The sequence below is a fragment of the Pipistrellus hanaki genome, assembly GCF_964339955.1.
Source record: "Pipistrellus hanaki genome assembly, chromosome: 21".
Taxonomy (NCBI): domain Eukaryota; kingdom Metazoa; phylum Chordata; class Mammalia; order Chiroptera; family Vespertilionidae; genus Pipistrellus; species Pipistrellus hanaki.
Genome location: NC_140523.1, coordinates 4,073,132 through 4,145,220, shown reverse-complemented (window position 1 = coordinate 4,145,220; position 72,089 = coordinate 4,073,132).

The window sequence follows — 72,089 nt, the reverse complement described above, 5'->3', positions numbered from 1 at the left end:
CTCGTTAGGGTTCAAGCGAGACACAGGGTGTGACTCCAGAACTCATCGTTTATTTACTGGGATAAAACAAACAAACAAACAAACAAAAAAAAAAAACAGCCGAAACTGGTGTGGCTCAGTGGATAGAGCCCCAGCCTGTGGACTGAAAGGTCCCAGGTTCGATTCCCGTCAAGGGCGTGGACCTTGGTTGCAGGCACATCCCCAGTAGGGGGTGTGCAAGAGGCAGCTGGTCGATGTTTCTCTCTCATCGATGTTTCGAGCTCTCTATCTCTCTCCCTTTCTCTCTGTTAAAAATCAATAAAATATATTAAAAACAAACAAACAAACAAACAAACAAACACCAGCCAAGACTGGTGTGGCTCAGTGGATAGAGCTTTGGCCTGCGGACTGAAAGGTCCCAGGTTTGATTCTGGTCAAGGGCATGTACCTTGGTTGCAGGCACATCCCCAATAGGAGGTGTGCAGGAGGCAGCTGATCCATGATTCTCTCTCGATGTTTCTAACTCTCTATCCCTCTCTCTTCCTCTCTGTAAAAAATCAATAAAATATATTAAACACACACACACACACACACACACACAACATAATTGCATGGATGGGCGTAGAACAGGGACAGTTTTCTGCGATTGGGAGCGATCCAGAGGAAAAGGTAAGGAGTGAGCTGCTGACCCGGAAATTCACGATGATGGGGGTTCCAGGGGTGATCAAGATCAACGATGTGACCTGAGCTACGTGAGCAGCAAAGACACCCTGTAAACACAACTGTCTGTTCACGGGCCCAGCAACTCCAGTCTCACGTGGATCTGGCTTCTCCTGTCATTGTCTTAGTTTTTTCATGAATGTGAGTTGGTCGTCACACAGTTATCTCTCTGTTTCCTGCCTCTGCCATACACAATATAGAGGCAAGAAATACAATATTGTGGCTCTCAGTAATTTGCAAAAAAAAAAAAAAAAAAAAAAAAAAAAAGGCTCAGTGGATAGAGCATCCATCTGCGGACTGAAAGGTCCCGGGTTCGATTCCGGTCAAGGGCATGTATTGTACATTGGTTGCGGGCACATCCCTGGTGGGGGGGTGTGCAGGAGGCAGCTGGTCGATGTTTCTCTCTCATCGACGTTTCTAGCTCTCTATCCCTCTCCCTTCCTCTCTGTTAAAAAATCAATAAAATATATTTAAAAAAAAAACCAAAAAAACAAGGTCATGAAGTCCAAAGTGGGGGGCCAGAGAGAGGCCTCCCCGTTTAAAAGCTTGGCAGAGCGAGTGCTTCCTACACATTGGCATCATTCTAGATGTTCTCTGTTCGCCATCTTCCTCTCCTATCACTCATCCGGCTGCCCATTCTTTGGAAATATAAGAATGGAAAATTTTGCTCAGGCAAGGACGCAAAATCCACTGTTGGGGGATGGGGGCGCGGGGAATAAAGCCAGACCCCCTCTCACTCCAGCTGTCAGCTCAAGGCCACCCTCAAATCACAGAGAGAGGCAGGCAATAATGTCTCAGATTATTACACCAGGGCATTTTCAGCCCATCCAATCTAAGGAACAGACCCAATGTGCCTTTCCTTGTGCCCCTAAAATCTCTGATTACCGGGACCCAAAACTTCCATGTGCAGCCTGTTGGCTTAAGAATGCAGAACCTGGGCTCTGGCCGGTGTGGTTCAGTGGGTAGAGTGTCGGCCTACGGACTGAAGGGTCCCAGGTTTGATTCCAGGCAGGACACATGCTGGGTTGTGGGCTCGATCCCCAGTAGGGGGCGTGCAGGAGGCAGCCAATCAGTGATTCGCTCTCATCATTGATATTTCTCTCTCTCCCTCTCCCTTCCTCTCTGAAATCAATACATACATACAAATACATATATTATGTATTAATATATATTAAATCAGAAGTTGGGCATTTGAGGAGAGGGCTCAGCCTTGTAAAGTTGCTCTTCCGATTTCTATTTTTATTTTTTTCGTGTGTGGTTTTTTGTTGTTTTGGGTTTTTTTGTTTGTTTTTTCTTTCTGAGGCTTAGAATCCACAGAATTCCTAAGTGTGAGGTCAGCCCCATTTCCCAGAAATCATTTCTTAAGACACAGGGAAGGTGTCCCCATGAAAATGTTTCTAGGAGTCCGGGCCTGTGCCTCTTCTTAGGGCCCTGGTCGGCAAACTGCGGCTCGCGAGCCACATGCGGCTCTTTGGCCCCTTGAGTGTGGCTCTTCCACAAAATACCACGGCCTGGGCGAGTCTGTTTTGAAGAAATGGCATTAGAGGAAGCTTAAGTTTAAAAAATGTGGCTCTCCAAAGGAATTGCAATTGTTGTGCTGTTGCTATTTGGCTCTGTCGGCTAACGAGTTTGCAGACCCCTGTCTCGGGAGAAATGCAGGATGGCGCTGGGTGGCAAGGTGGGGGGGAATGGTGCCTTTTTCACCTGTCAGCGGCCGGTTGGAAATTCCCACACACATGGGCCTTGTCTGTTTCATGCCTTTGTGTCTGCGGCTCCCACGCCGGGCGCCCCGCCTCAGTGCAGGCTCCCTTGTCACGGTGACATTTCAACATAAACAGTCAATATCCCTTCCCTCCGAGGAGCCATCCCTCCGATTGCCGACCAATTAGATACCAGCTGAGCTCGGCAGACAAAGGTGGCACACCAGCCTGGCTGCTCGCACGCTCGCGCACTGGCTGCTCCCTTCCGAGGAGGGAAAATTGTCACCGCAACAAAGGCGGCTGGGGACCTGGGGACAGTCCATCCGAGAGAGACAATTCCGTGGATCTTAGGCTCCTTCCCTTTTCATCTGGCACACCGCGGAGTGGGCAGGAGGGGCGATGGTTTTCTGTCTTTATTTTTATTGTGTGTGTGTGTGTGTGTGTGTGTGTGTGTGTGTGTGTTAATAATTCAGCACCCTGCGTATTTGAGGTCTCACCGCGCAGGACAGTCAGCCTTAATGAGTCCCTGCCTGTCCGTGGCCACATCAGAAGAGGCTGGGGGCTCCGATGCAGGCGCCTCTGACCTGTATTTTTTTTTTTTTTTTGACTCTGCGGCCTGAGGTGATGGAGCCGGGTTCCTGGACCCTGCCAGGTCACCAGAGCGACTCCGGGTCTCTCAGGACATCTGCTGAGATGGAGTGCTTTGGGGTGAACTCCTGCCCTCGATTAGGACTCCCTCTGAGCTTGTGTCCACTTTGCTGGGGGGAAAAAAATGTCCTCAGATTATTTTCCTTGATGTCTTAAAGCCCAGCTCCCTCCCCAGCCCGCCACTGAACGGAGGGCACCTAGAAAACCATTTTCTTTGGAAGCCCGGAGAGATTTTCCAGAAAATACTGGTAATTCTGCCAACGTCAAACAGTTTCTCTCCTGCCTTTTCACGATTCTGGCGGCCTGCGTGGCCCCAGGCTGTAAGACTTCTCCTCCCCAGAAGTGAAATGTGCAATGAATTAGGCATCGGGGACTCTCTGGCGTGGGCTCATCCCACCAGGAAGCCATTGATTCCCACCGCGGAGTGCTGATTTCTAGATGTGGGGGGGGAAAAAAATCTGGGCTGCAGCCTAGATATAAAGAGTTGTAACCCAGGCTGCTGTCTGGATTGGTACCTCCACATTCAACATTTTCTGATGGACTGATTTTGATGGCATCGTCAGGCCAAGAAAGACAGGGATCCCTAGAAATGAAATAGATACCCCACTTTTCATAAACATCCGTATGCATAGAGACCCTGTCATCTGTTCCAGAAGCCACCCCCGTGTTCCTAAAACCAGCAAACCCATCTCCTCACTTCCTTGAGGAATCGATTAACATGTAGTTCAACAATGTGTGCGTCACATTGTGTGAGAGAAGTTACGTCCCAGACTATTTATGACTGAATTCTTACTCTGCCTTGTCTTGTGAACATGGAAATCCAATTGACTCAAGGAGGTCAACTTTTATTTATTGAGATATCTCTTTTATGAAGAAAAAAGAACTCGCTGTAATCAGTTTGGCTCAGTGGATAGAGCGTCGGCCTATGGACTGAGGGGTCCCAAGTTCGATTCCGGTCAAGGGCATGTACCTTGGTTGCGGGCACATCCCCGGTAGGGGGTGTGCAGGAGACAGCTGGTCAATGTTTCTCTCTCATCAATGTTTCTAACTCTCTATCCCTCTCCCTTCCTGAAATACTTTTTAAAATAAAATAAAAATAAAATAAATAAAAAAGAACTTTAGCTATCCCTCCCCACCACCCAAGTCAGATTTGATTAATTGAATCATCAGAGAATTTGTTTTTCCATTTGTGCTTAGAGCAGCTAGAGGGCACAAAAGAATGCTTTTACCTGGCTTGTCTTTTCTTTTTTTTTCTTTTTTCTTTAATCACTGAGTGAAACTCTCCAGGCTCAGAAATAAGCAAAAATACAGGGATGTCCATTTTTTTCTCAGATGGCGATGTTTCATATGTTCTTCCCAGCAGAAATCCAAATTCCAGATGATGGTAATACGTGAAAGTGAACTTGATCTTCCCAAAATACAGAGGAAACCCCAAAGAATGAGAGGCCGGGCTTCGGGCCCCATCCTCCCAAGCTGGGCCCATCTTTCTGTCTTGGCACCGTCTTGTCAAGTTCAAAGCCACAGAGACGCATTTAACCATCATCACTCTAACATCTTAACGATTAGGGTTGGTGGTGATTCTGCGTTAACCACGTCTATTCTTTTTCACTAATAAGAAGCTTACAAGAATAAACATGAAAGTCTTGGAACAACCTTCCTCTCAATTTAGAAATAGTCTGTTGGCCCTAGCTGGTGTGGCTCAGTGGATAGAGCATCAGACCTGCAGACTGAAGAGTCCCAGGTTCAATTCCTATGAAGGGCACATGCCCAGGTTGTGTAGGGTGTGCAGGAGGCAGCCAATCAATGACTCTCTCTCATCATAGATGTTTCTCTTTCTCCCTCTTCTTTCCTCTCTGAAACCAATATATATATATATATATAAATTAAAAGAAACAGTCAGTTGTACTTCAAATGAACAGTTCCAAGGGATCTCAGAGTAGAGATGCATGCTTTATTTTTTATTGATTTGAGAAAGAGAGAGAGGGAGAGAGAAACATCAATGTGTTGTTCCACGTACTGATGCATTCATTGGTTGCTTCTTACTACATGTGCCCTGACCAGGGATCGAATCTGAAGCCTAGAGCATATCAAGACGACATTCTAACCCCGTGGTTGGCAAACTGTGGTTCTCCAGCCACTTGCAGCTCGTTGGCCCCTTGAGTGTGGCTCTTCCACAAAATGCCACGGCCTGGGCGAGTCTATGTTGAAGAAGTGGCGTTAGAAGAAGTTTCAGTTTAAAAAATGTGGCTCTCCAAAGAAATGTCAGTCATTGTACTTACTGTTGATATTTGGCTCTGTGGACGAATGAGTTTGCCGACCACTGCTCTAACCATCTGAGCTACCCCGCAGGGTGCGATATCCAGGCTTTAAGAGCCACCAAAGAGGCTCCCTCCTGCCTCCAGGTTTGCAGGCCATCTCCTACACACACGTCCACATGCCCCTCTTTCAAAGCTAGCCCCCGAGACTCCACAGTCACAGGCATTCTTCATGGGCAATTTATTCGAAAGCGTCATTGGGCATTTTTCTTTTCTTTTCTTTTTTAAAATATATTTTATTGATTTTTTTACACAGAGGAAGAGAGAGGGATAGAGAGTTAGAAACATCAATGAGAAAGAATTATTGATCAGCTGCCTCTTGCACACCCCCTATTGGGGATGTGCCCACAACCAAGGTACATGCCCCTGACCGGAATCAACCCGGGACCTTTCAGTCCGCAGGCTGATGCTCTATCCACTGAGCCACACCGGTTTTGGCATCGCTGGGCATTTTTCTGCAAGAAACACTCCTAAGCCTCAGGAGGTGTGGCCTCTGGCTAGAAGACCTCAGTAGCATCACATATAAAAACACTCCTCCCCATGCACCTCGCCCCCCCCCCCACGCACCTCACTCCTCCCCCATGAACCATGCCATCCCCGTGGGCATGACTGAGTTGGAGCTTGATAGGGTGCCATTTGCCAAATTGCAAATTGCCCGCATTTATTTTGGGCGTGCTCTACGCAGGAGTGCTAATTGCCTTATTTAGCACTTCCCTTGCTTTCATTTGCATGCGTGTAAAGTCTCAGGAAATTACCTCCAGCCTCTTGCCACGCAGGTAGCATGGGTAAGCGCCACGCAGGAGTGAGAAGGCAGCGGGAAGGGACAGTTAAAAAAAGAGGAACTGGCCCTGACCGGTGTGGCTCAGTGGATAGAGCGTCGGCCTGCGGACTGAAGGGTCCCAGGTTCAATTCCGGTCAAGGGCATGTGCCTTGGTTGCGGGCACATCCCCAGTAGAGGGTGTGCAGGAGGCAGCTGATGGATGTTTCTCTGTCATCGATGTTTCTGACTCTCTGTCCCTCTCCCTTCCTCTCTGTAAAAAAATCAATAAGATATATATATTTTTAAAAACAGTTAAAAAAAAAAAAAGGAGCTGGCTGCACTGGCATGCCATTTATAGGTCCCCAGATTGAGGGGCTGGAATTAACTTTTCACCCCTGGGTTTTGCCAATAGCCAATGTGAATGCAGAATGTATTATACAGCCGTTGCAATCAGATGCGCTCGCTGAAAACGGGTAGAATGGCCACCACCCCATCCGATAGGCACAGTGCAGGGAGGAAGCTGTATGTATAGCCACGAGTGTGTGTATTAAGATTCATTCCAAACAGCCATTGGTGTGGTTGCAGTCAATTGCATAGTCAAGATTCCGGCTTATTGTCAAAGACAGAGCACTCCAAAGTCATTAACAGCCCCGGCAGCCGATGCAAAATGAGTTGGGAGTCTCCTTGCCATTCCTAATGGGCAGGTGCGCACTTCAGAAAAGCCTTCTGCAGCCCTGGCCAGTGTGGCTCAGTGGATAGAGCCCTGGCCTGCAGAGGGTGCTGGGTTCGATTCCAGTCAAGGGCACACGTACCTGGGTTGCAGGCTCCTCCCCGGCCAGGGCCCTGGTCAGGGCTTGTGCAGGTGCAACCAATCCATGTATCTCTCTTACATCTATGTTTCTCTCTGTCTCTTCCGGTCTCTCTAAAAATCAATGGAAAAATATCCTTGGGTGAGGATTAAAAAAACAAACAAACAAACAACAACAAAAAAACTTCCCTTCCAAAGAAAAAAGAAAATTTTGCCCAAATGGTGATTTCAAATAGGAAGCGATAAATCAGGGGTCCTCAAACTTTTTAAAGTGGGGGCCAGATCACGGTCCCTCAGAGAGCTGGAGGGCCGGACTATATGAACTACTAATTCCTACTGTAACACCTCGGCTGCGCTCACTGCCCAAAAAACCTGGCAGGCCGGATCAGACTCCTCTGCGGGCCGCATGTGGCCCGCGGGCCGTAGTTTGAAGACCCCTGCGATAAATGAAAACAGTGTTGTTGAGGGTTTTTGTTTGTTTGTTTTCTTCCTCCTTTTTGCTTTCACCACAATGAAAGTTGTGTTTAGGTAGAAGCCTGCCAACATGGAAAAGTGAATGATGAAGTATTCAAATTCCTTCTTATCATTCCTGTTTACCCCTCCTACGTAGGTCATTTTGGGGATTGCTAGAAAAGATGCTCTATATGAGGACCCATCCACTGGCCTTTGAGAAGTTCTGTGAGCCTCCATTTTGGTGCTAACTCTAGAAATGTTTTCAGGGAGGCATTGTTTATGCATACAGGCATTACAGTATTTATTCGGGGACACAAGTTTACCCGTGTAAGATGATGCCAATGGAAGGAAGCTTTGGAGTATGGAAAGCCAATCGGTCCAGTTAGGAAGATAAACTCAAGTCTTAATCATCCTAGTAGCAGAAAAGAAAGTGTGCATGTCCTAGAAAGCTAAGCAGTCACCCCAGTAACTTCCTAATAGACTAGAGGACCCTTTGGCTTGGCCGATGATCGAGGCCGATTGGAGCCAGTTGGCTGGGGGGAGGGACCATGGGAGGTTTGCTGTGGTAGCGCACTGACCATCAGGGGGAAGCTCCTGCATTGAGTGTCTGCCCCCTGTGGTCAGTGTGTGCCATAGCAACCGGTCGACTGGTCGTTTGGTTGTTCGGTCATTCAGTCACTTAGGCTTTTATAGATAATACATTAATGGCAAAAAGGAATCCAAGTCAGACCTGTGGCTGTCAACCATCCCACTAGAGCACTGATCTCAGGCAAGAGACCTCACTTTTGTGAGTGTCTGATTCTGCATTTCTAACATGGGATGCCAGTGCCCATGTGTAAATACCACCATGACACCCAGCTGGCATGGCTCAGTGGTTGAGCGTCCACCTATGAATGAGGTCGTGGTTCTGTTCCGGGTCAGGGCACATGCCTGGGTTGCGGGCTTGATCCCCAGTGTGGGGGCATGTAGGAGGCAGCTGCTCCATGACTCTCTCCTCATTGATGTTTCTCTCTCTCTCCCTCTCCCTTCCTCTCTGAAATCAATAAAAATATACTTAAAATAAGTACATACTGCTGTGAGGATCCTAGATAAGGCTCATGATGTTTCTAAAACATACGAGAGGCTCAATGAATGTCAATTCCCTTGTGATCCACTTTCTAATCCCACCTCTTTGTTCAGTTAAGGAACCAGAACTCCCACCATTTAAGTATCAGACGATAGAGCGATAACATTTCTTTCCTTCTTCATTCTTCACACACAGATCCTGACCACAGGGCTCCCATTTCATAAGCATCCAAGGGGAGGAGACATAAATGGCAACAAAACCTCAGACAGCGTTTGAAGGTTGCCTCTGGAATCCGAACTAATCTAACGGGGTGCGTGGCTGCCAGCATTCTGGGATATTAATCCCCCTTCTCCCGCTCTGACTTAAAAGCTGGTATAGCTTTAAGAGGAGAGATAATCACATCAGGAGCTCCCGCTGTATGTTACATGTCTGGATGAGACATACCTGTGACATGTTGCCAGGCCAGAATGGCGTGGAGTGAATTCTTCAGGTTTGCTCTCCGAATGCCATACCACCTCGTGGTGTTGTGTGAGTTTTGCACGCCATCAGAGAGGTCTTCGCGTGTGTATTTCCGAATTTTAATTTATGGGCCAGGCTCAGGTCTTTCTGGGCTCCGCCCATGGCTGCACTTGATCTGACTTCCCACGGATGGACGCAGGAAGCATGCTGGGAAATGAACACCGGTGGGGAAGGAGCCTGGAGGACGCCAGGAAAGGGTGTGTGAATGTAGATTTGTTGTATAATATGTTCTTCGTCATACAAAGTGCTTCCAACGCGGGGTGATTGTCACATGTGATGGTAGGGCTTAATGGCATGTCTATGAAATGACGGGTCCACATGAAATAACATAGGTTCCTCTCAAGCCGTACGATAATTCATTCATCGACGAATCCTTGATGAGAGCTAACCTGTATTGAACATGACATTTCTCCCCCCAAAAAACACTTGATTTTAGACCAGGGGTCTTCAAACTACGGCCCGCGGGCCACATGCGGCCCGCAGAGAAGTCTGATCCGGCCCGCCAGGTTTTTTGGGCAGTGAGCACAGCCGAGGTGTTACAGTAGGAATTAGTAGTTCATATAGTCCGGCCCTCCAGCTCTCTGAGGGACCGTGATCTGGCCCCCACTTTAAAAAGTTTGAGGACCCCTGAGAGTTATCAAAGTCAGTGTTTTCTCTAATGGGAGATTTGGCCAAAGATGATCAAAATGGGACCTTTGGGTTTTGTTTTGTTTTTTTATACTGTCACCGGGTCACTGTTTATTTTGTTTATCTGGTGTTTTACCCTAATATGTTTTTATTGATTTCAGAGAGATAGAAATATCAATGATGAGAGAGAATCATTGATCGGCTGCCTCCTGCACGCCCCCCACTAGGGATCAAGCCTGCAATACAAGTATACGCCCTTGATCAGAATCGAACCCAGGACCCTTCAGCCCACAAGCCAACACTCTATCCACTGAGCCACACCAGCCAGGGCCGGATCACTGCTTTTTTAAAGAAAGAAATGGAGTGTCTGACTAACGGGAGATGTTTCTACCATTGCATTCCAGTGTGTTGTCCCTTCTGAAATCTTTGGTCTGAAAGTTTATCTTTCCTGCTTCACATTATAATCATCAAAAACCTAAAATTTTTATGTGTGATTTCATGTCTTGTCCTCCAAGTCTTAGTTTTTTCTCCCCACCCTTATCCCTCCTTTCGATCTAACCTGAGATATTTTCATTTACTATCAGGAGCTTTAACGGAAACCATTCAAACAGATGAGCCCTGATTTGCGGGGTTCAAAGGAATAGATATTCTTTCTGGGTTACTTTCCTATTCTATGGAAACCCTGTATGATTCCTGGGGTTCAATTCTTTATGCTTTAGGGGTTTTCAAAACTCTCACGGCCGGCAGCCAGCTCCCATCCTGAGTCAACTTGCCAAGTGCTTAATGCGCGTGTAATTTAATTTTACTAGCGAGTTGGCCTTGGTACAGGGGGTTTTGCAAGATGCAACCAAAATGTGAAAAATCCCCAACAAAAAAAATATGTGTTTTTGTCCAGAAGGAATTCACGAAAATGACAGAACTGGGTTAAGATGTAAAAGCTTTTTGCTTGCCCAGGAGGCATGGCTCAGTGGTTGAGCATCGACCTAGGAACCAGGAGGTCACAGTTCGACTGCCAGCTGGTCAGGGCACACAGCCCGGGTTGCAGGCTCCATCCCCAATGGGGGGCGTGCAGGAGGCAGCCCATCCATGATTCTCTCTCCTCATTGATGTTTCTCTCTCTCTCTCACTCCCTCTCCCTTCCTCTCTGAAATTAATAAATCTGTATATTTTAAATTTGCAAACTTATTTTATCAGGGAAGTTAAAAAAAAATGTAGGTCGAAAGACATGGGGCAGACATCATAAAACAAATACAAAACAGAGACACAGAAAAGCATGCTAAAAATGCAGTCCTTGCATCTGAGAAACTCCAGTTCTATTTACGACTTTCTTGGAAGATTTAATGCACGTATGTCTTCGCTGCCTACGCCCATGACTTCCCTCCTGCACACACACACACACACACACACACACGCGCACACACACAGTCATCTAAATGCGTGTGCAAGCAGCCATTGGCGTATCCTATACTACACAGCGTGCAGACAGCTCCCTGCGTTTTTAAAGAAATTTCTCAGAAAGCATGTGAGGCCCCCTTCAATCCCAGCTCTCTCCATCCTGACCCAGTCTCTGAGCGAGGCAGCTAAAAGCAGAGCGCTTAAGCCTCTCTCTAAAGATCCCAGGCCGGAATACATTCTAAGACACGCCTGTCACTTCCAATCTCCACGCTTCGAGTCCCCCCCCCCCCTTCCCCTAAGCCCTAAGTTTCAGTGATCCCTACGAACTGGAGTATGCCAGAGTATGTCTGTTCATTGGCTGGCTGGAGTGAGGGGACCCCTGGCCACCCGTCCCCAGAAAATTAAGCTGACGGGAAGGCCACGTGGTGTCTAGCAGCACAGGGTTAAACACAGATGATGCAAAATGGTACCATTGTCACTGTCCCCTCTGTGCCGGGCCAGGGCTGTCCTTGCTGTTGCCCGTCGCTCCTCCTCTAATGGAGAGATGAACCAGGTCCCCGTGGAAATGCAGGCCCAGTCCCACCTTCCCGGGGTCTCACCAGGCAGCTGATCACAGCCCTGGCCCGCCGAGCAGGCGTCTTTATTCTCTCTCTATTGTCCCCGGACGCACAGCCGGAGCCCCTGCCTGCCAGGGGCTTTAAGCGCGGTCGTGTTGATGTCATTATTTTCTGATTGTCTGGAGCTCCCGGGGTACCAGCCCACATGGACGGGGAAGGGCTGGCCTGCTCTTTGCAGGGGACCCTTTGGGGCAGCAGTGCCTTGACTCCCTGCACGGTGAGCCTGGAGCCAGGACACCGCCCTCAGTCATCCATCGGTGCGCTGTGCAGCGCATCCCGCTATGTAGTGTGGCCTCTGTCTTGTGGCGTGAACCTTATCCTTTATGGGGGCCACCAGCAAACATGTACAGAGCAGGTTTTTTGAGATCTTTGCAAGCTGATCTGGTGCTTCTGGGTCGCTGTGCTCGGTCTGCATCAGTGGTCCCCAACCTCTCTCTGGCCACGCCCCACGCAAGCATCTCTAACATCCTGACGCCCCGTGTGACCTATCATTCTTTTTTTTAAAATATATTTTATTGATTTTTTTTTTACAGAGAGGAAAGGAGAGGGATAGAGAGTAGAGAGGAAGGGAGAGGGATAGAGAGTTAGAAACATCGATCAGAGAGAATCATGGATCAGCTGCCTCCTGCACACCCCCTACTGGGGATATGCCCGCCACCAAGGCACATGCCCTTGACCGGAATCGAACCCGGGACCCTTCAGTCCGCAGGCCAGCGCGGATCTCTCTCATCGATGTTTCTAACTCTCTATTCCTCTCCCTTCCTCTCTGTAAAAAATCAATAAAATATATTGTTTTTTTTAAAAAAAAAAAAAAAAAGAAAAAGAAAAAAAAAAAAGAAAAAGAAAAGAAAATACCTTTGCTAATTTTTCTCCCGGATCAAAGGAGCGGTAATGGCCAGAACACGCTCAGGCAGCCAACAAAAATCTTCATTTGAGGAAGGTTTGCAGGCCGCGCAGCTGCCCGGGTTCTTTTCAAAGGCCCCTCTGACCTCCTTTTGAAGTCCCTTCCCTCCCCCCCACCCCCCCAGAACCCCCAGCATCATGAGGCCACCCCCAATTCTCCCTCGGGCCCACATTCTGGCCATGGGCTGGAGTCCCCCCAATGCAATGCCTTTCCAGCCCCAATCCCGCCCCTCCTCACGAATCCCTCAGACCCGGGGTCCCCCCTAAGCTCCCCGGAGATTTTTTTTTAAACGATATTCATAAGAATGCTGATCCGTTCCTGAAAGATTCCCTCTCGGCTGAACCCCTTTCACAACGGTATCGCGCCCGGCACAAAAGCTGGCCAATTTCTCCCAACCTCTGGGTTCTTTCTCAAAACACAGTCATTTTGTCCGACATTGAAAATGTCTTGATTTAGCCGTCTTGCTCTCTGGGGCCTGTCCCGCCCCCCACGGCGGTAAATAAGAAGGGGTCCCCCCGCTGGGCCCCGGAGAATGTCATTTGGCGGCTGCCACCGAGCGGGCGGCTTTTATTTAGGGAAGCCGGGGGAAATGAATGGGAATTAGTGTCCAAACATTCAACACGCTCCCCCGGCCGCGCACAAAAGGGGCTGATTTGCGGCAAATTTCCACTTATTTTCCAAAAGTATTTACCTTTCCGAAGCTGGGCTGATCGCTGTAATGGCATAGAGGAGGGGGGGGGGAGGGAGGAGGGGAGACCATTTCAGAACCCAGTTTTTAGATATGTGTGTGTGTATATATGTGTATTTCTGAGCCTTCAAAGCGCCCGCTTCTTCTGAATCAAGATAATCCCTCTGGTTGCCAGGCGTTTATGGATATGTGGATACGTCTTTATTTAAAATATATTTGTGTTGATTTCAGAGAGGAAGGGAGAGGGAGAGAAAGATAGAGACATCAGTGATGAGAGAGAGTCATGGATCGGCTGCCTCCTGCTCTCCCACTCCTGGGGATCCAGCCCGCAACCCGGACATGTGCTCTTGGCGGGAATCAAACCCGGGACCCTTCGGTCCCCAGGCTGACGCTCTATCCACTGAGCCAAACCAGCCAGGGTGATATGTAGATACGTCGAAGATGCTGGGCTTGTACTTGTTATTGTTGTCTTAAACTCAAGGAAGACAGTTCAGATCGGTGGATATAGGTTAGATATAAGAAAGCACTCTGGCCCTAGCCAGTTTGGCTCAGTGGATAGAGCGCCGGCCTGTGGACCAAAGGGTCTGGGGTTTGATTTCAGTCAAGGGCACGGACCTCAGTTGCAGGCTCCTCCCCATCCGGGCCCTGGTCAGGGCTCCTGCAGGAGGCAACCAATACATGTGTTTATCTCACATCGATGTTTCTCTCTGTCTCTCCCTCTCTCTTCCACTCTCTCTAAAAATCAATGGAAAACCATCCTCAGGTGAGGGTTAACAAAAATAAAAAATTTAGAAAAAAAAAAAATTAAAAACAAAGCACTATGCAAGGGCCCAAGGTCATTTCTAGAAACTCTCAGGAAGCAAGGTATGGGATTAGGCCTTGGGCTTGAGCTGGTTCTGTCTCCATGTTTTCCACGTGACCTCACGCTAATCCAGGGGTCTTCAAACTACGGCCCGCGGGCCACATGCGGCCCGCAGAGGAGTCTGATCCTGCCCACCAGGTTTTTTGGGCAGTGAATGCAGCCGAGGTGTTACAGTAGGAATTAGTAGTTCATATAGTCTGGCCCTCCAGCTCTCTGAGGGACCGTGATCTGGCCCCCACTTTAAAAAGTTTGAGGACCCCTGCCGGCTAATCCATTGGTGGGCCCTTTGCGATGCCTCCAAACCACTTCATCTTTTTGTCCTGTGCAGTGCTCTCATTGTGTCGACAAATATCACTTGTGCACCTACTATGTGCCAGGCATTTGAAACCTGCCTCCTAGAAGTGTCGCAAATGGCTTTCAGTGTGGTTTCCCACGCCTTCTGAGTCAGCCACTTCGAAGACGCCCTCATTTCTCCATCTGCTCTCCGGGCTGGGCTTCTGAGCAGGGCTGCTCTTTTTTAAAAAAAATATATTTTTATTGACTTTTTACAGAGAGGAAGGGAGAGGGATAGAGAGTTAGAAACATCGATGAGAGAGAATCATCCATCAGCTGCCTCCTGCACACCCCCCACTAGGGATGTGCCTGCAACCAAGGTACATGCCCTTGACCGGAATCGAACCTGGGACCCTTCAGTCCGCAGGCCGACGCTCTCTCCGCTGAGCCACCCCGGTTTCGGCAGGGCTGCTCTTGATTCTCTAAGTATCTGATATGTTTTTTCTCACCTGGGGACCTTGGTTCGCTCTGCTTAGCACCCAAGGAATGTGCTTTGTGGCAGATCTACAAATCGGAGCTTCTGCTATTCGAATCCCAGTGGGAAGACCCCGTCTTCTGTGACCGGCCCCCCAAATCCTGAAGATGGAGACACTAGGGTGTCCTAGAGGGGGCCCTAGAGGAGTGGTGACCCCAGGCAGGGGAAAGGGTGACAAGTGATCAAGAGAAGAGGGCACAGAGGCCTGGGAACCAGGTCACAATTGACAGTGACGCCAGCTGGCAGGGTGTGTGGCTCTATAGCAGCAGTTTGCAACCTGTGGATTCCGACCCCCAGGTTGAGAACCGCTAGCAAGGTCACCCAAGACCATCGAAAAACACAGATATTTATATTAGGATTCATAACAGTAGCAAAATTATAGCTATGAAGTAGCAACGAAAAAAATAATATGGTTGGGGGTCACCACAACATGAGGAGCTGTATTAAAGGGTAGAGGCATTAGAAAGGTTGAGAACCACCGTCTTAGACCCTTCTGATTGCATTACTAGATCAATGTTATTTTTAAAACCATATTTGTATTGATTTCGGAGAGGAAGGGAGAAGGAGAGAGAAATAGAAACATCAGTGATCGGAGGGAATCATTGATCAGCTGCCTCCCGCATGCCCCCTACTGGGGATCGCACCCGCAACCTGGACATGTGCCCTGACCAGGAATCGAACCGTGACCTCCTGGTTCCTAAGTTGACGCTCAACCACTGAGCCACGCCAGTCAGGCGAGGTGATCATTATTAACATTCTAAGAATACTCTTCAGTGTAATTACGGGACGCAATTTTCTGTGTAAGGTAATTCTCAACTTTGAAAACCTTGCTATCTTTGCTAACCGGCAGGAATTTCTGTTCTGCCCCTGGTGCTTTCTGGGGACTTGACCCACACTTATTAAATATGTGCTCTTTGAGGACTTTTGCGGATTGATTTTTTTTTTATTTTTTATTTTTTGCAAAGGTCTGAGATGTTACTTGTATAAGTTTGGGTCTGTAGGAACAGGCGACTGGGATATGCCCAAAGTTTTCTAAATGTAGATGAGCCCAGATTAAGAAAGCGGTAATTAATTTCCTTTGACCTTGCGCTGAAATCCTTTTCTGAAGCTGTCATAAAGAGAAAGGGGCCAGAGAGGAGGAGAGAGGCGGTGTAACAATGCAATTAAACTCTTGTAATGAGGTCAGGCTTTCGACTTGTTGCAACTGATATCAGTGAGAGGGCCCTGTATGGATGGTCGGGTTTTTTCTTTTTAATTATTGCTTTTTTTTGTTGTTTAACTCTTTACTGCCATACACTGAGCGGCCATATTATGATGATCTCTGAACGCATAAGAATCGGGCCACTCAGTGTCTATCCTATAGAATAAAAGGCTAATATGCAAATTGTCCCCTCGGCTAGGAGTTTGACCAGCAGGCAGGCCGGCCAACCGCCCAGGACCCCTCCCCCTGGCCAGGCTGGCTAGATCCAGCCCATGCACGAATTCATGCACCAGTTTTATATATATATAAAACTAGAGGCCTGGTGCATGAAAATATATATATATATATATATATATATATATATATATATATATATATAAAACTATTCATGCACACGCACACACACACACATGCACACACATATATACACACACATATACACATACACACTCACACACTGAGTGGCCAGATTATTATGCGTTCAGAGATCATAATAATAATGGCCACTCAGTGTATATGTACTTGTTTGAAACATATAGGCATTGTGTATTGCACTTTTTTTATCTTTATTGATAAACATATTTCAACCGGAAGTCTTAGACAGATAGAATTGATTTATCATCAAAAGTATTCCATATAGGTCCTCCTTTTCCCCCCATAAACCTCTTCCAGCCGGCTCCCATCACCCCCCACCCCCCAGGCCCTCACCACCCCATTGTCTGTGTCCACAGGTTAGGCATATATGCACACAGGTTCATTGGTCCATCTCTCCCCACCCACCCTCCCCTGCCTTCCCTCTGATGATCAAAAAATGACACTTATTTTTTCCCCCAGAAGACACAATCATTTGGCTCAGACAAGTGATGGGTTTTTTTTCTGAGAAGCAGGAAAGCGTGAGAGTAGCAGAAAGGGTTCAGGATTCAGAGTCCAGGCGCTTGTCATGTGTCCTGCGTGATGGCTCTTAATTTGCAGGTGTCTCCGGCGAGCTGGGGCCGCCGGCTGGCTGGCGGGCCTCTGGCCTTAGGTCTCCTGCTAAATAGCTGGGAGCACGGAGGCGGCTCTGAGTGTCTCTGAGCCTCAGCTCTCTCGTTCATCAAAATCAAGGGGAAAGAACACCATCCGCAGCCCTCGCTTCGCTGGCTTGGCTCAGCGGATAGAGCGTCGGCCTGCAGACCGAAGGGTCCCAGGTTCGATTCCCGTCAAGGACACATGCCCGGGTTGCTAGCTCCATCTCCGGGAGGCAGCTGGCCAATGATTCTCTCTCATCATTGATGTTTCTCTCTCTCTCTCTTCCTCTCTGAAATCAATAAAAATGTATTTTATAAAAATGGAATACCATTCATGGTATATCTCATCATGAAAGGGGATCAGTTTGATCTAAGTCATCCTATGAGGAATGTGCCAGACTTGTTCTCTCTGAAAATATTTATGTCTATTTGAGGCCAACTCTGTCTGTCTAAGACTCTGGCCATTCTCTTAGGCAGCTCATTGCTGTGGTTAAGAGCATGAATCTGAGGGCCTGTTGTCTTGGTTCAAAATTGGCTTTGCACAAATAGTGAGTAAGCATGGATGAGCCCTAGCTTGTTTGGCTCAGTGGATAGAGAGTCGACTTGTGGACTAAAAGGTCCCAGATTCGATTCCGGTCAAGGGCACGTACCTTGGTTGTGGGCACATCCCCAGTTGGGGGTGTGCAGGAGGCAGCTGATGGATGTTTCTCTCTCATCGATGTTTCTAATTCTCTATCCATCTCCCTTCCTCTCCGTTAAAATTCAATAAAATATATTTTTTAAATTATAACAACAGCTGAAACCGGTTTGGCTCAGTGGATAGAGCATCAGGCTGTGACTGGAAGGTCCCAGGTTCGATTCCAGTCAAGGACATGTACCTTGGTTGTGGGCACATTCCCAGTTGGCGGGGGGGGGGGGGGGGGGGTGTGTGTGTGCAAGAGGCAGCTGATCGATGCTTCTAACTTTCTATCCCTCTCCCTTCCTCTCTGTTAAAAATCAATAAAATATATATTTTTAAAAAATTATAACAAGAAAAATAGCCTACTCCCCCACCCCGTGAGGATGGCTGGTGTGAGAATGAGGACATATCCCAGGTGGTAAGACATCCTGTGAAACTCCCGAATCCTGATAAAAGGCAGTCCTCTCTCTGCTCACTCCCCCCCCCTACGGAGCCGTTCCCACGGTGAGGACTATCAGTTTGGGGTAGATGGCGGAGGGCGGGGCCTCCCGGTCGCCTCTTCCTTGTTGAGTGACAGGTGAGGTACCACCAGCACTCCCCACCCCGGGCCTGGCACTCAGTATTTTACATCTCTCCGGAAGCTTCTCTTTACGTCGCAAATGCCCACGCTCCTGGGGTCTCCCCTTTCGACCCCTCGCCTTCCAACAAGTGATCAGGACTGATTGCTATTCCGGGAAGGCATGAGCGGCGCTGAGATGCAAATGGACAAGGCAAGCACCTTCTCTTCTGTAAAAATAATTATCCAGCTTCATAATTATCTCCACGGCTCGTTCTGATCGATTGCGGAAGGGCAAAGGGAGGCGGGGACGTGTCTTTCAGATCCAAACGCAAGCGGTGGTGCCCCAAGTACGGTCGCCGTCACGGTCGCCGGGTCAGTGGCAGCAGCAGTGGGCGGGTCCTGTTTGTATGTCGGGAGGCTGGCTTACATGCATGTGTCTGTCCTCTGAGTTTGTTTATTTCCCCCGGCAAGGAATTACGGCGATGCCAGCCAAAGCAAAGCCTGTGTGCTTGCTAAGGTATAATGTGAGGAGCGGATTGATATGCACAGAGTGGCCAGATGATGATGATCTCTGAACGCATAAAAATCTGGCCACACAGTGTCTATCCTATATAACAAAAGGCTAATATGCAAATTGTCTCCTCAATCAGGAGAGAGAGAGAGAGAGAAAGGAAGAAAGGAAGAAAGGAAGAAAGGAAGAAGGAAGGAAGGAAGGAAGGAAGGAAGGAAGGAAGGAAGGAAGGAAGGAAGAAAGAAAGATTTGCCAGTATGGCTCCATGATTGAGTGTCAACCTATGAACCAGGAGGTCACAGTTCGATTCCCCATCAAGGGCACAGTCCCTGTTGCCAGCTCGATCCCCAGTAGGGGGCGTGCAGGAGGCAGCCAGTCAATGATTTTCTCTCATCATTGATGTCTCTATCTCTTTCTCCCTCTCCCCTCCTCTCTGAAATCCATAAAAATATACTTAAAAAAAAAAAAAAAATCACAGAAGGAAACAGTTTTTCTGTTCTGTGTGTTCTGCACCCACTCCAGGCTCAGGATGTACTGTTCTATTTCTTTATTTAATCACCCTCCTATAATGTAATAATAATGATTAGTCAATGTATCTCTTAATAGCATTCTACTTTCCTCGAAGCATGCTTTAAAAAAAAAAAAAAAAAAAAGGAGTCAGTGACAAGCTGTGATCTTTTCCCTGCAAGGAAGGGAGCAATGGAAGGGGGGAAAAATGAGGAACATTTGTAATGATGGGAACAATAAATATTTATTTAAAAACAAAAACAAAAAATGCTGCAGAGGAAGTTTGCACAGGAACCGGAAGTGTGTAAACCCAGAGGTTCCTGTGTCTTAGCTCATCCTGGGCTGGGGGCAGCCCTCTGGATGGGACAGGGGCCTTGGGTGGCGGGTGGAATGAAACTTCTTCATCCCAGTAGCAGCCGCTGTGTATTTGATGGGTTTGACTCTTGCTCCCAGAATCCCCTGCGCTCGATGCTGTCATTCATCTGGTTCTCGTCTTGCTCATCCACGTTGATTTTACCACGTTCGTTATTGGCATCTGGTCCTTTTCCCTTCATATTCCAACTGCTTTTCCTCCCTTCTCCCTTCCAAGTGCCTGCCTTCCTTCCTTCCTTCTTTCCTTCCTTCCTTGTTTCCTTCCTTCCTTCCTTCCTTCCTTTCTTTCTTTCTTTCTTTCTTTCTTTCTTTCTTTCTTTCTTCCTTCCTTCCTTCCTTCCTTCCTTCCTTCCTTCCTTCCTTCCTTCCTTCCTTTCTTTCTTCCTTCCTTCTTTCCTTTCTTTCTTTCTTTCTTCTTTCTTTCTTTCCTTCCTTCCTTCTTTCCTTCCTTCCTTCCTTCCTTCCTTTCCTTCTTCCTTGCTTCCTTCCTTCCTTCCTTCCTTCCTTCCTTTCTTTCTTTCTTTCTTTCTTTCTTTCCTCCTTCCTTCCTTCCTTTCTTCCTTCCTTCTTTCCTTTCTTCCTTCCTTCCTTCCTTTCTTCCTTCCTTCCTTCCTTCCTTCCTTCCTTCCTTCCTTCCTTCCTTTCTTTCTTTCTTTCCTCCTTCCTTCCTTCCTTTCTTTTTTTCTTTCTTTCTCTTTCTTTCCTTCCTTCCTTCCTTCCTTCCTTCCTTCCTTCCTTCCTTCCTTCCTTCCTTCTTTCCTTCCTTTTTTTCAGTATTCCCTATCCATTTTTTTCTGGGAATTTCATTTCCGTCTCGAAACCTGTTTGAACTCCACTCAGAACGTTTCACTCGCAGTTCTCCTGTGTTCTCTCACCCGATCGGGGCGTTTTTACATGCCGTCTCAAACCCTTTCAGACTCAATGTCAAGAAGAGCTTTCAATGCATCAAGTTCTTCAACCAAGAAAAGGAACTCTCGCCCTGGATGGTGTGGTTCAGTGGATAGAGCCTCGGCCTGCAAACTGAAGGGTCTAGGGTTCGATTCCGGTCAAGGGCACAGGCCGTGGTTGCGGGCTCCATCCCCGGCTCTGGTTGGGGTGCCTGTGGGAGAATCAGCCGATCGATGATTCTCTCTCATCAGTGTTTCTCTCTGGCTTCCCCTCTCTCTTCCCCTCTCTCTAAAAATCAATGGAGCTGAAACCGGTTTGTCTCAGTGGATAGAGCGTCGGCCTGCGGACTCCAGGGTCCCAGGTTCAATTCCCGTCAAGGGCATGTACCTTGGTTGCGGGCACATCCCCAGTAGGGGTTGTGCAGGAGGCAGCTGATCGATGATTCTCATCAATGTTTCTAACTCTCTATCCCTCTCCCTTTCTCTCTGTAAAAAAAATAAAAAATAAAATATATTTTTTAAAATAAAAATCCATGGGAACATGTCCTCAATGTGCCATGGAGTATGTCCAGCCGTACCCCCACCCCAACTTCTTTTCTTTCCTGCTCCCAATTCTAAACTGGTGTGTGGATGCTCTGTCATTAGTGTTGGTTTATTTTTTTCCACCCCCCCCCCCCCAGCATTTTCTCGTCAAGAACATCATTACGAGATTCTGCCGTAACAAGCATTCTTCTGTCCAAATTTATATCAATTAGTTGAGGACAGCAATTCAATCGGATGGCCCCCGGATGTCGAAGGACCCTCGACCATGTCAACCTGACGGCCTCTTTCCTTCTCTCTCCGCCAAGAGCAATTTTTTTTTTTTAACAAGGGAGCGCTGGGAAGAATCGCTGCTTTAATAATTAGTTATTGATCACGGCCAATGCCACAGCAGGACCCTGGGATTCGTCAGAGGTCAGCAAATCGGGACGGGGGAGTTCCCTTTGTCAAGATTAGGAAAAGGGAACCAGAGAGCCACGCTCCTGCAGAATCAGAGATCCAACTTAGCTTCCTTCGGTAGGTTTTCAGCTCCAATGGGGATGCTTTTCATTTGCAAAAGTAAGAGTCCTGCCGAAACCAGTGTGGTTCAGTGGATAGAGCAACGGCCTGCAGACTGAAAGGTCCCAGGTTCGATTCTGTTCAAGGGCATGTAGCTTGGTTGTGGGCACATCCCCAGTAGGGGGCGTGCTGGAGGCAGCTGATGGATGATTCTCATCGATGTCTCTAACTCTCTATCCCTCTCTCTTCCTCTCTGTAAAAAATCAATTATATATATATATATATATATATATATATATATATATATATATATATATTTTTTTTTTTTTTTAAGCTCACAGCCAAATGAGGAGCTCGCAGACATAACCCATCTCAGGCTTTCCCCCATCCCTACCCCCAGCGTCACCTCATCTGTCAAACCTGTCTTTAGTAGCCCTATGCCAGGCTGACAGCTACCCCCTCCTCAGACCCCCCTGCGTCTGTAGATCTGCGGGGACAGGCAACCCCCTTCTTACTCCCCCCCCCCCCCAAGATTCACTTACAGTAACTGCTGATGTGAACAATAGACGGGCTGTCAGGCCCGCCAGCCAGCCCGGGATGCGTGCGCGCCGCGCTGACAGCCCGGGGCCTCGGAGGGTAAACGGCTTTGCTGGAACTAATTAAACAGATGAAATTATTACATGAATATGCAGATGTTGTTTACATTTCACCATATGGTATTATTTCAGGTAATAACTCGCGGGAGAATCCCGCCCTCCCCCCTCCCCATCCGGAGGAGCTGAGAGAAGGAGGAGGAGGAGGAGGCGCGGGCCCCACGTGGCCCCCCTCATGGTTGCCAGGGAAACGGGATGACGCCAGTGCGGGCTCTGGGTCTTGGGGAGCACTCAGCCGGGCTCCCTGGGGGCGCAGTGTGTGTGTGTGTGTGTGTGTGTGTGTGTGTGTGTTGGGGGGGGGGTGTTTCTCTCGAGCAGAAGTCTTTACATGATGATGCCTTTATTTCAAAAGCAGCCATTCCCAGGCCCAGCCAGTGTTGCTCAGTGGTTTGGGCCCCCGCCTAGGAACCCGGAAGGTCGCGGTTGGATGCACCATCAGGTCCTAAGTTGGTGGCTCCATCCCCAGTGTGGGAAACAGCCCATCGATGATTCTCTCTCATCATGGATGTTTCTATCTCACTAGCCCTTTCCCTTCCTCTCTGAAATCAATTTTAAAATATATATATATATTAGAGGTCCATTCCTGCTTTAGTTGGTTTGTCTCAGTGGATAGAGCGTCGGCCTGTGGACTTAAGGGTCTTGGGTTCAATTCCAGTCAAGGCGCCATGCCCAGATTGTGGGCTCCATCCCAGGAAGGGGGGGGGGGGGCGTGCAGAAGGCAGCCGATCCATCATTGATGTTTCTATCTCTCTCTCTCTCCTCCCCCTCTCTCTTCCTCTCTGAAATCCACAAAAATATTAAAAATAATAAAAATAACAAAGGGCCAATTCTTGAAAGTGAAACGTCTGGGTCTTATAGAACACACGCTGCCCTATCCGGTTGGCTCAGTGGATAGAGCATCCGCCTGCGGACCGAAAGGTCCCAGGTTCGATTCTGTTCAAGGGCATGTACAGTGATTTTTTTTTCCTACAGAGAGGAAGAGAGAGGGGTAGAGAGTTAGAAACATCGATGAGAAAGAATCATCGATCAGCTGCCTCTTGCACACCCCCTACTGGGGATGTGACCGCAACCACTGTACATGCCCTTGACCGGAATCGAACCTGGGACCTTTCAGTCCGCAGGCCGACGCTCTATCCACTGAGCCAAACCGCTCCCGGCAGTGAACTTTCTGTAAAGCAGTTTGTCTGGCTTATCCATGTGTGGGCCGGGAGATGAATTCTTTGTCGCAAGTATAGCGAGTATCTATCTCTTCCCAGACTCTGTCTGTTTTCCCTCAGAGCTTCTTCATTTCTTAAATCTCTTTTAAAAAGAAAAGAGAAGGAAAAAAAAAAGTCCTTTCCCACGCCGAGGTTATTCAAATATGCATTGAATGTTTAATTGGTTTATTTTTATACTTCCTTTTTCCTCTGGAAAATCTTGGCTGGTTTCAATATTTATTTTTTTTCCATGTGAACTTCAGATTTTTTCCTGTCACATTCCTTACTGCAAAAAAGCATGCGAGTTCTAATTAGAATGATATCAAAGCGATTGCATAACTTAAAAACATTTGATATTCTAGAATCTTGTGCAGTATAAGTATCATAGACGCTTTCTAACTTGTTTCTTTTTTTTTATTATTGATTTCAGAGAGGAAGGGAGATGGAGAGGGAGATAGAAACATCAATGATGAGAGAGAATCATGGATCGGCTGCCTTCTGCACACCCCCTACTGGAGATGTCCCCACAACCAATGTAAATGCCCTTGACCGGAATCAAACCCTGGACCTTTTAGTCCGCAGGCTGGCGCTCTATCCACTGAGCCACACCGGTTTTGGAGTCAAATGGTTTTGAAAGTGGATTTACTCTCCCTACGTGTCTCTTAGGGGCTCCAAAGCAAACAGGCGCTGGAGGGAGATCTCGGCAATAGAGATTCATTCTTTCCATCTACAAATTGGGATACGGCAGCATTATTTTCCTCTTCAACATCGTGCCCGGCCGGCGTGGCTCAGTGGTTGAGCATCGACCTGTGAACCAGGAGGTCACGGTTCGATTCCCGGTCAGGGCACATGCCCGGGTTGCTGCGGGCTTCATCCCCAGTAGGGGGCGTGCAGGAGGCAGCCGATCAGTGATTCTCTCTCATCACTGATGCTGCTGTCTCTCTCTCTCCCCCCCACCCACCCCCTTCCTCTCTGAAATCAATAAAAAATATGTTGAAAATTGTGCTCTTCAGGGAATATAGTCCATAATATTGTGATAACTGCATGGTGACAGATGGTAACTAGACTTAGGTGGTAATTACATCGGAAGGTATATAAATGTTGAATTACCGCGTTGTACACCTGAAACCAATACACTCTTGTATGCCAACTCTAAAAAAAAACGTTAAGTGCATTGCAAAAAAAATTATATTCCTACTAAATATATATATATATATATATATATATATATATATATATATATATATATAAATATTTAAGGTACTTACATAACAAATTCCTGCCGTAACGGGCCTCAACATCTAGGAAGTTTCTTTATACGGTGGATTGGTGAAGCTTCATATAATGAGAGGCAGAACACCGCATAGTCTCAGTAAAACCGTTAGCTCTCTCCTGTGCAAAGTGGGAGGGGCTCTGGGCATGCTGTGTAGCGTCACTTGCCTCAGTGATCTCCTCCGTAAAATGGGAACGCCACTTCTTCCAAATAGACTCACCCAGGCCGTGGTCTTTTGTGGAAGAGCCACACTCATGGGGCCAAAGAGCAGCATGTTGGCTCGGGAGCCGCAGTTTGCCGACCACGGCTCTAAGGCGTTCTGGGATCATTTGAATTTTAGCTCTAAGCTATAACACTGCCAGGTTTGGCCACAGATTTTTTTCTTCTCTGCTTCCAAAATTATATACATCCTGCTTATCATGTGAGCGTTTGCATGTCTGTGCATTGTGTGTGTGTGTGCATGTGTGCATGTGTTTTGTGTGTATCTGTATGTATGCATGTGTGTGTGCCTGTGTGGATGTGTGAGTGAATAATGTTGTCATAAAGCAGACAGGAGGCCTTGGGAGCTCGAAGCAATATCTTCCCACTTACCTGCTTTATTGCTGCCATCCCCACCCTCCCTCTCTCCCTCCCTCCCTCTCGGGCACGCAGTCAGCTGAGACCGGGCCAAATTGGCAGTGATTTGCCAAAAGCCCGTGATCCCTGGCAGTTGCGGGCCAGGCTTCTCTCCCAGCCAGCCCTCCCCGGTCAGCAGCAGCCGTGGCTCCCGGCTGCCACACGCCTGGGCTGGGCCGGGAGGCAGGACCCATGCCCACGTCCATCTCCCAGTCCCACTGGGAGGGCACTCTCTAGCCCCGCCCCCGGGGGTCCAGAGTGACAGCTGTCCTTCCTGACTCTCCCACTCCTTAGGAGCAGCTGAAAGGAAGAGGCCCTTTGGTGGCCAAGGGGTCCCATTGCTGACACAGTTGTTCTACAAAAAAAAAATAATCATAATAATTTTGGGGAGATGCGCCCGGGCTGTCCATAAGCGGATCTGAAATAATTGCAGCCGGGGCTGCTTATCTCGGCCCGGCAATCGCCCCGTGCAGCGTGGAAAAAATGGGAACGAAAATGCATAGTGACAGGAGCGGGGGAAACAAGCCGTAAATCCGATAGCGGGCCCCGAAAGACAGGCTAACCCAATAAGCGCATGCTGCCGTTATTGTATTAATATCGTTAAAATAGCATCACGCTCTCAGCAACGGGACGGAGGCGGAGGAACACTGATGTTAGCGGGCATTCTCGAGCGGCCTGGCTTCGAGGCAGGAGATCTTTTTTTTAAGCCCCTGAAACTCTGGCTTAGCGCCGTGAGGAGCCAGCCTTAGGCACAGGAAATCCAGAAGAGGTCACGTTTCTGTCCTCTATAGAGGAGATGAACATTGAACTGACCACTCTTGAAGGTGTCTGTGGTTTGCTTGGCTTGGTTTGTGGTTGGTGTTTTTTTAATTGCAGACACAGAGAGAGAGATAGAAACATAAGGGATGAGAGAGAATCACAGATCGGCTGTCTCCTGCACGCCCCCTACTGGGCATCAAGATCACCACTGGGGCATGTGCCCCGACAGAGAATTGAACCGTGACCTCCTGGTTCACAGATCCATGCTCAACCACTGAGCCATGCCGGCTTGCAGCATAACTATTTTAAATAGGAGAATCGGACACACAGAGTTCCTGACACTAGTTCAAGTCGGTGCAGCCGGCTGGACACACACACAAAAGGCGTCCCGCACGCTTGCTCAGGTGTCTGAAAATGTGACGGTGGCCCTGGATGGGTGCCCCGATGTGAGCTAAATAAAACGCTCTTGGCCCTAACTGGTTGGCTCAGTGGATAGAGCATCAGCCTGCAGACTGAAGGGTCCCAGGTTCGATTCCGGTCAAGGGCATGTACCTTGGTTGCGGGCACATCCCCAGTGGGGGGTGTGCAGGAGGCAGCTGGTCCATGTTTCTCTCTCATCGATGTTTCTAGCTCTCTGTCCCTCTCTCTTCCTCTCTGTGAAACATCAATAAAATATATTTATAAATAAAGGGATTTGGTTCAGTGTCAGGGCTTCTAAGGTCACTTTCTAATCTTGCTTTTCTTATAACAAAAGGAGGGGGCAGGGGTTCTGGTGTGTGTGTGTGAGAGAACGAGAAAGAGCGAGAAAGAGAGGGGGGAGAGAATATGCATGAGCAGGCACACAGGTGTTTTACTTTAATATATTTTTATTTATGTCAGAGAGGAAGGGAAAGGGAGAGAGGGGTAGAAACATCCATGAAGAGAGAAAATCATAGCTCAGCTGTCTCCTGCACGCCCCCTACTGGGGATCAAGCCCGCCACCCGGGCATGTGCCCTTGACCGGAGTGGAACCCAGGACCCTTCAAGTCTGCAGGCCGCCGCCGCTCTATCCACTGAGCAACACCGGCCAGGCCCCGCAGGTGCATGCTGCAGCCCCGTGACCTCCTCAGCTGTGCGGAGGCCCCTGCCGGTCGCTGGGGACGCGGGTTGTACAACTCCAAACTCCCGGGCCCTGCAGGAGCGGCCGATGGAAATCAGCGCCGTGTCAGGGCCTGTCGGGCCGCGCGGCGCAGACATAAAACACGCGGAGACATCAATAAGCAACACGCCGCTGACAGCCCCGAGACATCGGCGCTGACAAGCAGAGGAAGGGGTGAGGCGAGGGCCCCAGGGGGACCTCTCAGACGCCTAACAGGCGGCGGAAAGGCCGGAGGACGACAAGATAACGTCTCGCAGGTTATCACCTGGTGGAGGTGGTCCCTCCTGGCCAGGCCGCCGGCGGAGGAGGCAGTGACAGGCCCTCGCTGGCCCCCCCGCCCCCCGCCCCCCTACTTCCCAGTGGTCCCCAGGATCCAGCTGCAGCGGCGAGGTTGCCCAGACAACGTTAGTTCTGCAAGAAGAGATCTTTTTTTTTAATGTTAAAAAGGGGGAGAGAGAGAGAGAGAGAGGAAAAAAAACAAGGCAGAAACGTGCGAGTGAAAGAATTCTGCTTCCAGCTACAATGTACAGAAATCAAAAAGGATTAACGAGGCGGTTTTTTTTTCTTCATTTAATTTCCTGTACACCAGCCGCCTTTGTTAAGAGATCAGAGATATTGCTATTTATTGAATTTTTAATATGATCGTTATTAAAAGGCAGCGCCCATGTTTCGTTTCCCGGTCTCTTTTCCTTTCTTTTTTTTTTTTTTTTTGTGTGTGTGTGTGTGTGTGTGTGTGTGTTTTAAACAGGCATGGGTATAAAAATCAAAGGCCGGTAATGAAGCATGATTGTTTGATTTTGGTGGGGTTGTACTATGTGGGAGGATTCGGTATATACAGGCCACTAGAGTCCATCTTTAAAATTTTATAAAGAAAAGAAGAGATCAAAGGGCCTCGCGTGTCTTGAAGGGGGCTGGGTCTTACAACGGAAGTCTTGGCCGTTAGGTGGTGAGCCTTCCAATATTTCAGGCAGCCAGGAGTCATTTGAAACATGACTTCTGGCCCTAACCGGTGTGGCTCAGTGGATAGAGCATCGGCCTGCAGACTGAAGGGTCCCAGGTTCAATTCCAGTCAAGGGCATGTACCTTGGATGCGGGCACATCCCCAGTAGAAGGTGTGCAGGAGGCGGCTGATCGATGTTTCTCTCTCATCGATGTTTCTGACTCTCTGTTTCTCTTCCTTCCTCTCTGTAAAAAATCAATAAAATATATAGTTTTTAATGATATCGGATGGCCAGCGCCTTTGCATGGGTTATGTTCTCTGGCTCTTACAAGGATCAGAAGAGAGAGGAAGCAGGCCGACACTTGCCCTATCCACTGAGCAGAACTGGCTAGGATGGGAATTAAATATTTATTTGTGCAGAAAATACCATCCTGGAAAAAATTATAGTTGCCAACACTTTTCAGAAGGAGGGGAACCAGTGAGGTGAGTGATCCTGACAGAAGCTGCTCTTCTCTATCATCCAGGCAGTAACTCCAGATACTAAGCATATTAAGTACTTCCCATGATTTCTCATTATCCCATCAAGTTTAATGATAATTTTTCATGTCTTAAATGTTGATGATCACATTTAATACTCTTAATTTGAGTGAATGTATAGTTGCATGTAATCAGGAGCTGGGTAAGGATATAAAATCTAGGTAGCTTGAGACATACAAATATTAAAACCCAATAATTCAGGCCTGGCCTGCGAGGCTCGGTGGTTGAGCATCAACCTATGAACCAGGCGGTCACGGTTCGATTCCCGCTCAGGGCACATGCCACGTTGCAGGTTCGATCCCCAGTGTGGGGCGTGCAGGAGGCAGCCGATCCATGTTTCTCTCTCATCATTGATGTTTCTCTTTCTCTCCCTCTGCCTCCCTTTCTGAAATCAATAAAAATATATATATATTTTTTAAATCCAATATTCAGACTTAATGGAAACTCAAGAAAGCATGATGTGCAATGAGTGCTACGTGCTCTCTTCTCTCTATTTAACGTTGTTTATTTTATTTTCTCATTAGGGACACAGGAAGTGCTTTTGCTTTCCCACTCCGAAGGCTGGTGACCTTTGAACCCCGCCACTGTGAAGGTAAGTGCTCAGCATAAAAGGAGTCGTTGGATGAAAGGTAACCATTCATTATGAAGTAATATTTTCAATATTGTTTTCGATCGTTGAGTTTGAATGGACGTCCTTGACTTTGGGTGACTTCTTACAACCGTCTCAAACCCAAGCTCTAGAGGTAACATGGCGCCTTTTCCTCCTGATGTCACTTAGGATCGATGGGACATCTCTGATCAGTTATTTGGGTCCTGACACATAGCTTGTGCCGTCAATGATTCTAAGCCTTAGCCAGCTAGTCTCCTGTGCATGACTTCGCTTATAATGACAATTACTGAAAGATCGTCTACATTTATAAACATTCTCAAATGTCTTTCTCTAGCCGGTTCGGCTCAGTGGATAGAGTGCTGGTCTGCAGACCAAAGGGTCCCGGGTTCAATTCCGGTCAAGAGCGTGTACTTCAGTTACAGACTCCTCCCCGGCCTGGACCCTGGTTGGGGCTTATGCAGGAGGCAACCAGTTGATGTGTCTCTCTCACATCGATGTTTCTCTCTGGCTCTCCCTCCCTCTTCCACTCTCCCTGAAATCAGTGGGAAAATATTCTCCAGTGAGGATTAACAAAACAATAACAAAAGTTCTTCTGCCCTTTGTCTGCTTAAGGATTAATTTTTATAAAAGGTTATCAAATTCTAAGTCAGGTTCATTCTCTCGTGTTTTCATTATTATTATTATTATTATTATTATTATTATTATTATTATAATGCATGGACCCATTTTTAATTAAAGTGGCCTGCATTGGAATAAACTGGCAATGTGTTAGCATTCAATTAATAAGCTTTGAAAAGAACCGTATCCCCATATTTATACAACCTCCTCTGCCTTTTCCCTTTTAAAATGATACAGAGACAATTATTTGAGAAAAGGCAACTCTAAAATCAGGAGTCTCAGCCCTAGCTGGTGTGGCTCAGTGGATAGAGCGTCAGCCTGCGGACTGAAGGGCTCCAGGTTCGATTCCGACCAAGGGCACATGCCCGGGTTGCTGGCTTGATCCCCAATAGGGGTGGGGCAGGTGCAGGAGGCAGCTGATCAGGGATTCTCTCTCATCACTGACGTTTCTGTCTCTCTCCTCTGCTCCCTTCATCTCTGAAATCAATAATATTTTTTATAAAAATCAGGAGTTGTGAAACCAAGAGCTGATGAGTGATTTCCCTTTTGGCAAACCCTCAAAGGTGCAACCTACTCCAATCTCTCATGAAGTGGAGACTGCACAACCTGTCAGAAATGAGACCACCATTGTCCTGTGGGAATTGTTGAGCTCCAAAGGCTGAGGTTTTCTGGAATCTTCCATTTGCGCCATCTTTCCCTTTAGGTCCACTTGATACTCATTCTACCTCTTGGTGCAAGACCCCTTCCATCTTTCTCCATTTTTGCGATGAACCGGGCCGGCTGAATTTGCTTTCGCTTCAACTCGGGTACCTGGGATGGATCTTCAATGGGATTCAGCCTGAGTTTCCTCTGTGTATGAATCCGGGATATTTCACGCGATCTGAATTTCCTTTGTTCCCTCTCCCTCTCACGAGAGGGTGCAATCACCTCGAGATACCCCATTTCCCGTCGCATCTCTTTGATGTGACATTATCTTACTGCCTCCGCGGTATGGCCGTCCTCTAAGGCGGTAATCCTTTTTTTCTCGGCAACAAAAGAATCTGGACTTTTTTCATTAAAAGTCCAGTTGAGCAAAATACAGCCATCTGTTTGACTCTGTGTCTCCACGTCACGTGGCTTTGAGGAGCGAACAGACGCACAACTGATGGTAATTGGACAGGGACCCAAAGCCTTCCCTTCAGCGAGTAGGTGGGTAGCTGGCCCGGGCCCAGGGTTCGCCCTAATGGATGAAAACATGGGGCCTTGAACCACTGCTATCTCTTTAAGATGTGTCTTTGTCCTTCTTGGAGCCGCCATTCAATTCTCTCTGTCCCTTCCAAGACCCTGGCCCTTGGGCTCCCTCTGTTCTCTCCCAAACTCAACGGTGGGGGTGTTTGATTTTCCCACTTCTGATTTCACACTTCCTCCAGGCAGGGCCTGGGACCTGGGAGAAAGCCTTGGCTTTGAAACGGGCCCCTCCCCTCGCTTTGAATCCCACCTCGGGGACAAAGCTCCCTTTATGTGCTCGGTGGCCTTGGGGGTGGGGCGGGGAAGTGGGTAATGAATGTCCCCCCGCATTTGTGGTTGGGGGTGGGGGGCGGTGGGGGCGGGGTGAGAAAATAGAATGGGTAATTGGATTTGGAACAAACAGGCTCATTATCCGAACTCAAGACACCAACACACGAAGTTCAAGTCAATGGGCCATGTATCACTTCGTTCTGTAATATATTGCAAATCCCGCAAAGGGAGGGGTAGGTAGGAGACTCTGTTTGATTGGTGTCCAGGAAGGCAGCGACTACCCACCACCTCTCCAAGAGAGAGGGGCGAAATGGCACTATTTTTTTATTTTTTCAATACACTTTTATTAATTTCAGAGAGGAAGAGAGAGAGAGAAACATCAACGATGAGAGAGAATCATGGATCCGGTGCCTCCTGCACGGCCCCTACTAGGGATCGAGCCCCCCACCCAGGCATGTGCCCTTGACTGGAATGGAACCTGAGACCCTCCAGTCTGCAGGCCGGTGCTCTATCCACTGAGCCACACCGGCTAGGCCGGCACTATTTTTTAGTTAGAAGAAACCTTGGAGGATATAGGAAGAGCCTCCAGTTGGTCCACAGCAGGGTCACCTAACAGGACCGGGGAAACTCTGTCAAACCAGGTCAAGGTCACAGGCCCATTTGTACCAGAACTGGGGGTCAGCATTCCGTTGTGACTCCTGAGTCCAGACAAGATCATTTTCTGTTTGCTTTAACCAAAAGAATTAGGCAAGATTAGATGTACCCTGTGATTCACCTTGGCATCCACATGCTACTGGCCATCTCAGGGTTAGCACTGGCCTCCCGGTCAATGGCGAAGCCTTCGTTAAGTTCCACAAGAGCCTAGCCTGGCTGGTGTGGCGCAGTTGGTTGAGCATCCACCTAGGAACCAGGAGGTCACGGTTCAATTCCCAGTCAGGGCACATACCCGGGTTGCGGGCTCCATCCCCAGCGTGGGGCGTGCAGGAGGCAGCCGATCCATGATTCTCTCTCCTCGTTGATGTTTCTCTCTCTCTCCCTCTCCCTCCCTCTCTGAAATTAATTTCTAATGTCCCCAGAGCACAAGTGTGCAGGCCAGGCAGCCCCAGAAATGACGAGCAAAAACCTCTGCTCTTGAAAATGATGAGTAACCTTTTCCCCCGTCACCCGAGGAGCAGACCTGCCGGATGAAAGTCTCAAAAATTCCCACCCCGCAGCCCGCTGCCCTCCCCGCCTCTGCCGCTTTGATGGCAGAGCATTAGGAAGCTGTGTCCTCTTTGTATTTCCATGGTAATTTCTGTCTGTGGGTAAGCATTTGATGTTATCAGAGACGCGGGGCTCCGAGCCATCTTCCCGGCGCTCGAGCTTCCCTTTGATGCCCCTGGAATTAAACGCCGAGTGCTGCCCACGCTGTTTGTCACAGAGTCAGGAGTCAGAGTGACATTCGCCGGCTCCGTGGTGCTGCGGGGAGTCAGAGCAGCCCTTCTCGGGGGCCAGGAAGGCGGCGTGATGAACGCCACAGACAACAAAACTCCCACAGCGGGGGCGTCATTGACTTGTCAGCCTGGTGAACAGGGTCCCCCCGTGGAAGAGCCTCCAGCCCCGGCCCAGAGGAGTCAGAGGTCACGTGCTTCTGACCCTTGTGCGTCTCGGCCTTTGCTAAATCCTCAGAAGGGGCTTTTGCTCGAATGCCTCGTTGGGGCTGAATGTTTCTGTGCCGGCCTATAAGTAAGGTATAGCTAGGCTGCTGTTCAAGCAGCTAATCCATAGATATTAACACAAGGGGTTGTTTTCATCAAGAAGAAACAAGCCAGCCCTGGCCGGTGTGGCTCAGTGGATAGAGCATCGGCCTGAGGACTAAAGGGTCCCAGGTTTGATTCCGGTCAAGGGCATGTAGCTTGGTTGTGGGCACATCCCCAGTAGGCAGCCGATCGGTGTTTCTCTCTCATGGATGTTTCTAACTCTCTCTCCCTTTCCCTTCCTCTCTGTAAAAAAAATCAATCAAATATAAATATAAATATATATATATATATATATATATATATATATATATATATATATATTTTTTTTTTTTTTTAAGAAGAAGCAAACCAGGTGAAAATAAGGTTCAAAACTTTAGATGTCGTTTGTTTGTTTGTTTGTTTGTTTGTTTGTTTAAAGGATTAGGGAGGGTCCTTGCTTGGCAGATGTGGCTCAGTGGTTGAGTGTTGACCTATGAACCAGGAGGTCACAGTTCGATTCCTGATCAGGGCACATACGGGGTTGCAGGCTCCATCTCCAGTAGGGGGCATGCAGGAGGCAGCCGATCCATGATTCTCTCTTGTTGTTGGTATTTCTATTTCTTTCTTCCTCTCCCTTCCTCTCTCTGAAATCAATGAAAACATATATATATTTTAAAGAATTAGGGGCCTATAATGTTGTCAGAAAAAATCCACAAATGTTTAATTAGTAGCTTTTTATTAGATGTATAAAATAAATCCTTAAACCTTTAGCTAAACTAAGGCTTAAAAGATTTTGTGATGTGAAAAGATAGGATGATCGCATGTTAAATATATACTTTTAAGAAAATAAGTAAAGTAAGCATTAGCTAAAATGTCCAATTTGAATGGGGTTTAAAAATTCTACGTTCCTGTGAGCCAGTTAAAATCATTTTTTATCTTGAAATGGGTCCGGAGGCATTTTTAAGCCACTCTCTTGCTCAAAAATAAAATGTGATGCCTCTCCTGATTACAAAGTTAATAAGGGTTAGTAATATATATGTAAATACTTACATATCCAGATCACAGGGAAATGCAGAGGTATTATTAGAAAGTCGGTTTTTAAATGGTATATAATGTTTGTTTTACAAACACGTTGGTGATTTTAAATTAAAACTTGAAATTATCTGGGCCAAAGGGAAACGTTTGAACAGCGTAAATTGGAAAAATAGCAGTGGAGAGGCACATAGCAATGGAGGAAATTTTATTCCCAAAATTTAGTAACAATGATACAGGATTCCCTCAGAATTAAATACATATGTATACGTATCCTATATTATACGAGGGTAGTATGCAAATAGTCCCCTCAACCAGGATGTTGTCTGGGAGTCTGACCAGGGGCAGGGCCAGCAGGGGGGGAAGGGGGAGTGAGGGAGTACCTGGCTAGCAATCGGCATCAGCTAGGGACCCTACCAGTGCACCAAGTTCATGCACTGGGTCTCTAGTCTTACCTAATAATAGACAAATATGTAAATTGACTGTGCCTCCTCTATGTCACCAGCCAATCAGGAGTGGCATGCAAATTAACCCAACAAAGATGGTGGTTAATTTGCATACACAGGCGCCCAGTGACTGGGGCAGGATGCTTGCGTCGTCGCCATGGTGACGATGCAGGTGTTCTGCCCTACTCCCAGTCCCTTAGGGCCTCTGGGAAGAGGGGCTGGAGTGGAAAGGGGCTGGGCCGGAATGGAATGGCGGGAAAGGAAAGCCCATTCTAGCACGAATCTTCTACCCACTGAGCCACACCAGCCCGGGCTCATCTTTCTCTTTATATGTAACTGTAGCCTAAAGCCTCATTTCGCTGTAGGTGTCGGGGCGGGACGAGGTCTTTTCGGTCCTCTGACAATGTGGCCGTGAGGTTAGAGGCGTAGGGATCGCTGAAGGAAACTAGAAACGGGCCTAGCTCAGAACTCAGCAAATCTCTCCTCCCCAGCTGATGGAGAAATAAAACACCTCAACATTCTTAAAAGGCATTTCAGAGCTCCGCCATGAGAGTGTTTCTTTATGCTTCACCCGTCTGCTCCTTTTTCTAAGAGCAATTCCCCGTATTTTCTCTTGCTGGGGGATAAATCGGTGACTATTGAAAAGCAGCCAAGTGATGCACCCAGCACTAATTTTTTAGTCTAAATAACAAGGGTTGAGGATGACGTCAACTCTTAAGGCATCTACAGTCTCATTTAGAGCCTCAGTCCGCTGAACCTGTATAATTTTTTTAAGTCTATATATCAGGGCGAGTGTCTCCCCTCTCCCCTCCCCCCTCCCACATCCCGTGTGGTTCAGGTTCAGGTTCAGGTTCAGGTTCAGGTTCAGGTTTAGGGTTTGAGCTCTGGAGGAGGCCACATACAAATGACATAGACTAGACAAGAAAGTATAAAATTTGGAAATTGGGGGCCAAGTGGGAGCCCAACTCAGGGGTAGCTAAAGCAACTTCCACCTTTTAGTTTTAGGTAAATCCTTGCTGATGGGCTGTTACTGGACTTGCTTGCCTAGAGCTATGGGTAGGTGTCATAGTCTTAATGAGAGGGGCGTGAAGGCCAGAGCTTTGAGCAAAGAAGACGGGGCTCTGGGACAATTTCATGATGTTTATCTCCCACCATCTACCTCTTAAACGCATCAAATTCATCTGCCTGCTTCCCAACGCAATAAAAAGGAGGGATCCCAACAGGTCCTCGGTGGTTAAACAAACATCATTGCGGGCCTCCGCTGGCGCAGGCGGGAGGGAAATCGTACATTAAAAAACCCGTCAGGGCTGGATGGTCCGGGACCTCGCTTCTGAGACCTCCCTCTCCTTCCCGGGATCTAATAAGTTCATAAATACAAAATCAATAGCCGTGGCCGCTGCCTCACTGGGGATGTGAGAGGAAAATCTTTCTGAAGGGCCATGTTTTAAAGCGTCACTTATAAGACAGTGGAGGGGTCTGGTTAGCAGGTCAAAATTACCTCCGAATCATATACAAGACGGCGGGGTGGTTAAATGAATGGCATGTTTGTTTGTTTTTTGATTTCAGGAAATCATTGCAGTATTTTTATTTATTTATTTTTTTTAGCTGTATGGAAAACATCAAAACAGAGTTTGCAAAAGGAAGTCTAAAATATTCCTCCTCTTTATTGTCAATAATGTCTGCGTTGTCCAGGGTAGTTTTTAATTTGGATCCATCCCGCGAGCTCTCCAAATGCAATGGTTTCCTCGGCGATTTTTTTAAAATAAATAATTTATAAAGCCACATCATCTTCTACTTTGACACCCTAAGAGAGAGAGAGAGAGAGAGAAGAAGAAGAAGAAAAAGAGAGAAGAGACTGGCATCTTAAACCCTATTTACAAATTTTCCTTCGCAGGCCCTCTCGCTGCATAGTTGATTTGCTTTTTTTGTTACAAAAGGGCTTAGGTTAGTTAATTTCAATTTTCGATTTCAAACGCCATCAAATATGGCTCCGATGAGAAATCAATTTTTTTCTCGGCTGCCTCTGTGTCGGTGAGGGGCGGTTCCCCATTGGCCAGCGGGGGGCGGGGGGGATTGGGATGTGGGAGAGGGAGGTTGGGGGGGGGGGGGGGGCACGTGACGTGGCAAGAGATTAGTTCACAGACCCCCGTGTCGCCACCACCTCAATTACGGCTGCCGGTTGTAATTTAGCCTCATAACACCTAATTTCGAGACAGAACTCATATTTAATTCATGAAAGCTTCCGCAAGAGTAATTGTGAAATAAATTGCCATCGAAGAGATCCATTTGCGACCCGTTTTTAATGTTGCGTGCTATTTTATTCCACTTGTTTAACACGTGGGCGCCAACATTTATAAAAAAAAAAAATTAATAATAATAATAAAAATACGTGCATGGGTGTTGAGCTCTGTGCATCACCATCTTCTTGGCGGATAATGTGCCTCTTCTTTCACCAAAACCTCCACCCTGGGCGCTCGTATGTCCCACGTCTGTTCCAGTCCCTAATCTCATCATGGTCCATGATCAAATGCCTTGTTGTGATCCGCACAGAACTTTCCAAAATAGCAACTCGCCATCAAACACGCTAGCTAGCGGATAAATGGTAGTTTGATGGCAAGGATCGCCCTTCAAGGGGGCCAGGAGACGGATAAGAGCTTCGGCTGAATGAATATTTTCCGCCGCGGCGGCGTTCATTACCCACGTTGACACCCACATTTCGGGCGCCCGTCTCTTTATTTCTTAAAATCCTCCCCAACCAAAACAAGACAAGCTAGGTTTCCTGCCCGGCATTTGCACGCTGGCGGGGTCCTTTGCCTACCCCCGTCGCCATGGCAACCAAGGTGGGCGAGGCCTCCTCAACTGCCAAACTCAGCTGTCATCCCTTCACCCCTAAAAGCCTTATAATTGCTTTTATTTGCATACGACAATTAGGCAGGATGGCTGGCCGCGGAGCCTGCCTCCGCGTATAAAAGATACGCGCCATGTGGTGGGGCCCGAGAATAGACTGATGAGTCCTTTCATCGGATTGTGAGCCATTAACAAAAGAAAACATCCCCTTTTCAGGCTCTAAAAATTGCCTCTCTGGTGTGAGCCTGCAAAATCACAGAGGACAACCCCCACCCCCCACCCCCTCACTCCTCACTCGGCGCCTCGGCCCCCCAGCCCCCCTCCCAGACTCTTCACATTCATTATCACGTTGAACTCAAAGGGAATTCCTAGTGAAAGAGTTACATTTGGGTGTTTGGGAGTTTGGGGTCCAACTGAAACCCACATGGGGGGGCTGCGGACTCATCTTTGCGACTCGAGGGCGGCGGCTTTCTTGTCTTTTTTCTTTTTTCTTTTTTTTCTTCTCTCTCTCTCTCTCTCTCTCTCTCTCTCTCTCTCTCTCTCTCTCTCTCTCTCTCTCTTCTCTCTCTCTATCTCTCTTTTTTAACCTGAATTTGCAGGGTGTCGTCTGTTGAAATGTCATATTAATATGGTCATTATCAGCCTTTTCTTTTTCTCTCTCGGGGATTTTCCAAGAAGCATTCAGGCCTGTGAAAGCTCGGGGCAGGCGAGATGCTTGCGGGTGATTTCAATCAGCCTCTGTTTCGCTTTTCAAAAGGTTCTTCCAAAAAATGTGTGTCTGGCCTAAAAGGGTGGCCCAGAACCATTGGCGAGATGGATTGTCTTCGTGGGTTTTTTGTTTTGTGGTGTGTTTTTTTTTTTTCCCCTGGCGACTTTAATTCAAATGATGAAGATCTTCTCCGTTTTATTCTCTCGGGCTGCATAGGAGCTAAGAGAAAGACTGTAAGAGATTCCTTTGTAAGCGATCTTGGGAGTGGCCGATTCGGCTGCAGGGGCTTTTGAGATCAGATTGGAATCAGGGCCACGAGAGGCCTGTCCCTGACAGAATGGTCACCCAACTTCAATTTCATTTTCTCTATTAAGATTTTTCCTCGCTCGCAATTCTGCCATAGCGGCCTGCTTCTTTCTCCAAGGATCTATCCCAAGGCCGTTGGCACCCCCATTTTTATTCACCTTTTACTGAATCAATATTGATCATCCAGGCCAGCGGGACCGCGGATTGTCCAGTGGGGGAAACTAATCAAAAAACTCCCACAGCCACGTGCCCGCCTGAGCTTCAGAGGGGACGGGAATGACACTGACAGCCTTTCTCCGATCCAATCCTGTAACGGACTTTCATTCAAACTCCGGCAAGCGAAGGGCAAGGAAGATCTTGCCAGAGTGACAAATAAAAAATTTAAAAAAAAGAGAGAAAATGTAAGAGATTTGCTTTCAAAGGCCGTGACCAAGTGGAAAAACCTGAGCATTGATTTATCTGGTCCAAAACTTTGTATTCCTTTAGAGAACTGTGGAAACTGGTCCATGAATAGAAGATCCATATACAGCAGGCTCACACGGACGAGATAAAAGACAAATCACACACACACACACAGAGAGAGAGAGAGAGAGAGAGAGAGAGAGAGAGAGAGAGAGAGAGAGAGAGAAGGATACACTCAGAAAGACACACACATAGAGAAAGACACACACACACACTCAGAAATTAAAATGCCAATAATATTTTAAAAACTCAGAGCCTCATCATTCAGAAAAGGCATGCAAGTTGTAGAGAAGAAGCAGTCTATGTTGCATGTGTTAGAATATAAAGATTCAAACCATGAGAGCATCCTTTTGGCAAAAGACACGGAACCACGGGCTCTTTAAGACACGGCCCATCAATGTGTAGATTATTACGTATTTTTTCCAGAGACCATTTTGACCCCGTGTGACCCAGGAATTCCACTTGTAAAATTCATCCCCGTGGAATAATCGGAGAACGGGGTGAACAAACATATGTAAAGGGTGTGTTTGCTTGTGCTGCGCTATTTTATTCAGGCCAATTTTTTTGAAATAAGCTAAGCACAACCGTTAAAAAGTTGGCACAGTTTCCCAAGAATATCTACCTGTTCCTCTATCTCTATTCGCATAGGCATTTATAATATTCTATCCGTGTACATATGTAGGGAATGTATGATCCCATTCATGGATGTTGATATGTTATAGACACACGCGTACATAGGCACACATACAACAATGAGTCTGAAAGGGCGTACCGTGCCTGTTAAGTCACACGGGAGGAATCTGTACATTTCTGTGCGTTGTTTTCATTCGCAATGAGCTCAATTTTCAGGGGGAAATATGAGTAGGTTTTGAAGGAGCCGTGTTTGATTTTCAGGAGAATGCCTCTTGAAACTTTCCCAGCATGGCTGGTTCCTCTTTCTGTTTTTATTTTTTCCCTTCTAGAACCTCGGTGGATTTCCTTGTCCTCTGCCCAAACCCCATCTCGGATCTACTGTTCCCTCCTTATCTTGTGAGCCCCCCACTACCCAAACTCTCATCTCGACAGGACTTACACTGTCGTAAGGATTCCTCTAGGGAGGGTAAAATAACGCCAGAATAATCTGGAATCTAACCTGATCGCTCCCTGCTAGGAATTGAGGAGTAAGGAGAAATAAGAAATAGTCATTTCCATGGGAAGGGAAAGCAATGAATAGTGAATATTAGGGTCAAACAAGAGACTCGCCAGCATGCATGACTCCATTCATATTGGCCTGTGGCAGAGGTATGGGTACCCTTTAAGAACCCTAGCTGGTTTGGCTCAGTGGGTAGAGCACCAGCCTGCAGACTGAGGGTTTCGGCTTGGGTCCAGTCAAGGGCATATGCCCAGATTGCGGGCTCGATCCCCAATAGGGGGCATGCAGGAGGCAACCGATCAATGATTTTCTCTTTGATCAATGATGTTTTTATCTGTCTCTCCCTCACCCTTCCTCTCTGAAATCAGTAAAATTTTTTTTTTTTTTTAAAGAACCAAGCCGAAACTGGTTTGGCTCAGTGATAGAGCGTCGGTCTGTGGACTGAAAGGTCCTGGATTCGATTCCGGTCAAGAGCATGTACCTTGGTTGCAGGCACATCCCCGGTGGGGGGTGTGCAAGAGGCAGCTGGTCGATGTTTCTCTCTCATCGACGTTTCTAGCTCTCTATCCCCCTCTCTTCCTCTCTGTAAAAAATCAATAAAATATATTTTAAAAATAAATAAATAAATGAAAGAACCAAGAATAGATGAAGGTGAGAATTCAGGTGTGTATCTCAATAAGTCAGAATACAATACTCAGCCTTTTATACAGAAAGAGCCAGATGTTTGAAACAAACTTATTTTACCGATGATTGATTTGCATTTTGTCGGATTTATTTAAATAAGATTTTTATTCGCTGTTTCACTTGGCTGGTTAATACTTGCTCTGAGGCCACAAAACTGTAGGCCCGGAGATAAAAGAATCCAAAGAAAACTGAAAGTTGGGAATTCACTCTTATTGGCAACAAGGAATAAAAACCTCAACACTCATGAATGCTTGCCAAACACACGCTGCATTTTATTGACACACATGTTACACACACATGAAATTTCTTAAAAATCCCAGGGCGCCTAATAGCATGATTCGTTCAAAATGTGTGTGGCTTTTTTTTTAAGATTTTCCCTTTCCCACACCAAAGATGCATTTCTCTTAATTTAATAGGGTCCACACATTTATTGAAGGAAAACATAAAACGTAAGAAAACTGTGCAAAAGAAAAATACGTAGGATGAATATGGTTTGCTAAGATTACCCCTAACATACACTTTGGCAGACCAATAGATTTATGCTGGTCTAAGCTCTATGGCCCCTTTAAAAATAACCACAACAGCCCTAGCTGGTGTGGCTCAGTGGACAGAGCGTCAGGCTACAGACTGAAGGGTCCCGGGTTTGATTCCGGTCAAGGGCACATCCCTCGATTGCAGGCTCCTTCCAGGCCCGGATCATGGTCGGGGCTCATGCAATAAATAATAAATGTTTATTTATTATTATCTAACATTTATTAAATAATAATAAATAATTAAAAAGACATTTATTATTATTTAATAAATGTTTCTCTCACATCCATATTTCTCTCTGTCTTTCCCTCTCTCTTCCACTCTCTGTAAAAATCAATGGGAAAATATCCTTGAGTGAGGATCAAAATAATAATAATAATAATAATAATAATAATAACTATATCAGATGCACCTTAAGAATAGTGTTGTGCCGTCGTTTTATTCTGTGACTCAGGGAAACCCTCCACTTGAAATACAAGAAATACGATGGCTGCATTCTGGCTGCATTTGAAGACGGCACGTTTCAAATTCGCCTACCTACCGGTAGAAATTCTTTCTTTACACCGTGTTAAAGAACCTGCAGAATGAGGAGCATGATGTTCAGACAGTATGCGTGCGTGTTGGTGATTTTTTCCCCCTGGTCCAGGACAGGGCTGAAAACTCCAAAGGGAGAGAGCACCATGAGAAAAAACACCCGCGGGGCCGCCGAGGTCCGCCTATTGTCTGCTTCTTCTAAGCCCCTTTCATTCCCGGCCAGGGACCCGGGGGGCGGGAGCCACGGCCGCCCTGGAAATAGGCAAATCGGAGCCCTCTCCATCCTCCGAGGGGCAGGCAGCCCCTTCGCATGAGGAGGCGTCTGGTTGCCAGAAAAGATGCCCAGAATTCACCCCGGGACAGTGAAAGCACAACGTTCCTGCGATTTTTTGTTTGTTTATTTGTTTGTTTGTTTTTCTTTTTCTTGATTATTGTAGTTCAAATCAGATCCTATCCAAGGAGAAAGAGCTGACTGTGTTTCTTTTGCAAGGATTGATTTCGGTTCTTCGTGGGATGAGATTTCTGCTAGGGCATTTTTATCCTGATTCCTTCAGAATAAAAATAAAATAAAATAAAATAAAATAAAATAAAATAAAATAAAATAAAATAAAATAAAAGTCCAGAGGGATGTACCTTTGGCTTTAGCCTCCTTACAATTGTTCAGCTCTCTCCTTTTTTTAAAAACAAATTTTTTTTTCTCCAATATTAGTAATAAAAAGCAATCAATGGGTAAGCACTCCCTGTCTTAAAGGAGACCTGGGTGGGAAATATTTGAATGAATTTGGGGATGCCCAAACCCAGGCCCCGTCTCACCCCCTTTTGTGCTCCCGCTCCTAGTCCGGGAGCCACCGACCCGACTGTCACTTTTAAGGCAGAAACTGTCCCCGGCACCATCTCCTCCCCGCCCTCCCCGAAGCGGCCCTCCTCTGAGGACTCCTTGAAATGAAGCTGTCACTCAGCGCTGCTCGGGGACCTGTCACAGCGCGCTGAGCCTTTTCATTTGGATGGGTCAGGCGGCGAGCCCTTGAAAGACAAGCCCCGGCCCCGTGGATTCTCCTTCTGCGGGAATCCTGAATCCTTAATGAAACTCCAAATCACTCAATAAAGGCGAGGGCGCGGGCCAGTAATCCAGCACAGAGCCGGGCGAAATTCGTATTTTATCTTCCCTCCGTCCCCCTCCCCATGCCCCCATTATCCTAATCGCCTAGGTGGCTCGCAAAGGCTGGGCTCGCAGTCCGGGCATCAGAGGCTCCAGGAGTCCTTTGTCCAGTGGCCGCGCCGAGAGGAGGGACCAGTCCTCCGAAAATGAGAGGGCCACGGCTCACATCTCCCCGAGTCAACACCCAGCCACTGGTGGAATTTGCGTCCACAGAACCGGGTGGGTGTCCGCAGGGCTGGTGGAGGAGAGGGAAAATCACATTGGCATTATTCTGTAAATGTCTTGGGTGCCCAAGGAACCGTTTTTTCCAAAGGCCTCCTGTGGCTCTTTGGCCATAAAAATGAAGGAAATAGAGCCGTTGTTCCATCGCGCAAGTCCCAGATACAGAGAGCGTGGCTCGGATTCTTTTTATTATCTTTGTTCAGCGCTATTTGCATTTTTTGAGATGCTTCTGTCCCGTGTCCTGCACTGTGCCGCCTCTATCTTTTTCCGGGAAATCATTGATCAGAGTCCACCAGGAAAGCATCGCTGGGGTTGCCCACTACACTCCGTTTCTTAAGAAGTTGGTGTCCTGTGAGCTAATTGTGTGCAGTGGTGTGTTCAGCAACAAGCAACTCGCCGGAAAGGGAATTTTTACCCCTTCGTTTTGTTTGTTTATGTGGAGCATGTATGGTGTGCCTAGGTCTTTTAATAAAATAGAAAAAATAAATTAAAAGGTAGAGAGAGAGAGAGCCTGGCGGGCGTGGCTCAGGGGTTGAGTGTCAACATAGGAACCAGGAAGTCACGGTTTGAATTCTAGTCAGGGCACACGTCCGAATTGTGGGCTCCATCCCCAGCGTGGGGCGTGCAGGAGGCAGCCGGTCCATGGTTCTCTCTCATCATGAATGTTTCCATCTCTCTCTCCCTCTCCCTTCCTCTCTGAAATCAATAAAAATCTAGTTTTGAAAAGATAGATACTTTATAAACCGATGAGTGCAGATGTAGTTAAGTGGACTTGATTGTTTTGTTAGCAAACTGAACCCCAGGTAACCTTAACTTTATTGTGTCACCTTCACAAAGAGCTAGGAAGTAACATTCTATACTAATAAAAGGGTAATATGCTAATTAGACCCCCCTCCCTCCAGACAAAGTCTCGGTGGCAGGGCCTGAGGCAGAGGCAGTTAGGGGCGATCAGGATGGCAGGCAGAGATGGTTAGGGGTAATCAGGCTGGCAGGCAGAGGCAGTTAGGGGCTTCAGGCAGGCAGACAGGCAGAGTGTTTAGGGGTGATCAGGACAGGCAGGCAGGTGAGTGGTTAGGAGCCAGCAGTCCCAGATTGTGAGAGGGCTGTCCAACTGCCCGGTCCTAACCGGACATAAACCAGCAGTCAGACATCTTCTGAGGCGTCCTGGATTGGAGAGAGTGCAGGCTGGGCTGAGGGACCACTCCCCCTCACCCCCCCACCGCCATGCATGAATTTTGTGCACCAGGCCTCTAGTTTAAAATATGTTCCCACGGCCTTGTAACCCTGACAACGCCACAGTCTCATTTGTATTACTGGCAACCGAAGGGCCGCTAACCCCTGTCGCCTGCCCTCACTATGACAGGTCCCCCTAAACATGGCAGCTGCCGGCACTCGCACTACCCCAGGCATAGCTAGTGTGTCCACACCCAGACATGTGCTGTAATTTTCCCCCCAGTTGATACAGAGAATGCGACAGACCATTGCTTAGACCAGTGGTCGGCAAACTCATGAGTCCACAGAGCCAAACGTCAACAGGACAACAATGGCCATTTCTCTGGAGAGCCACATTTTTTAAACTTAAACTTCTTCTAACGCCACTTCTTCAACATACCAGGCCGTGGTATTTTTGTGGAAGAGCCACAGTCTAGGGGCCAGAGAGCCGCAGCTTGCTGACCACTGGGATAGAGCATCGGCCTGTGAACCCAAGGGTTCCGGGTTCGATTCCATTCAAGGGCACTTACCTCGATTGTAGGCTCCTTTTCAGCCCGGGCCCTGGTCAGGGCTCCTGCAGGAGGCAACCAGCTGATGTGTTTCTCTCCCATCGATGTTTCTCTCCAACTCTCCCTCTCTCTCCCACTCTCCCTAAGCATCAATGGGAAAGTAGCCTCCAGAGAGGAGTAAAAACAACACAAACAATGCCGTCCTGGGAAGGGTTAGAAGCTGGAGGCAGAAGAGGCCATGGACATGATCAGGAATCCTTTTAATCGCCTCCACCTAGAACGTCCTGCATGTAAACCAATGCTCCTGTCTCGCGAGCGAGCACTGACTATAACCGCCAAAGCTATAGGGTTCCATTTAACTCACTGCGCTTTGCAAGCTGGCACGATGCATGGAAAAATGGGGGTGACGGGGAGGGGGGTGTCGAATCTCAGTTAGATGTTCAGGTCTCCACCCTACTTCCAGTGGCCCAGGAATCCCACCGCATCTGCTGCTTCTTGCTTTAAAAAAATATATATATTTTATTGATTTTTTACAGAGAGGAAGGGAGAGGAATAGAGAGCTAGAAACATCGATGAGAGAGAAAGATCGACGAGCTGCCTCCTGCACCCCCCACCCCACTGGGGATGTGCCCGCCCGCAACCAAGGCACCTGCCCTTGACCGTAATCGAACCTGGGACCCCTCAGTCCGCAGACCGACGCTCTATCCACTGAGCTTAAACAGGTTTCAGCTTCTTCTTGATTTTGATTAATGGGGAGAAATTATTAAATTTCCACCACGAAATGTTAAGAACCACGATAATACTGGCCATGCCTGCTGCAGGCAACCAGGACCTCGGCTGCCACCCCCGCTTCCCACCTGCCCCTCCCTTCACCTGTGTGCATGCATGTGCATGCATGTGTGTGTGTGCATGCATATGTGTGCATGCCTTGAATTTCTCCCTCTCTGGCTCTGGTGTACAAATGGCTGCTCCTGACAGCTCACGGCGTGCCAGCCAGCGTAGAACGGGTTAATTGGCATCTGAAAACGGCAATTGCCGAGTGTCCCCGGCAGGTTATGGGCAGAATTGGGAGGTGAGGGGCAGGCCTGCCCCACCACCGCAGGCTCTCTCATCTCGGGGAGAAGGCCGGGGACAAAAGCACAGGCCCCGCTGGTTCTGATCTTCCCTCTCAGCTGGAGCCGCTCACCCCCAGCGCTCCCTTTTGAACGCGCCGTGTGAAGCCGCGGCTGAAGGGAGGGCGGGCTGCGGGCCTCCCGCTGGAGGGATGCCCTGAGAGGCGGCGGCCAGCATCCAAGGCTGTGGGTCACGGCCAGTGAGTGTGCGTCATGGATGTGTTTGGGGAAGGACCCCCAAGCGAGTCCAGGCACGGAGACTGAGGTGTTTAAAGACATTTTTCCGTGATGCCGAGTGTGGGATCTAGATGTGCAAACGGGCCCTAGCCGGTGTGGCTCAGTGGATAGAGCGTCGGCCTGCGGACTGAAAGGTCCCAGGTTCGATTCCGGTCAAGGGCATGTACCCTGGATGTGGGCACATCCCCAGCGGGGGGTGTGCAGGAGGCAGCTGATGGATATTTCACTCTCATCAATGTTTCTAACTCTCTATCTCTCTCCCTTCCTCTCTATCAAAAATCAATGAAATATATATATTTTTAAAAGAATAACCTTTAAAAAAATAGATAATATCAATCTTCCCCCTGCGCCTCCCCCATTACACACACCCTGTTCCGTTATTCCCCCTACCCTTTGCCCTGCAGCCCAGCCCTAAGATTCTTGGCTGGAGCACAAAGCCAGTATCCAAAAATGTAGCTTGAGTTGGAAAGCCAGAATCTTGGCATAAAATAACGATGGCCAAGTGGCCTGGCAGACAGAGCCTTGAAGGCTGTGCCACACACACACACACACACACACACGCATGCACACGCATGCATGCACATACACACGCACACATATGCATATGCACACGCCGCGCATGCGTGCAAGCACAGCCCGCCATCCCTCTGGGATGCTCCGTTTTGGCTCCTCCTGAGCCGCCGCCTGCAAATGCGCAGGAATCCGCCCGGCCCAGCCGGCCCTCCCGCCAGCAGCTTCCGCCGCCCCAGCAGCCAAGTGAGGGGCACCGCGGAGCCCCAGTGCCTCTTCTGGCGCCGACAGAAGGGCGAACAGAACTGTGTTCCTTTTGGGGCTGGGGGAACTGCTCCTTTTTGCCTCGCCTCCTCGCTATTTATAAAAGAGAAATCGCAATTAATCCTCAATTAGTGTAATTAGCACCAGTCGCCGGTGACTCTAATAACGGGGGATCATTTCATCTCATCTATCGCGGATCCATAGACAAGGGGCACCCCTAATCGGCGCCATGCTTGCTGGGGAGGGGTGGGGGGACTGGTGTAGACTTACCGGCCGGTGTCCCTCCCTCGATGGGAATTTATTTCCGTTATGTCCCCCGGACAGGTATGCGTTGAAACCAGTGCTCCCCAATCTCTTTGGCTGTCTCTAACAGCCTGATTCCACCACCCACCCACCCGCCATGACATTTAATTCTTTTTAAAATATATATATATATTATTGATTTTTTTACAGAGAGGAAGGGGGAGGGATAGAGAGTTCGAAACATCAATGAGAGAGAAACATCCATCAGCTGCCTCCTGCACACCTCCTACTGGGGATGTGCCCGCAACCAAGGTACATGCCCTTGACCGGAATCGAACCTGGGACCCTTCAGTCTGCAGGCCAACGCTCTATCCACTGAGCCACACCGGTTAGGAAGCCTCAAAGGCCATGAACTTGGTCTGAAGAAGCTTCCCAAGAACATGGCATTCATGAGAGAGAAAAACAAAAGAATGAAAGGACAGCGGAAGGATTGAGGGAGAAATCACTAAGAAATGGTTAAAATAATAACATGAAACCTAAACCAGTGCTGCTCAGTGGATAGAGCATGGGCCTGCGGACTCAAGGGTCCCAGGTTCGATTCCGGTCAAGGGCATGTACCTTGGTTGCGGGCACATCCCCAGTGGGGTGTGTGCAGGAGGCAGCTGATCGATGTTTCTCTCTCATCGATGTTTCTGATTCTCTATTCCTCTCTCTTCCTCTCTGTGAAAAATCAATAAAATGTATTTAAAAATGAAAATAATAATAATAATAATAATAATAATAATAGCAACAGCATGAAGTGATAAGGGGAAGAAGCACCTAAAGTTTCAAAACACAGAATAGAAAATGAAATGCATACACATGTCACCACATGTGTTGATAGACTGTCCGTGAGGCCCCGAGAAGCAGAAGACATGCAAATAAAAAAAATATTTAATAACTCATTCCAAAATTCCCCCCCTTACACATCAGACTGCCCCCCCTGTGGGCCGTGTGCCCCGCTCTGGGAGCCACGGCTCGAAGTGGTCCCCCGTGGGATTCACTCTGGGACACGTGGGTGGCCGCCCCCGCTTCTGCCTCCCTCATCCTTCCCTTCCGCAGGCCCGAGCATAATGCGGGATAATTGAGGCCATTTTATTGTCTGGCGCTATTCATTCTAATGTGTCAATGGCAGAAAAGGCTGGTCAATTTGACAAGTTAATATGACTCCGGAGTCATTTGAACTCCTTTCCGCCATCCGGCGCCGAAATTGCTTGTCACCTCTGTTCACCTGCGCGGGGAGCTCGGCCAGGATGGGCGGTGTGGGGGTTGGGGGGGGGCGGGAGTTGGAGGAGATGGAGAAAGTTTCTCCCTTTAAAAAGCGGCTCTCGCCCTAGCCGGTGTGGCTCAGTGGATAGAGCGTCGGCCTGCGGACTGAAGGGGTCTGGGGTTCGATTCTGGTCAAGGGCATGTACCTTGGTTGCGGGCACATCCCCAGTAGGAGGCGTGCAGGAGGCAGCTGATCGATGATTCTCTCTCATTGATGTTTCTAACTCTCTATCCCTTTCCCCTCCTCTCTGAAAAAATCAATAAAATATATTTAAAAATAAATAAAAAGCAGCTCTGTCAGGAGGAAGTGCAAGTTTCCATCCTTGACAAGACACAGCCCTTCTCCCCAGGGGTGGGACCGCCCCTAAAAGCAACCCTTACCCCTCCGTTCGCCATCCTCATAAGAAGTCCTTCAAGTTTGTGTCTGGCCTCACAGGCAAGCGGTCGGCAAACTCATCAGTCCACAGAGCCAAATATCAATAGTAGAATGTTTGACCTTTCTTTTGAGAGTGAATTTTTTTAAACTTAAACTTCTTCTAACGCAACTTCTTCAACATAGACTCGCCCAGGCCGTGGCATTTTGTGGAAGAGCCACACTCAAGGGGCCAAAGAGCTGCCTGTGGCTCTCGAGCTGCGGTTTGCCGACCACGGTAGTAGGCTGAAGTCTCAACTAGTCTTCTCTCTCCCTTTCCAAGGATATGAAGGATGGTGACTTAGTGGCTAAGGGGCATCCTTATTTCGGATCGCATTTAAAGACCGTTCTCTCAAACTCCAACACCCCAATGCCCTGTGGGAGTGCATTTGAGAGGTAACCAATCAATGTGTCTCTCTCACATCGATGTTTCTCTCTCTCTCCTCTCCTCTTCTCTCCTCTCCTCTTCTCTTCTCTTCCTTTCCTCCCTCCCACTCCTCTCAAAAGCGATGGAAATAATATTCTCAGGTGAGGATTAACAACAGCAAAGAAAAAACTTCTGTGCCACACACATACTACACACACACACACACACACACACACACACACGCCCGTGCACGCACAAGCACACACATGCATAGGCACATGCATGCACTCAAGATGCAATCAATTGATGTGTCTCCTCACATCGATGTTTCTCTCTCCTCTCCTCTCCTCTCCTCTCCTCTCCTCTCCTCTCCTCTCCTCTCCAGTCTTCTCTCTCCCTTCTCTCCCTTCTCAAGCACCTCAAAACTCTGTACCCCCTGCTATCCAACATTATCTCATTTCAACAAGATTTCAGCAGTAACCGCTTTGCAGGTAAACTGTGAAACACTTACAATTATCTTCTAGTGTGCGTGCATTTGGGAGCCATTCCTAGGAGGTTTAAATAGACGGTTTTAACTACGTTTACATATAACAAAAAACAAACAACCCTTTTTTAAACGAGATAGCTTAGCGGTGTATTTTGTCTACACAGAATTGGAAATGCATTATGGGGCCAGCCGTATCTTCCCAAGAAAACTCTGGATTCTCATGACATCAGTGAGGTCCTGACCAGCGGATGCTGGTTTCTCCACGTAAGGACCAGAGCTTTCGGTGCTATTTGGGCCTGTGGTTCCTTCTGGAGAAACATCTTTTAAAACACCTTGTTCTTGCTGAAACCGGTTTGACTCAGTGGCTAGAGCGTCGGCCTGTGGACTGAAAGGTCCCAGGTTCAATTCCGGTCAAGGGCTTGTACCTTGGTTGCGGGCACATCCCCAGTAGGAGATGTGCAAGAGGCAGCTGATCGATGTTTCTCTCTCATTGATGTTTCTAGCTCTCTATCCCTCTCTCTTCCTCTCTGTAAAAAGCCAATGAAATATATATTTTTTAAATAAAATAAAAGACCTCGATCTTTCTTGGGGGAACTGATTTTAATTTTGTCTCCTTGGGCAGCTCATACCTGGACCTCTAGGTTCATGTTGGGGCTATTTCTTGGCAGTATAACCACAACATTCCTGTCTTCTCCATGTTTCATGGACCAGCCACTGTATTGCCCATGGCTTATCACTCCATTCTTTTTTTTTTAATTTTCACTCAAGGATATTTTCCCATTGATGTTTAAGGAGAGTGGGAGAGAGAGGGAGAGACAGAGAGAAACATCGATGGGAGAGAAACACATCAATTGGTTGCCTCCCACACACCCCCGACCAGGGCCCCGGCCGGGGAAGAGCCTGCAACTGAGGTACTGAGGTACGTGCCCTTGACCGGAATCTAACCTGGGACCCTTCAGTCCGCAGGCCGGCGCTCTATCCACTGAGCCACACCGGCCAGGGCAGGAAGTCTGATTATTAAAAGGCGCACCCTCCCCGCCTGTGATGATCTATTTGTGTATAAAACCCTGCCACGGTGCGCAAGGGCTGGGGGGAGAGGAGGGAGAAGGAAAAATCAAAGCGCTCCATCGAGACACATCAGAGAGCTCACGCGGAAGGAGAGCACAGCTCTTGAGCCCCCGGAATTCTTGACCAAAGAGCCAGTTAGTCCCCGGTCGGCATCAAAAGGCACCGGCATTCTGCTAGATGCTTCTGTGATGTCCCTCCCTCCGTCTCTTGGAGTAATCAGAAGTCACATGAAAAAAAAAAAAAAATGATGGGCTATCCCTTTAAAATTAGATCATCGCCTTTGCGTTAATAATGCAGAATGAGTCTGTCAATGGAGCCCGCAGCCAGCGGACTTCCCGCCGCCTCACGGTCACGTCCATCTATGAATATTTCAAAGGCCCGGTGCGCGCCTGGCCATTTGGGGTTTTTGTCGGCGAAGGCGGATCTCGGCGTCAGACCCTTCTCTCCCCCTCTCCCAGGGTGTCATTAAAAAATCTGTTGCCAAGAGCGGGGACTTGGCAAGGTTTGCGATATAATTTGCAATCTGCAATGTTCGCTGGCTAGCTGCCCCCCCCCCTCGCCTTCTCCCCCACCCTCCCCCCCTCACCCCGCACCAGCCTGCCTGTTGGAGTCAATAGAGGGCATCCCTCATCTGTCTAAAAGAAAAATAGCCACATACTAATTAGAATTCTATTTGCCAGAAGCCTCCGAGTTGCTGTGCTTATAGATTTCAAGCTCCTTTTGTTTGAATTAAATTGCCAACTTCTCTTTTTTTTTCTCTCTCTCTCTCTCTCCTTCCTTCTCTGCAGGAGCGGGTTCCCTGTTGGACAGGGGGGGAGGGGGGGGAGTTCCCGGGAGGCAGGCAGGCAGGCAGGCAGGGGAGGGCGGGCGGGCCGTCTAGCCCTGGAAATGCAGAGGCAAGGTCAAGGTTGGGTCTGAAAAAAAAGGGGCTGGGATGCTTTTCAGGGGCTGACTCCTGTCTTTCTGGGATTTGGTTTTGGGGGGAACCAGTGGGGAGCTTGGGAAGTTCAATGATTCGTTCCTCTATTGGAAATTGCAGTTGTTAGCTACGGAAGCATGTCCTTCTTCTGTATGCGCCTTTACATTTCTTAGTAGGCCCGTGGTTGGTTCAGTGGTGGAGCGTCGACCTCCGAGCCAGGAGGTCACGGTTCGATTCCCCATCAGGGCACAGGCCTGGGTTGCTGGCTCCATCCCCAGTACGGGGCATGCAAGAGGCAGCCGATCCATGATTCTCTCTCGTCACTGATGTTTCTATCTCTCTCTCCTTCTCCCTTCCTTTCTGAAATCAATAATATATACTATATATATATATATATATATATATATATATATATACACACACACACACACACACACACACACACAAGCACATACACACTGAGTGGCCAGATTATTATGATCTCTGAACGCATAATAATCTGGCCACTCAGCGTATTTGTATCTCAAATGGGCACCAACAGTATTCTAGATTTTGGCTGGAGATCAACAGCCTATTTGTTTTGAGTTTCCTATCAGCCAGTGCAAAGGGGAAAGCTGATCAGGTGCACGATTTATAGTATCTTTGATATCAAATAAATGAGGTGCTCCAGAGAAGTGCACTGAGTGGCCAGATTATTATGCGCTCAGAGATCATAATAATCTGGCCACTCACTATATATATGTCATATATATATATATATATATATATATATATATATATATATATATATAATCTATGCATATATGTTATATATACTATATATACATAGATAATATATATGGAGTGAAATCCTATCTAATAAAAGAGTAATATGCAAATTGACCATCACCCTAACACACAAGATGGCTGCCCCATGTGGTCAAAGACCCTGCCCCCATGTGGACACAAGATGGCTGTCACAAGATGGCCAGCAGGGGAGGGCAGTTTGGAGGGACCAGGCCAGCAGTGGAGGGGAGTTGGGGGTGATCAAGCCTATAGGGGAGGGCAGTTAGGGGTGACCAGGCCTGCAGGGGAGAGAAGTTGTAGGCTGGGGGCGGGGCGGGGGGGGGGGGGACCATGCCAGCAGAGGAGGGAAGTTGGGGGCAAACAGGCTGGCAGGGGAGCAGTTAGGTATCAGTCAGGCTGGCAGGGGAGTGGTTAGGGGGTGATCAGGCTGGCAGGCAGAAGTGATTAGGGGCAATCAGGAAGGCAGGCAGGCGAGCCGCTGGGAGCCAGCAGTCCTGGATTGTGAGAGGGATGTCCCAGATTGGAGAGGGTGCAGGCTGGGCTGAGGGACACCCCCCGCCCCATGCACAAATTTCGTGCACCGGGCCTCTAGTGTCTAATAAAGGGAAAGGAGATGACAATGTGTTGGAAGAGCCAGCAGGTGGCAAAGAAGCCAAGGACTCAACCCTCCAGACTACAAGGACTCGGAGAATGAAGAGAATCGTGCACAGCGTTTGGGGGAGAAAGAGAAACTCTCTGGCCACCAGCGCCATGCGGTTTGGAGGAATCAGAACACCCAGGATCTCGTTAGGGAAATAATTAGATTTCCGAGGGCCGGGCCGGCCGCTGTGAGCTCCAGGATTCTGTAGCCGTGCCGGCCAAAGGTTAGCTTGATTATGAGCTCGGGGAACCGTCTTTAAATGTTACAGTCATTACCTCATTAATAAGAGGCTGACGATGAATATTCCTTTATCAATATTCTTGGAAACGAACCCAATTCAAACAATAGAGCTGGGTGGGTTGTTTTTTTTTTTGTTGTTGGAGTTGTTTTTTGTTTTCGTTATTTTTTATTTTTTGGTCTCATATTAATTAACTGTGACTTTTATAATAATGAAAAGCGAAAAGTGCCCTGGCCGGTTTGCTCAGTGGATAGAGCATCGGCCTGTGGACTGAAGGGTCTGGGGTTCGATTCCAGTCCAGGGCACATGCAGGCTGGATCCCCAGTGGAGGGCCATGCAGGCGGCAGCTAATCAATGCTTCTCATTGACGTTTCTATCTCTCTATTCCTCTCTGAAATCAAGAATAATATATATATATTATTATATATAATAATAAAAAATATTATTATATATAATAATAAAAAAATATATATATATATATATATTTTTTTTTTTAAATAAAAGAAAATAATTAAAAGCCCTTCTAAAAAGGGGGCTACAGTGCAGGCAGGAGCTGGGATGTGAGGGGAGGACCTTCATCAAACGCCGCGGGACAAATTGTTAAAAATCGGGACTGTCCCGCCCAAAGCGGGACATCTGGTCACCTTAAAGGAGACGCAGCCCCAACTTTGCCCGGAGCCCGGGGACCAGGATGATGCTCCCGGACGAAGCCACCCTTCCAATTAACACCTCGCCTGGAAAATCCCCTCAAGGTCACTGGCTCCGTGCCCGGCGCCGGCCGGCTCCAGACAGACGGGGATCGGAGGCAGAATTAACAGGGGTCCCAGGGCCCCGGCTGGCAGACGCCCCCCCGCCCTCCCCGCGTCAGATTAAGCCCTTGCGCCGGGAAGATAGGAGAAGCAGCCCTAATGAGGGTCTGAGGTGATGGTTCCAGAGGCGGGCAAGCCGCCTCCCCGCCGTCCTTCTCCTGTTTTATAATTTTAATTAAACTCCATCGCTGTTTAATTCCTACCTGCCTGGATCCAGGGCTCCTCGCGAGCAGGCCTGATAAAGAAATGGTTCTGATCCCCACTTCGCTGCCAGGAGGGCGTGATAGAGAGGGGCCCTCTGCAGTAATTGCTTTCCTATCCAATGCAAAGCGTCGTGTTTTTCTGTAAATAGGAGTGTTTTCTGTGTGTGTGTGTGTGTGTGTGTGTGTGTGTGTGTTTCCCTGTGAAAACTCTGATTTCCCCCCACTTTCTGGACAATTAGTAATTAGGACTTCACTGGAGGGGGGGTTTTAGGGTGAGGCCAGTCATTTAGATGCTTCTTCTTGCTGAAACCGGTTTGGCTCAGTGGATAGAGCGTCGGCCTGCGGACTGAAGGGTCCCGGGTTCGATTCTGGTCAAGGGCATGTGCCTTGGTTGCGGGCTCTATTGATGTTGCAGCTGATCGATGTTTCTCTCTCATTGATGTTTCTAACTCTCTATCCCTCTCCCTTCCTCTCTGTATGAATCAATAAAATATATTTTAAAGAAGAAAAAAGAGCCGAAGCCAGTTTGGCTCAGTGGATAGAGTGTCAGCCTGCGGACTGAAAGGTCCCAGGTTCGATTCCGGTCAAGGGCATGTGCCTTGGTTGCAGGCACATCCCCAGTAGAGGGTGTGCAAGAGGCAGCCTATTTATGCTTCTCTCTCATCATTGATGTTTCTCTCTCTCTCCCTCTTCCTCTCTGAAATCAGCCAGTCAATTTTAAAAAGCCAAGTTTCTCCACACCTCAGGTCTGAAATCATTCCAGATCTGTGAAGACATTCGGACAACTTTGGGATCCTAGAATCCCTAACCCTCTTTTCCCTGGCCTTTTGATGGCTCTCCCAGCGGTGGCTTCCAATAGTCATTGCTTCAAAAAATACTGCTCTGATGTCTTGTTGAAAGAATAACAGTACTGCCCGGCCAGTGTGGCTCAGTGGTAGAGCATTGTCCCGTGCGCTAAGAGGTCGCCGGTTCGATTCCCTGTCAGGGCACATGCTCAGGTTGCAGGCTCCATCCCTGGTGGGGGCCCAGCAGGAGGCTGCCCATTGATGATTCTCTCTCATTATTGATGTTTCTCTGTCTCTCTCTCCCTCCCTCTTCTTTCCTCTCTCTCTCAAACCAACAAAAACATATTTAAAGAAAAAGAAAAGAAAAAAGAAGCTACCCGTGGCATTGGTGGTCAGAAGTGGGACATTTCCACACGCTCCCACCAGCACCTCAGGCGTTCTGGCATTTATCATAATGACCTCACCCTAGCCGGTGTGGCTCAGTGGATAGAGCGTTGTCCTGTTGACCAAAGGGTCCCGGGTTCGATTCCCATCAGGAGCATGTACCTTGGTTGCAGGCTTCCCCCCAGCCCAGGCCCTGGTCTGAGCTCCTGCAGGGGGCAACCCATCCACGTGTTTCTCTCCCATCGATGTTTCTCTCTGTCTCTCCCTCTCTCGTCCACTCTCCCTTAAAAAAAATCAACGGGAAAATGCCCTCGAGTGAGGATTAACCACAACGACAAATATATTATAGAGGCCCCTGCTATGCTGCAGGTCAGGGCTTCTCTGGCTACATGCTCCGAGCCCTTACCAGTTTGCCCCACGCGGGTACAGATCCTTTTTTCTGGAGGGGTGAGAGGGGTGTCTGAGCCAGAGGGGGTGCCCCAGGCCGGCAGCCTGCCTGTCTTATCTTCGCGTCTCCCCTCGCTCTGAGCCCCTCGGCGCCGCGCCGGGCGAGCAGATGCTTCGGTAAATGTTTGTTAAATTCAATCTCAGGCAATTTGCTTCGATTTGCTTAGCGCTCCCCGGGTAAGTAATCAGTTCCTATACCGTTCAATGAGCTTTTAATCGCGCTGCTGTCGGACCCTCCGTCTAGGTTAATCAGAGCGGCTCGCCCAGCTTCCTGGCTGGCCGCAGGCTCAGGGGCCCGGGGCGGGCAGATGCAGGTCGGGTCTGAGCGGAGCTGGGAATGGATGGAGGAGGCCCGGACTGGGCGGGAGTCTCTCTCCCGGTGGCAAAGCAGGCAGGCCGATCGAGGGAGAGATTGTGTTTGCATGGGACTGTATTTCCAATGGGCAGTCAGCTCCTACATTGTCAAATGGGCTGATGGCTCTGCTGAATGCTCCAAGCCCCTTCAGAGTGTGTGTGTGTGTGTGTGTGTGTGTGTGTGTGTGTGTGTTTTAAATATATATTTTACTGATTTTTTACAGAGAGGAAGGGAGAGGGATAGAGAGTCAGAAACATCGATGAGAGAGAAACATTGATCAGCTGCCTCCTGCACACACCCCACTGGGGATGTACCCGCAACCAAGGTACATGCCCTTGACCGGAATTGAACCTGGGACCTTTCAGTCCACAGGCTGCCTCTCCATCCACTGAGCCAAACTGGTTTCGGCTGTGTGTGTGTGTGTGTGTGTGTGTGTGTGTGTTTTAATGAGTGGGGAGTTCTTTATCCATTCGCTTTTTTTCTTTTTCTTTAGTCCTCACCCAAGGATATTTTTCCATTGATTTTTAGGGAGAGTGGACGAGCGAGACATAAACATCGATTATGAGAGAGACACACAGATCGGGGCCTCTTGCACGAGCCCCGACTGGGGCTCTGGGCTGGGGAGGGCTCTGCCACCGAGGTCCGTGCCCTTGACCAGAATCTAACCCGGGACCCTTTGGTCCTCAGGCTGATGCAACATGTATTTATTTTTTAATGGTATTAAGGCTACCACAGGCGGCCACTAGGATAGTCACTGTAAGGCAGGGAGGCAGGCCCAGCCGGTGTGGCTCAGTGGTGGAATGTCAGCCTATGAACCAGGAGGTCACGGTTCGATTCCCGGTCAGGGCACAGGCCCGGGTTGCAGGCTCCATCCCCAGGAGGCACAAGAAGCTTGCATACTGTGGTGAACAGTAGTTCTCCTGGGTACCGCCTCGCTGGAGTTTCGGCCTTGTAGCAAGTCATCATCAGCCCATTTTCCGGATGAGAAGACTGAGTCTGCAGAGATCATGTTGGAGGGTCTGTATGTTTCCTTAGCAACAAGCTCCGAGTCCCTTGTGAATTCCCAGAGCTCAGCTGCTGATGGAGAAGGCTGCACCCCTTTCTGCTACCCCCACCCCCCCAACAGGCCTGAAGGACTGTGGGGGTGGGGGGGGCGGGGCAGCAGCATCCTTTGTCACATCCCATCCCCCCAGCGGCCACGTGGCGCTGTTCCTGGCATGGGGGGTGGGAGCGGGGGATGGGGGCGGGCAGCGAGACCCCGCCCGGGCTGAGCTGCGCCTGCATTTGCATCGGTGACTGGCACTCTATTAGGATTGGTATCACGGGGGTGGGATCCTGGGTCCCCGGATTTGGGCCTCTCACGCCTCCTGATTGACAGCTCCCACTTGGAAAGCGGTCATCCGCGCAGCCAGCCGGCTCCGGCTCCCGCCCGCCTCCCCCAGCCGCTGATGCCATTCTGGTCCATTCATCCGCCGCCCCAGTGCCCTCGGGCTGGGGGGAAAACGAGGCGTCGCCATGGGGGGGGGTACCCCGTTTGCATGCAGGCCGGGTCCCCGCGTGCGTGCTCCCTGACACGCGGAGCATGCAGACCCCCTCCCTGCCTGATGAGTTCCTGGTCCCTCGCATGACCTGTGTTTTCCTCCGCTTTCATGCTCAAAGCAGGCAGCGCCTTTGATACGAGGATGTGTCTGAATGCCCGTGGCATCGGCTCCGGAGAGCTGTTCGCAGCGGCCATGGCCATCAGCTATGAGTATCTGCCGCTTCCCGGTGTCTTTGATGGCAACGTCGACTCTGATCATTAAACATTGATCAAAGATGGCTTGGGATCAGATGGCGTGAGGCGGCTGTGAGGTCATGGGTGTCCCAGGCAAAGGTCAGGATTCGGTGACACCCATGGGGCCTATCCCCTCGTACGGGAGACCCTTTGTCCTTCGGGGTGATTTTTTTTTTTTTTTAATCCTCACCAGAGAATTTCCATTAGGGAGCGGGAAAGACACAGAGACATATCCACGGGAGAGAAACATCGATGGGTTGCCTCCTGCACGTGCCCGACCAGGCCCCGTCAGGACCCTGCCCATGACGGGAATCGAACCCGGGACCCTTGGGTCCACAGGCCGACGTTCGATCCACTGGGCCAAACCGGCCGCGGCTGGATGATTCTATGAAATGCATGGAGCTGGGATGTTCACGCCTGTAATATATTCCTAAGGTTTTTATGGGACTACTTCTGCCTTTTGGGGATGCTGTAAATGTAGAAAAGCTAAATGTTGAAAAACTAAATATATACAGCGTATCCTCCAAAAAGTGTATACACAATTTAACAGCTGACAGCTCAAGTTTGAAAAGGAAATATATTTTTATAAACACCTTTATAATTATTCCAAATGTGTTTATATATTTTGGGGGGGCTCTAGAGATAGTTAAACAGACAAGGCACTGATAAAGACAATAGATAGATAGATAGATAGATAGATAGATAGATAGTCTTCTGTAATTTTAAATCATTTTTCATTTCCTTTTTACATCGACAAACAGGCAATGTCTGTTTGTTCAGTGTCGAAAATTAGGAAAACACGGGTAAAAATTACCTCAGACCTAGGTAATTTTTCTGTGCACCATTTATACCATACTTCTGGCCAATGCCTTCATCTTGTTGTTGGAATTGGTTGAGCTCCAAAATTGATTTATGAAAAAATAAAACCCTACCGATCTGGGACCGAATAGCATTTAGTAGTTATACTAGAGGCTCGGTGCACAAAATTCGTGCACAGGTAGGTTCCCTAGGCCTGGCCGGCGACCAGGGCCTATCTGCAGGGGCGATTGGGGGGGACCCCCTCACTGGCACCCACCTTGGCTGGCTGGTGCCGCCCACTTGCCGACCCCGCCCCCTGCCACCATCGCTGGTAGCATCTGCCCCTTGGTGGTCAGTACGCATCATAGCAACCAGTCTTTCTGCCCATCATTCTGCTGGCCAGTCGATTTGCATATTAGGCTTTTATTATATAGGATGCTTAGTCGTGCCCAAGAGCTGATTGATCGAATGGTGGTTTATCTAGTTGAAGTATGTAGTGCTTGAAATTGACTTAAAATGAATATGCACAAACTTCTAATGAGCAAATGGCCCTCCCCCCACACACTGCACACCTACCCCCGGGTAGGGAGCCAGGATAAAAGTGTCTGTCTGCTTCCCCCGTTTGCACAGTCTCCACCAGCCAGGTCACCAAAGCTCCCATCTCCCTGCAGGATGTGTGGGAACCCACGGAATATCTGTAAACTTCCGTGTGGGCGGCTGTGCCTCCTGGTGTTCGGCAGTTCTCTGCAGACGGAAGATTTTTTTTTTTTAACCCTCAATTCTAAGCGACAGCTTGTGCTTTCAGGATGGAAGTCACCACCTCTCTTCCTAAGACTGATTTTTTTAATATCGTGAGTTCTCAAAGGTTTAACACAAGCATGTCCAACTCAAAGGCTAATACGGGTCAAATAAACAAGGTTTAAGTTTACGTGGGCCGCAAAAAAAAAAAAAGCTTCCATTCTCATAGAAACATAGGTTTATTTCGAAAAGTATTGTATAAAAACAAGCACAGGAGCAATGATAAAATTCATGTTTTCTTCCTCACAGTTGGCATCTCCTCTCTACTACTCTTTTCCTACTTGAGGGGAAATCCTGTTCCCAGCAGACCGGCCGGTGAATGTCAATAATTCTGGATCTGACAGGAGTCTTAGTTCCTTTCATGACTGTAAATAACTGCTCACACCGTTATGTTGGCTGGGCAAAAAAAAAAAATTCATTGTGGCATTTGCATAGCCGGAACTGGTTTGGCTCAGTGGATAGAGCGTCGGCCTGCAGACTGAAAGGTCTCAGGTTCGATTCCGATCAAGGGCATGTACCTTGGTTGCAGGCACATCCCCAGTAGGGGGTGTGCAGGAGGTGCCTGATTGATGTCTCTCTCTCTCATCGATGTTTCTAACTCTCTATCCTTCTACCTTCCTCTCTGTAAAAAAAAAAAAAAAAAATCAATAAAATATATTTTTTTAAAAACACATTTGCATAGCATATAGCTAAGGGTCTGACACAATGAGGAAGAGGTGAGGAAGACCACGTGGTCTTTGATGTAGAGATACGACTCTTGAAGTCTGTCCCCTGCATGGCTGCCAGGTACCAACTCCACCTTCACCTTGACCATGGGCTGTGTGGCCCAAGGGATGGCACTCTCTGCTGTTCCTGAGAACATCTCCTGGGAGACAGCATCCATTTCCTTGAGGTGGGCATCTCCCAAGAGGTAAAGGCATTATTTAAAGCTTCAGCACTGCCCAGCCGGTGTGGCTCAGTGGTTGAGCATCCACCTATGACCCAGGAGGTCAGGGTTCAGTTCCCAGTCAGGGCACATGCCCAGGTTTTGGGCTCTCTCCCAGGAAGTGTGCAGGAGGCAGCTGACCAGTGATTCTCTCTCCTCATTGATGTTTCTCTCTCTCTCCCTCTCCCTTCCTCTCTGAAATCAGTAAAAATATATTTAAAAAAAAAAAACAACTTCAGCACTGCGTCAACTCTCTCTCTCTCTTTTTTTTTCTTTTGGTCTTTTAAGGAAACCCTGTGGACATTAGAATTCTGAGAATGAAGCCAGTGCCTTTTTCATTTATTTCCCATTTGCGAGACGCGGCTGCCAAGCTCAGAGGCGCTAATGTATTCCCCTCACTCCACGAACATCAAAGCAAGAGTGGAAAGATATTGCCTGTAACGTTTTCAAAGCTTTCTCTCTTTTGGTCCCTTCTCTCTCTCTCTCTTTTTTTTTTTTTTAAGTTGGCTATTTAATGGAAATGACTACTGTGCTATCCTTTTTTTTTTTAAAGGGAAATCCAGGTGATGCCTTGTACAGAGTCACTTGGCAAACTTCTCAGTGCTTTTCACCCAGTCCCTCCTGAGGGCGGCCCCCGGGGGACCGTTAGAAGGCAGGGAGTCCACACTGAACGCCGAGCGGCCTTTGACCAATGTTGTGGCCCCGGTCGCTCCTGCTGTTCCCATGTTCACCATTTTTATTTTTTTAATGTGTTTTTATTGACTTCAGAGAGGAAGGGCGAGGGAGAGAGAGATAGAAGCATCCATGATGAGAGAGAATCATGGATCAGCTGCCTCCTGCACGCCCCCTATGAGGGAGCCTGCAACCTGGCATGTGCCCTTGACCGGAATCGAACCCAGGGCCCTTCAATCGGCAGGCCGACACTCTGTCCACTTAGCCACACTGGCTAGGGCCACACTTTCATCTTTTTATATATATATATATTTTTTTAATTGATTTTTTTTTTACAGAGAGGAAGGGAAAGGGATAGAGTTAGAAACATGGATGAGAGAGAAACACCCATCAGCTGTCTCCTGCCCACTTTCTACTGGGGATTGAACCCAGGAATCGAACCCAGGGCCCTTCAGTCTGAAGGCCGATGCTCTATCCACTGAGCCATACTGGCTAGGGCCACACTTTCATTCATATATATATATATATATATATATATATATATATATATATGAATATATATATATTGAATTTCATTATATATATATGAATTATATATATTGAATTTCATTATATATATGAATATATATATATTGAATTTCATTATATATATATATATATATATATATATATATATATATTTGACTTTTTACAGAGAGGAAGGGAGAGGAATATTTAGAAACATCCATGAGGGAGAAACATTGACCAGCTGCCTCCTGCACACCTCCTACTGGGGATGTGCCCGCAACCCAGGTACATGCCCTTGACCGGAATCAAACCCGGGACCCTTCTTCAGTTCGCAGGCTGACGCTCTACCCACTGAACCACACCGGCCAGGGCCACACTTTCAATTTTTTTCACATAAACTTGCTTATCTGCCTTCCGGAGCAAACACTTGTCCACACAGACAGCTCTTGGCCCACTAACAAGGCCTTCTGCAAGGACCGGCCTTCACTCCCACACTGAGCGATGCCTCTGCACGCTGCCCAGCCCCTAGCAGGCATCCGCCAGCTTCCTGGGTGGCGCTGAGAGCTTGACCCCCCGGCGGGGGGCGGTGGCGAGTCCCCTAAGGAGGGCCCTGCTGGCTCGGGCCCCCGTGTTTGCTCTCCATGCCGCAGATGCCCAGGCGATGAAGTCAGCAGGACGCGGTGAGACTCTGCCCAGGAGACGGGGAGAGAGAGAGAAGCCGTTGGCAGTAGTGACTTGCAGAGAGACTCAATGTCTCTGGGTTGAGCAACGGATTGGAGGGGCCGCGGTGTCACACGCCGAGGGAGGGCAGGTGTTGTTTAGCTTGTCCTGTGTGGGAGGTGGGTTGGAGGGTAGGTGTTGACGTGGTCTGAGGACTCACCCAGGTGAAGACAGAGGCGAGATGTGAGTCATTGCAGCCCGGAACATGGGGTGGGGATGGGGGAGGGGGGGAGTGTCGAGTTTCTCAGTGTCCTGTTTCTCTATCCACTGAGCCACACCGGCTGGTTGTCCCACCATCTCCATTCTCCTCTTCTTCTTGATTCAATCCATAAAAAGAAATAGCCACAGCCCTAGCCTGTGTGGCTAAGTGGATAGAGCGCCGGCCTGGGGACGGAAGGGTCCCAGGTTCAATTCCGGTCAGGGGCATGTACCTTGGTTGTGGGCACATCCCAAATAGGGGGTGTGCAGGAGGCAGCCAATCAATGATTCTCTCTCCTCGTTGATGTTTCTCTGTCTCTCTCCCTCTCTTTCCTCTCTGAAATCCATAAAAATAGATTTTTACAAAAATGCTTCTCTCGCCAAAACCAGTGTGGCTCGGTGGATTGAGCGTCAGCCTGCGGACTGAAGGGTCCCGGGTTCGATTCCAGTCAAGGGCATGTACCTTGGTTGCGGCACATCCCCAGTGGGGGGTGTGCAGGAGGCAGCTGATCAATGTTTCTGGCTCTCTCTCTCCTTTCCACTCTATAAAAAATCACTAATATATGTATTTTAAATGCTTCTCTCTCAGCATTGATGTTTCTCTCGCTCTCTTTCATCTCTGAAATCGATACAAATATATGTTTCAGAAAAGGCTGGCCCTCCGATGGTACCGCCCACCAGGGACAAGGGGAAGATCAGACTGGGTTCCTCCGACGTGGCGGACAGAGCCAGGTCTCTGCATTATCTCTCTCTCCTCTCCCTTCCTCTCTGAAATCAATACAAATATATATTTTTTTAAAACTATATAACTTCTGGACCACAGCTTCCCGGTGCCTGAGACAGCCCTCACCTTGTTGTCCAACCCATAGACAGCGGTCACCTCCTGATGAGCCTTAAAAAGCAGCCACACGCGCTCTCAACAAGGAAGCAGACGAAAAGAATCTACTTAGGACTCACTGATTTCTGCCTTCCCCTTTAAGGACTCCGCAGGAGACATTTGGCCACGCCAGAGGTCGGCAAACTCATTCGTCACCGGAGTCAAATATCAACAGGACAACATTGAAATGTCTTTGGAGAGCCAGATTTTTTTAAACGTAAACTGTATAGGCAGGTACGTTGTTATTCACTCAATGAGGGGACTTCTAAGCTGGCCTCTGTTAAAAACTCAAGGGGCCACAGAGCCGCATGTGGCTCGAGAGCCGCAGTTTGCCGACCCCCGGGCTAAGACGTGACAGCTTCTGATATCGGCGTTAATACCAGTTGCAGGCCCTTCTGCCTTCTGATTCTTTGGTTTCCAGAATCATACTGCAGTCCGCATTCCACTCGGAATGTGATAGCAAAATAAGTGATAAGGGTTCATTGTCTCAAAAAAAACCCAGTATGGCTCAGTGGATAGAGCCCGGCTGGTGTGGCTCAGTGGTTGAGTGTTGACCTATGAACCAGGAGGTCACAGTTCGATTCCCGGTCAGGGCTCTAACCCCAGTGTGGGGCATGCAGGAGGCCGCCGATCCGTGATTCTCTCTTCTCATCGATGTTTCTCTCACTCTCCCTCTCTCTCTCTCCCTTCCTCTCTGAAATCAACAAAAATATTTTTCTTTAAAAATGTATTCTGTCTTACGCAACATATTCGGAGCTTCCGGCAAACCATTCCTCCCAGGAGGAAGTCCCTCAAGGAAATAAAAAATGAGTCCGAGAGTCATCTCGGCAGCAAAGTAGATTAAATACCCGCCGCGTTAGTCACAGCGCCTTAGACGGGATTGAACTGACCCGGCGGAGGTCAAAGAGTGGCTGAAGGAGGAGCAATAAAATGCAGCCACACTTCCAATCATTAACTCCAAACCCTTTGATATGAGATCCAAACCTCATAGCAGGGACTCCCAAGCAGCCGCCTGGTAAAAGAATAAATCCAATCAGGACCTCCGAGTCTCATGAAATTCTCTCAGTGGAATCAAAAGCGATGGAATGAAACCGGAGCGTCCAGGTTGCTTTGCAGAAAATCTGTTTCTATGGGGCTCAGTCAAACCAATGACAAACTCCTGGTTCACCCTCCAGAGCAGGCCAGGCTGGTGTGGCTCAGTGGCTAGAGCGTCAGCCTGTGGGACTAAAGGATCCCGGGTTCGATTCGGGTCAAGGGCACATGCCCAGGTTGGGGGCTCCATACCCAGTTAGGGGGCGTGCAGGAGGCAGCTGATCCATGATTCTCTCTCATCATGGATGTTTCTCTCTCTCCCTCCCTCTCCCATCCTCTCTGAAATCAATAAAAAATATATTTTTTAAAAAAGCTAAAAATAAAAAACATCCCAGGCAGACGTGTCCCAACAGCTGAGTGGAAGGTGAAGGCTGAATGTTAAATTTCTGGAAAGAATGGCAAACCTTAGGCCTATGGCTTTTCTCCTTTCTTTCTTTCTTTTTTTCTTTTTTAGTTTTTTTAAAATATATTTTATTGATTTTTTACAGAGAGAGATAGAGAGTTAGAAACATCAGTGAGAGAGAATCATCAACCAGCTGCCTCCTGCACACCCCCTACTTGGGATGTGCCCGCAACCAAGGTCCATGCCCTTGACCGGAATCGAACCCGGGACCCTTCAGTCCGCAGGCCGACGCTCTATCCACTGAGCCACACCGGCTTCGGCAATGTCCATTTTCAAAAGGAGGAACCTGCCCGCCAGTCGGCATCATGCGGCTGAAAAAGCCTTATTTTTTAAAATAAATTAAAAATGGCTTGCCATGATTTTCCGCTAAAACATCTTCTCCTCCAGCGTGAGGAGCTAATTAAGGAAGTCCGCTCAGCCGGGTGTCCACGGCAGGTCACGTGACTGTGCCCTCTACCCCGATCACGTTATAAAAATAGAATCGGGGGGCCAGGAGTCAAGGTAGATGCGATTTTCCCGGCCCTCGCGTTTGACAGGTGAGGACAGGAAGGACACGCCGGGATGCACACAGGGTTATTCGTGAAAATCCAGGGTCCCCGCTCAGCGTCCGGCATCTCTGATCTCAAGGTCACCTCCTCCAGGTCTTAAGTCCCAAGTTTAAATTCATGGAAGAATCGCTTTTAATGGCTGATCCTGGTCGTAGTGGGGAGCAGAGGTGAGAAAGAGTACGGTTGGTGTCGCTAATTGCCATCCTGACAAGTGCTTACCCAGCATTGAAGATCTCAAACATCACAGCAGTACTATCAACAGCCGATGGCTCCTCTGGGATGAGGTACAGGAGATCTTTTGATCTTTTCAAGTTTTAGCCATAAAAATATTTCAGCCCGGCCAGTGTGGCTCAGTGGTTGGGCATCGACCTATGAACCAGGAGGTCAAGGTTCAATTTCCTCCTGCACACCTCCTCCTGGGGATGTGCCCGCAACCAAGGTACATGCCCTTGACCGGAATTGAACCCGGAACCTTTCAGTCCGCAGGCCGACGCTCTATCCACTGAGCCACACCGGTTTCGGTTGGAGAGCCAAACTGTTTAAACTTAAACATCTTCTAACGCCACTGCTTCAACACAGACTCGCCCAGGCCGTGGTATTCTGTGGAAGAGCCACACTCAAGGGGCCAAAGAGCCGCCTGTGGCTCGCGAGCCGCAGTTTGCCGACCACAGCTTCGAGGAGTGCTTCAGAAGCATGTTTAGCAAATACTCGTTTTCAGAGCGTGCTTGCCGCTTGCTCCCACAGGGAATGCTGCACATTTATTTACCCGAACACAGAACACCCAAATCAGACACTGCGGGGGGAGGGGGGGCGGTGTCCCCGAGGGGAGGGGGTTCCCGGGGGGGGGGGGTCCCCCCGGGGGGGGGTCCCCCCCACAGAATTAGCCCTGCCCTCCAGCCCCCACACGGCGGAGTAATTATTTCCCCGTGCGCCCGGCCCGTATCATTAGGCCCATCTCCTGTTACCGTGTTTGTATGTGCTTTTACATGTTTTTCCAACCTGATAGTATCTGTCGCAAACAGATCCCGCTCCTGACGGGCCGGCCGCCTCCCAAGTATTTGATAACAAGCCCGGGCCGGTGCTTAATGAGCCCATTACAAGAGCTTTGGGGCGAAGAGGCTTTTGTGCTTCTCTCTCTCTCTCTCTCTCTCTCTCTCTCTCTCTCTCTCTCTCTCTCTCTTTGGAGTGGAGAAGGTGGGAGAGAGTGTGGGCAGGAGGCTTTCCATGGGCCTCTGCTGGCTGATCCACCTGCCAGTAGAAGGGGTGATTGCCGTTAGAAAGAGGGGGTATTTCCCCCCATCCTTCCGGGGGTTAATTTGGGGGCCCCCTAAGGCTCCCTACTGGGGCCACCTCAGAGTCAGGCGTGGGGGGGCGGGGGGGGATGGATTCTTGCCTTTACGCCAGCAGAAATTGGGCAAAGCATTCTTTAAAAAAAAAAAAAAATGTTTTGCTGAAACCAGTGTGGCTCAATGGATAGAGCGTCGGTCTGCGGACTGAAAGGTCCCAGGTTTAATTCCAGTCAAAGGCATGTACCTTGGTTGCGGGCACATCCCCAGTGGGAGGTGTGCAGGAGGCAGCTGATCGATGTTTCTCTCTCATCGATGTTTCTAGCTCTATCCCTCTCTCTTTCTCTCTGTAAAAAAAAAAAATCAATAAAATATTTTTTTTTAAAAAAAAAACTTAAAAAAAAAATACATACCCTGCCCTAGCTGGTGTGGCTCAGTGGATAGAGTGGACTGAAGGGTCCCAGGTTCGTTTCCAATCAAGGGCACATTCCCAGATTGCAGGCTGGATCCCCAGTAGGGGGCGTGCAGGAGGCAGCCGATCCATGATTCTCTCTCATCATTGCCGTTTCTATTTCTTTCTCCGGCTCTTCCTTTCTCTCTGAAATCAATAAAAATATTGTTTTTTTAAATACATACTCTTATTAATTACCTAATGACAGGCCACTCCAGGCCGGATTCACCTGGGCGGGACCTCGTGCCTGGACTGTTCCATCAGACTGTGCATTGCCTTTTGCTAGAAACCCCGGAGCTTTGAATTATGCTGGGGGATGGACTCACATCATCGCCATTTTTAGGAGACACTGTGGCTCGGTCTGCCCTCCCTGGGGGGGAGATAGGGGCCCCACCCGCCAGGAGTGACCCCCGGAGGCAGTGGGAGAAACCCATACCATGTTCATTCAGGCCGCTGGCCTGTCTACCCATAAGGCCTGTGAGGATGCAAACCACGCTAATGACATAAGTGATTTAATTCCGATAATGTAAGAGGGAGCCATTAGACACGGCGGCCTCGATCCAGCAGGTCCCGATTGTTCTCCATTTGGCGGTTTCGTGTAGAATTTTTTCTCCTAGCTGAAAAGAATTTCAAAGGTAAAGACCCTCCTGAAATCTTTTTTTTTTTTTAATAAATTTTTATTGACTTCAGAGAGGCAGTAAGAGAGAGAAATATCAGTGATGAGAGAGAATCATGAATAGGCTGCCTTCTGCACGGCCCCTCCCAGGGATCAAGCCTGCCACCCGGACATGTGCCCTGACCAGAATCGAACCAGGGACCCTTCAGTCCGCAGGTCGACGCTCTATCCACGGAGCCACACCAGCTAGGGCAGTGGTCGGCAAACTGCAGCTTGCAAGCCACAATGAGGCTCTTTGGCCCCTTAAGTGTGGCTCTTCCACAAAATACCATGGCCTGGGCGAGTCTGTGTTGAAGAAGTTGCGTTAGAAGAAGTTTAAGTTTAAAAAAATGTGGCTCTCCAAAGAAATTTCAATCGTTGTCCTGTTGATATTTGGCTCTGTGGACTCATGTGTTTGCTGACCACTGGGCTAGGGCCATTCTGAGATCTTAAAAGTGGTCACATCCCATAGTTCTTATGATTGGACAAATATGCAGGCGCAGAAATCAGAGGCGTTGTACCAGGCCTTAAAATATCCAGTTCTATATAATAAAAGCCTAATATGCAAATTGACCGAACAGCAGAACGATGGGTCGCTATGACACACACTGACCACCAGGGGGCAGACACTCATTGCAGGGGCTGCCCCCAGCCCGCAGGCCCCAGGCCAGCCAAGGCGGATGCCAGCAGGGTTCCCTCAATCTCCCCACTGGTCACCCCACAGATTGGCCCTGTCACTGGCCAGGCCTAGGGACCCTACCGTGCACAGCCTTCAATTTCTTTCCCCAGGAAGGGTCTAACACCCCAGTGCCTTTTTCCACCTTAACCATTCCCCCCCCCAAAAAAAATAAATCTGAAGCCTGGAGAACCACGTATAGCTCCTCATCATGCTTGCAGAGAAGCACAAAGTGTCGGCCAAGTATCAACACCGAGCGCCGCCGTCTGTCTCTGCGGCCGGCGGGCTGGGCCGTGTTGTTAGTTTTCGGAGAGAAAATGGCCCGAGCTCTCTGCCAAAGAGAGCGGGGTTGGATTAAGGCCTTTGTGCGTGCCTCAATGCTGAGGGGAATTAGCAGGAGTTGTAGGCACTTAAAGGGGGCCCTGGGCGGCGGCTTATCCCCGATTTTGCACAATAAACATTTGAATATCAACAGTGTTGTGCAACCCGCGGCCCTAATGTATAAACTTCGCGCTTTTGAAACACCCAAATCCTCCCAGGGCCCGCCCGCCGCAGCCTCTCCGAGCAGCTAGAGTAGCAAATACCTCTTCTGGATGTAAGTCCGGGTGGTTTTTTTTTTGTGTGTTTTTTTTTTTTTTCAAAAGATCCCTCTCCTTTTCCACCTGCAGGAGCTGAAAGGTTTTCTGTCCCTTTAAGGACTTGGGATGCTCTGTTTCATTTTAATCATTCGAAGACGTGCAGGCTTTGCATTCTGATGGGGGGCGGGGGGAGGGGGTGGGGGAGTGTTGGGAGGGCGTGGGGGGAGGGGTCCCAGGACAAGGACACGTGGTCCAGTTCAGGACTATTTTTTGTGTGTTTCTTCTTATTATTATTTATTTATTTATTTTTATTTGTTTCTTTATTGATGAAGGTATCCCATATCGGTGGCCCAGAAAGCAGCTGGCTACAGACTGATTCCTAGGCCTTTTGGCAGAAATATGTCCACCGAGATTTTTGTTGTTGTTATTGTTGTTGTTTTTCCAACATCGCAGTCTCGGATGTTTTTTTGTTGTTTTTTTTTTAAAGGGCTCCTTCTGGAACTTTCCAGAAGCAGCCCCAGCTCGTACGAAAAGAACCTTTTGCCCTTATGGCAGCCTCATAGGGAAGGCACGTTCGGTTAGCCAGCCCCCCGCCCCCCACGCTAATCTGATACCCCGAGTTCTGACGGAATGGACTGGACTGGTTTTGCAGTAAGAGTGGCCAGCATCGCACACTTATTTGATGTTCCTGGCATTGACCGAGCAAGTTGTGTTTTTCTCTTGAGATCTCCAAACTCCCCAAAGTGAAAGAAATCAAAGCGTTCTAGACCCGTGTGTGTGTGTGTGTGTGTGTGTGTGTGTGTGTGTGTGTTTTCCACTCCTCTCTCTTTCCTTCCTCTCTCTCTTCCAAAATTGATCCCGAGACACACGTAATACTTTTGTTTTTTCGGGGGGACAAGACATTTGCTTTTGGGGGGCTGGCAGATGAGCACTCTTCCTCTCCAGCTCTTCGCACGATCTAGGCGAGGTGTCGCTCTCTGAGGCCGGATGGCCCGCATTTCATACCAAAGCACACACGTGCATTGCCCGTGCCTCATGTCCACGGACACCCCCCTGCCGTTGCTTACGGCACCAAATGAACAAACGCTTCCTCCAACACGGGTTGCATGGAGAGATTTCTCAGCCAGCGCAGCTCATATCATTGAAAAGTTGGCCAGAAATTATAGCTACGGGGACCCACCAGCATCCTCAAAACATTTGCTGGGGATGTTTTTTATGTTTGTTTGTTTTTTTGTGTGTGTGTGTGTGTGTGTTGGGTGTTTTTTTTTTTTTGCAAGCGTGTTCATTTCATGCCTGAAGGGCCGGTGGTGAAAATCTCATTGCTCAGGGGGCCAGGGAGGGGGTTGGGGCGGGGGCCAGGGTGCGGGATGAAGACATAACTGTCCGGCCGCTCTGAGGGCCGGCCGAGCGCGGCCCGCCTATTGAATTGGACACAATGATGCGGGAATGAATAAAGTTATCTCCCAGCCTGAATAGGATGGTGTCAGTGGGAGGGGAAGAAGGGAGGGGGGGAGGGGAACTTGGCATCTGAAAAGAATTCTTTTTCTAAAAAAGAAAGAAAAGAAAGAGAAAGAACTTGAAGGTCAGAGTCCAGCTGCTGGGGAGAGATGGGCAAAAATGCTGACGGGGGCTCCGTCCTGACACCCAGACTCACACACACGCGCCCACATGGCCCGCTCCGAGTCACCGACTCTCGAATGCAGGTTTCTAGAAGGCTCTCCTTTTTTTATTTTTATGTTTCTATGTTTATTTTTTTTTTTTTACCCCCTTTAGGCTGCCTTAGGCCCTGCCGAAAACACACCGAGAGCTTCTGTCCAAATGACAGCTGTCACCAGACAGACGAATCCAGCCCATCCACCCACCCATCCGCCCACAAGGTAGGAGACCAGCAGCCATCCTAATGATGGTGCTCTCATTCTAATAGATTCTAATGGCCGCGATGGCGGGGGCCAGTCGCTGGCTGACATGCCATTTTCCCTTATTTAAGCTTTCGTATAAAAAGCAAGGGGGGTGGGGGTGGGGGAAGAGACTCGACAGCGGCTAATTATTCTGGCGATTCGCTGCTTCCCACAATCCGGGGCCTTTCATCAAATACAGGAAAGAGATGAAACCTCTTGGACCCGCGTGGTCACACCGGGACACGCTCTTCCCCATCCCTTTCATGTGGGTTTGCAAAAGGAACAGTTTGATTCTGGGCTTGGAGGGCCTGGGAGACGATGATCTGAAAGAAGAAGCTGTGATCTGATGGATTATAACGGAAAGGTGGTGGTGGCGGGGGAGAGGCTGATGAGACATGGACGTGATCTAATACGTGTCTCTCAGCCGTCCGTCCTCAGTGCGGCCGATCGCTTTCATGTTTTCATTCAGACACGATGGTACCGTGTTTCCCCGAAAATAAGACATCCTCCGAAAATAAGACCTACTGACAGGTTTCCTTCTGAGTGAAATAGAAGGCATCCCCCCGAAAATAAGCCCCCCCCCCAGGCTAAACATGAGAGATTTGGTCCATTGATTCTGAAAGAAATGGAGTCACAAGAAATTCACCAGGAAATTCAGGAATTGGATTGTTAGGATGATGTTCCAGAAGA